The sequence below is a fragment of the Drosophila suzukii genome, chromosome Y, assembly GCF_043229965.1.
Source record: "Drosophila suzukii chromosome Y, CBGP_Dsuzu_IsoJpt1.0, whole genome shotgun sequence".
Taxonomy (NCBI): domain Eukaryota; kingdom Metazoa; phylum Arthropoda; class Insecta; order Diptera; family Drosophilidae; genus Drosophila; species Drosophila suzukii.
In genome coordinates, this window is record NC_092085.1 from 2,062,210 (window position 1) to 2,134,139 (window position 71,930).

Genomic DNA, 71,930 nt, shown 5'->3' on the forward strand with positions numbered 1-71,930 from the left:
TCCTTTCGTAGTATCCTTTGGGCATCCTTGTAGGTATCCTTGGGATCCTTTCGTAGTATCCTTTGGGCATCCTTGGGGGTATCCTTGGACTTTCAATGTTGTTTTGCGTCTGTTGTGGTTGCTTGCTGTGGCCGCTCTCTTGTGTTTTCCGTTTGTTGCTGTTTCAGCTCGCTTACGTGGATGGTCCGCTCTTTCTTTGTGTTTGTCGGGTCACGCAGCCGCAGCAGCCAACTAACTTCTTAATTCGATCTCTTATATTAATGGCATCGCGAAAGGTAGCTCTCTTTATCTAGCTCTCTCGTCTTTTGTGTACTTGCATTTTTTGGCCCAGCTTTCGGCTGGCTGTCCCTTTGTAAATCAGTACGAATTCTGATCTCGACATAAAACGCATTCTCGTCTCGCCTGCTGTACTCTCTCTCGCTAATAAATTGTTAACAAGCCTAAAGCAACCTGAAATTCGTATTTTAATTTAGCAACAACTAATAAAAAAGCTTATTAGTTCAACATTGGTGACCCCGACGTGATTTGTGCATAAATAATACTAAGTGCAAATCATATGTCTATTTATTGACTTTTTTCATTCTTGCTTCTGCGGTGCATTGGCGTAGCAACAATCATAAGGCCTTAAATGCAGTGAGCGCTATAAATAAATAGCAGTTGGTGATTGCGGAAATTTACATATAAGGCGCAAAATCAGCTATACATAGAAGCGTACATAGCCAAGTAACGGGCTGTTATTCCCTCGTTTGCTTTGCGCTCATCTTCCCGCTGGAGCCGAATTTCGGGCATTTCGTCTGCTGTTGTTGTTGTAGCCATGCCTACGGGAGCTTTTGGAGATGTTACCGCTGATGCAAACAGGGCAATATTTTTAAAGCGCAAGGCAACGGCTTTATTTAATAGAGTGGAGCGCTTAGTGGATTCCCTATCAAGTGCGGCGTTAACTTCATGCGACGAATCCGGTCTTCATGTGAGGTTAGAGTTGATTGATGAGCTTCAAGAGTCATTTAAAAAGGTGCTCGGTGAGCTCGAAGAATTGGATTTAGAGGAAATTGAAAGTGATTTAAGTGAGAAATTTGATGACATTCTCGTAACTCTGAAGTCATCGGTTCGATCCGAAATTTCAAAGCGCACCTCACAGCTTCTTTCGCATTCAACTTTTGCTGACGGCATCACTCCGGGAGTTTTCGGCCCCCAGCAGCGTCAGCCTCGACATAGGGCAGCATTGCTGCCCCCACTGGAGCTTCCAAAATTCGCTGGAGGTTATGCAAATTGGTCTGACTTTTATTCTATGTTTACCACGATCATAGATAGTCATCCGGACCTCACCAACGTAGAAAAGCTGCAGCATCTACGATCATGCCTGAGGGACGCAGCGTTGGAAACTATTCGCTCATTGGAAATTTCGGATGGCAACTACGCAATTGCTTTAGATTTGCTGAAAAATAGATTTGATAATCGACGTTTGGTTTTTCAGGCACACATTATTGAGATCCTGGGACTAAAGGCGGTGCAGAGTGGTTCCGTCTCGACACTTCGGGATCTGTCCGATAAATTCAATGCTCATATTCGTGCTCTCAAGGGACTGGGCACGACAGAACAAATCGCAGGATGCATCATCGTCCAAGTCCTGTTCCAAAGGTTGGATCCGGCAAGTCAGGCAAAGTGGGAAGAGCGTTTAGAGGACCCTGCCTTCGTCAATTTAATTCCTACGTGGGAGTCAATGGCATCATTTCTGGAGCAGCGATGCAGGACGTTGGAGACTATGGATTTCGCCATGGCAAACTATACGCCGGGCAATCAGGTGGGAAGTAACAGAATACCCAATGCGCGTAGATCAGCATTTGTTGCCTCGAACGCTAACCCCTGGATTTGTATATTCTGTAATGATACAGGGCATTCCATTTCTTATTGTCAGAATTTTAAAATCCTGTCTCCTGCGAATAGGTTTCAAGAAGCGAAGCGGCTCGGTCTTTGCATAAATTGTCTTAAGGTTGGTCATCAAGTTCGGCAATGCAACTCTAGTAGTTGTCGTTCATGCGGATCTAAGCACCACACCCTGCTTCACCTGGGAAACTCACCTTCTTTTCCTTCACAAGAAGGAGCACAGCTTCAAGAAGCACTTCCTCCTGCTTCACCCTCTGCACTGCCTTCCACTTCGACTGCTCTTATTGCACAGGAATTTAGTAATGATATTGTGCTCTTAGCAACGGCTAGCATTTTAGTAAAAAACCGTTCTGGGGTTTTCGTTCCCTGTCGAGCTCTACTCGATTCGGGCTCCCAACTGCATCTAATAACGTCCCGATTCGCAAATCAGCTTCAAGTAAAGAAAGTAAAATCCTCAGCATCTGTAGCTGGAGTTGGAGATTCCAGTTTTGTGACGGACGGTCACTCGGTCAATATTACGATTCAGTCCCGAACTTCCGAATACTCGGCCAACATTACCGCGGTGATTGCTCCGAACATAACAGAGCGACAGCCTAGCTTCAACGTCGACATTGGCAGCTGGAACATACCCAAAAATATACAGTTAGCTGACCCAAGGTTTTATGCTCCCCAGCGGGTGGATCTTTTAATCGGAGCCAGCCTCTTTTTCGAGATGTTGTGCGTTGGCCAAATCAAACTCCCACCTGGATTACCCCTAATTCAAAAGACGCGTCTGGGTTGGGTTGTTTCTGGAGGCTATGGCCTTTCCAATGGCTCGGCTTTAATGTCGTCTCAAGATGAACTTCTCGCTAGTAGAGAGAATAGTTTCGATCGGTTAGATAATCTTCTTCGACGATTTTGGGAAGTGGAAAGCTGCGCCGAGCCAATTATACGCGCTACTAAGGAAGAATTGGACTGTGAAGCACATTTCGTAAGACACGTCAATCGTTTGCCAGCTGGTGATTATTCTGTTCGGCTGCCTGCCAAGTTTAATCTAGATCTTTTGGGAGAGTCCTACCAGCAAGCTTATCGAAGATTTTTGTCCCTAGAGAGAAAGTTGAATCGTCAGCCATCTTTGAAGGCTCAATATGCAGCATTCATAAAAGAATATCTCGATCTAGGACATATGTCATCAGTTTCTGCCTCTGACATCGGGTTGTGCCGATATTTCTTGCCTCATCATTGCGTTATAAAGGAAGATAGCTCCACTACAAAGCTTCGCGTAGTTTTTGATGGATCGGCGGCCAGTTCCTCAGGCTATTCTCTCAACGATGTTCTTATGGCAGGCCCTGTTATTCAGCCTAAGCTGTTCCAGATTCTTCTACGGTTTCGTTCACACCCAGTAGCAATCACAGGAGACATTTGCAAAATGTACCGTTGTGTTAGGGTTCAGCCTGAGGACAGCCATTTGCAATGCATTTTGTGGAGGGACTCCCCCCAGGATCAATTGCGGGTGTTTAAGCTAGACACCGTTACTTATGGCACGAAGCCAGCATCATTTCTGGCTGTGCGAGCTATGCATCAGTTGGCAGCAGACGAGCATACAGCGTTTCCGCTTGGGGCTGAGGTCATTCGTCGCGATTTTTATGTGGATGATTTGATATCTGGAGCCAAGTCCAAGGAAGAGGCAGTCATCATTATGGATCAGGCATCAAAACTTCTAGCCAAGGGAAAATTTAAGCTTAGAAAGTGGTGCTCCAATGTGTCGGCTGTTTTGGATGGAGTTGTTGTTCTGTTGCTGTTGCTTCGTCTTGTCCAGCGCTCACATTTATGGGATGACATCAAATCATTGCAGTCAAAGGGAATGGTGCACTCCTCCAGCTCGCTCGCATCTCTTTCGCCATTCATTGACCAATTTGGGCTTCTTAGAGTGGATGGCCGGCTGAAGAATTCTTCTCTGGATTTTAATGGGCGTCATCCAATTATATTACCACGGAGTCATTCGGTCACTATTGCAATTATTACTCACTTTCATGAACGCAATCTGCACACTGGGCCACGGGCATTACTTGGCATAATTCGATCCCAACATTGGCCTATTGGGGGGAGAAAGACGGTAATGAAGGCGGTAAGCAAATGCATTAGATGCTTTCGAATGAAGCCTCGAGTAGTGGAGCATATAATGACGGATCTTCCAAAGGAACGACTTGATGGATCTCATGCATTCGAAGTCACTGGCATTGACTTTTGCGGGCCATTTCTCTACAAGTCAGAGGTGCGAAGCAAGCCTCCAGTAAAATGCTACGTTTGTGTCTTCATTTGCTTCGCCACGAAGGCTATTCATCTGGAGTTGGTCAAGGATCTCTCTACGGTATCGTTTCTACATGGCCTCAAACGATTTATATGCACTAGAAGAAGGCCGCGGCAGATTTGGTCTGATAATGCAACCAACTTTGTTGGAGCTCGCAATGAGCTGCTCGAACTAAGGCGTCTTTGCCTCAGCAGTGATCATCAGAGAGCTACATTGGACTTTTGCCTAGCTGAGGCTATTGATTGGTGTTTCATTCCTCCTAGGTCGCCTCACTTTGGCGGTCTTTGCGAAGCGGCTGTAAAGATCGCTAAGCATCATTTCTACCGCGCTGTTGGCACTGCTGTTTTAGCCTTTGAGGAGTTGCGGAACCTGGTGTGTCACATTTCGGCGGTTGTTAATTCTCGACCATTAGTCTCGATTTCAGAAAACCCAGCTGATCTGGATGTATTAACCCCAGCACATTTTTTGAATGGTGGTCCGCCTTCTTCTTTCGTCGAGCCGGATGTGACCAGTCTTAACTTCAATCGCTTGGATGGATGGCAACGCGTGGCTTACTTGCAGCAGATCTTTTGGTCCCGATGGAAGGAAGAATACCTAACATTGATACAACAGCGCTCCAAGTGGCGCACCCCAAAACCTGGCCTGGTTGTCGATGACCTAGTTCTGGTTAAGGACGAAAACTTGCCTCCCATGAAGTGGCCCCTCGCCAGAGTGATCGAGCTTCTCTTCGGTGGAGATGGGGTTGCCCGAGTTGCCGTTCTGAAGACAGCATCAGGAGTGACAAAGCGAGCAGTAAACAAGCTGTGTCTGCCACCCCTTAAGGATAATGTTGAAGCCCAGGCTTCCAACGGGGGGAGTATGTCGGGTCACGCAGCCGCAGCAGCCAACTAACTTCTTAATTCGATCTCTTATATTAATGGCATCGCGAAAGGTAGCTCTCTTTATCTAGCTCTCTCGTCTTTTGTGTACTTGCATTTTTTGGCCCAGCTTTCGGCTGGCTGTCCCTTTGTAAATCAGTACGAATTCTGATCTCGACATAAAACGCATTCTCGTCTCGCCTGCTGTACTCTCTCTCGCTAATAAATTGTTAACAAGCCTAAAGCAACCTGAAATTCGTATTTTAATTTAGCAACAACTAATAAAAAAGCTTATTAGTTCAACAGTGTTTATGTGTCGTATTTTGCAGATTACTGGTGACGCAAAACCTATGACTTGGTAAGGTCCCTCGTATCTAGAGGCCAATTTTGCTGCGAACCCCTCGGCCACTTTTGATAAGTGGTGTTCCTTGGCCCACACGACGTCACCCACCTCTGGCGTCCATTGCCTCCTCCTTAGGTTATAATGCCTAGCCTGGTCCTGGGATGCTTTCTCCAGGTTCCGCCTTACAATCTCGAAGATTTCCCTGAGTTTGTTTGCTTTCTCTTCCGGGGTCTCTGTCGGTCGTCCGTTCCCTACGGTTTCTCTGTCGTATAGGGCGCTCGGTAGTCTTGGTTCCCTGCCTTGGGTAATGAACGACGGTGTGTAACCTGTGGATTCTGAAACGCTCGTGTTTACTGCCAGCATGATTTCTGACCATTTTTCGTCCCAGTCTCTTTGGTTCTGTCCTGCGAACTGCGCTATCATTGTTTTCACCGTCCTATTGGCTGTCTCAGTCGGGTTCTCCTGTGGGGTGTATGGAGCTGTGAACTGTTGCTTGGCTCCCATTTCGGCCAGGAAACTCTTGAAAGTTTTGCTGGTAAACTGGACTCCGTTGTCCGTTATGACTATTTTGGGGACCCCATACCTCACGATTATACGTTCTTTAAAATCTTTTTTTAGGGACTCGGCCGTCGCGCTTCGCAGCGGCACCAACTCAGTCCACTTGGAGAACCGGTCTATCAATACCAGCAGCATTTGGTTACCGTGCTTCGAACGCGGCAGGGGTCCGCAAAGTCCGCACACACCGTAGCCCATGGTTCCTCTGGCACCTGCGTAAGCGTTTTCCCTGCCATTTGCATCTGATTCGGCTTGAATCTCATGCATGTCTCTCATCCTCGCACGTGGGCTCGGGCGTCCCTGTGCATTCCTGGCCAGTAGTACCGGGCTGCCAGACGTGCTATTGTCTTTCGGCTTCCTACATGGCCAGCCGCCGGTGAGTCGTGGTTCTCCTTCAGCACCGTTTCCCGTAGAGCTTTCGGGACGCACATCTTCCATGTTGCAACATCTTCGCTGCCCGCTCTATGAGGTATATTCCTGTACAGGGTGTTACCCTCCATCACGTAGTCCGGATACTTTTGCGGCTGTGTCCTTATCTTTTCGCGCATTTCCAGAATCCAGCTGCATGCTGCAGAAGCTTCCGCCGCCGACGTCTCCTTGATCCCTCGAAACGTTTCCGGCAGTGGCTGCCTTGACAAAGCGTCTGCCACCACGTTGAGTTGCCCTTTCCTGTACGCTATTTCGAAGTCGTACTGCTGCAACTCCAGGGCCCATCTGGCGATCCTCCCTGAAGGGCTCTCTATGCTGTTGAGCCACTTCAGCGCCATGTGGTCGGTTACTACTTTAAAGTGGTAACCTTCCAGATACGGTTTGAGCTTTCGGATTGCCCAGACGATTGCCAAGCCTTTGAGGAGCGAGATTGCTACGTCGAGACGTTCGGGATTGGGATACCAGGAATCTCCGAATTGAGACGCAGGTAGCTGAGATCCAGAGGGCTTCACGCGGCTAGGTCAAGGCGGTCGATTAACCCTGTCCACAAAGTCCTGGCGTTACGCCTGGAAAGAGTATACCAAGCCAGAAGGGAGAGCGGTCGATCGGTACGGTCTCGAGTGGAATTATCCAGGAGAGCCCTACGGATTCGACTTGCGAGGTCCCGGAGCGGCGTGCCCGAACCCCGAGTATAACAAGCCAGAAGGGAGAGCGGTCGATCGGTACGGTCTCGAGTGGAATTATCCAGGAGAGCCCTACGGATTCGACTTGCGAGGTCCCGGAGCGGCGTGCCCGAACCCCGAGTACCAAAAGCCACGCGGAAACGTCCCGAACAAAAAGCAAAAGGGTGAGGCTAGGGTGGAACGTTCGTTTACACTAGGCGTGGAAGCGAAGTAAGGCGCGAGGCAGCTTCCTGGCGTTCCGCCTTGACTGTCCGCGCGGGCTGAGCAGAAACCCCAGTGGGACCATCCGGGACAGAGCAAGGGTCAGGCGGCGGTGTGTCGAAAGGAGCGATCCTGGAGAGCGCAGCTTCTGTTCACCCTAGTCTGAGAATGGTGACGCTTCCCTAAGCCCGTACGGCCGATACCCCTCGCGAGTCCGAGTCGGTACCAGCAGTCACCAAGTCACGCGTGAGAAGCGATCAGCGAGCGAGCGTCTTCAGGGAGCTGCGAGGCTCTTCAGGGAGCGGCGAGGATCTTCAGGGAGCTGCGAGTATCTTCGGGGAGCTACAGGACAGGAGCACCGAGTCATCAAGGCGAGAGGTCGTCGAGTCAATCAGGACCGTCGGAAGCACCGAAGGTCACAAGTATCGAGTCCAGGCCAACCAAGCGACTAAGACACTTGTAATAATATACCCGCAATAAACCCAATACGAACCCGTGAATTCTGTGCTTCCTCAATGAGCTACTGGGCGGTCACGTTAATATAAATTTGGTGGGACCAACACACAATATACTGAGCTAGCCGCACGAATCTCGTAGCGAGCAGACCATAAAAATCAGTTCGTTACATCTGGCGCCCAACGTGATTGTCCCAACAGTGAGAACAGCACAATAAAAATGAGAAAGAAGGGGATTTACCGCCTCAAGAAGGAAGACTTCGCCCATGTCGCACAGAGGCTCAACGTCGCCCTGGAGGGCAGGCTAGACGACATGAGGAAGGCGCTATCGGAATGCTACTCCGAAACAGAGAACGATCCACAACTCGTCGACATCTGGGACGAGCTGGAGGCGACATACTACGACAGAGCCGGCCCAAGCATTACGTTAACAACCGCCGAAGGGGACAACCTGGTGGCAAGCCTGAGCATTGACAACATGCAAAAAGAGGCCCACAGGAGAGAATCAAGCCAAGAAAAGAAAGCAGCAGCGCTGACCCCGAGGCCAAGCCAGGCGGACTATGCAAAGGTCGCTAAGAAGGTCCGCGAATGGTCGTTCAGGTTCGACGGGGCGGAAAAACCATTCGAGTTCCTGGAGCAGGTAGAATGGTCCGCCAACACGTACGGTTTGGAGCTTGATATGATCCCTCGAGCGATGCCGGAGTTGCTAAAAGGAAGGGCTTTGAAATGGTTCATCGCCTACAATAAGCAGTGCAGAACTTGGGTAGAATTCATTGAAAGTTTCCACACATACTTCCTGCCAAGAGATTTCTTCACCAGGCTGGCGGTCCAGGTCCGGCAAAGGAAGCAAGGCTTGAGCGAGTCGTTCAAGGACTACATGATCGACATGCAGACGATGGTGAGGCCACTTAGCTATTCTACGAAAGAGACTTTAAGGGTCATTAAAGAGAACTGCACCCCAAGCCTACGGATGTTCTTAAGAGCATACAAAGTGTCGGACCTGGACACTCTAATGATCCTAGCCGATGAGTACGAAGAACTTGAAAAGGAACGGGAAGTCTTCGCACAGGAGAACAAGTTCTCAAAGACAAAGTCGGCGTCACCAACACAGGTGACATGCAGGAGATGCGAGGTGGTAGATAACCAGGACACACGAGGAAACGACCAATGGTCACCACCACACCAAGCCAGACGACAGCAGGCAACAGACGCACCACGCGGAGGCCATTGTGCACCACCCCCACAGCAACAGAGACAGCCAAACAATACCTTGTGCAGGCCGCCAAGCAACACACAGAGGCCACAAGATGCCACCCATATCACAGACCCGCAGGAGGCCTGTCGGAAATGCGGTGGGAACGGACACTGGGCTAGAAGATGTCGAAACCAGCGGCTGCTGTTTTGCTGGATAGGAGCGTCGATTGCTGCCAATGATCGGGAAATGGCCAGCGATCTCCGCCGCAGAGAGGCGAGCGGGGATCGCACAATGCCACTCCAAACTAACGGGCAAGCTAATCGAGGAGGAGCAGCAATTGTCCGCAGCTGTGGTGACTGGTGGGAACAGCTACAAAGCCACAATCGACACCGGAGCAACGGCAAGCTTTGTCAGCGAAGAATTGGCGGACAATATTGCTGCTCTAGGACGGATTACAAGGACGAGACGGCAAGTTAGGTTGGCAGATGGAAGGTGCGGCGGAATTGATGCGCAGCTCGAGGTGGAGGTCAAATTCGGAACCACAAACAAGTGACCATGAGCCTGTTGGTTTTACCCGGAGTAGTGGATCCATTAGTGCCCGAGGATCCAAGGATGTTGGGATGGAACTTCCTGAAACAAGTCGGAAGCGAGATAAGGTGTGCTGGACACGAGATATTAATACCAACCAGGAACCGACACAATGGATGGCTCGAGGAGAAGCTATCAGTAGCAGTCGTTCAACAAGTAGACGAGTTGGACGATACTACAGCATTCCTTGAAACAGAGCTGGCAGACTTCAGCACAATGTCGGGAACATCGAATCTGGCAGAACACCAGATAAAAATGAAGGACGACAAGCCAATCATGCAGAGATACTACCCAAAGAACCCAAAAACTCAAGGGGAAATCAACGCAAAGGTGGACGAGCTTCTCCAAATGGGGTTCATAGAGCATTCAAAAAGCCCTTACAGCTCCCCCATCGTGATGGTGAAAAAGAAGACAGGCAAGTGGAGACTGTGTGTCGACTTCAGGCAGATCAACGCGAAGTCAGTTAAGGATGCCTACCCAATGCCTCGCATAAACTACATCCTGGACCAACTAAGGGAAGCGCGGTACATCAGCAGTTTGGACCTGAAGGATGGATACTGGCAAATCCCACTGGAAGAGAGTAGCAGGCAGTATACGGCGTTCACGGTACCAGGCAAAGGTCTGTTTCAGTGGAGGGTAATGCCGTTCGGACTTCACTCGGCGTCGGCAACGTTTCAGCGAGTTTTGGACCAAGTAATTGGCCCCGAGATGTCACCTCACGCATTCGCTTACCAGGATGACATAATAGTGATCGGTCGCACGCTGGAAGAACACAAAAGAAACCTGAGAGAAGTGTTCCGGCGTCTAAAAGAGGCAAACCTGAGGCTGAATCCAGAAAAATGCCAATTCTTTAAAAAGGAACTACTGTACCTGGGACATCGAGTGACAAGCGAGGGAATAGGAACAGATCCAGAAAAAGTAGCCGCCATAGCCGAACTGGAACCGCCATCGACCGTCAAAGAACTTCGGCAATACCTAGGAGTAGCGTCGTGGTACCGCCGATTTGTACCAGATTTTTCCAGAATCGTCAAACCCCTGAACGACCTGCTGCGCAAAGGCAGTAAGTGGGAGTGGACACCAGAGCACCAGATGGCGTTTGAGGAGGTTAAGCCCGGAGCTTGCCAGGACTTCAGAACTTTCATCCTGCAAACAGACGCCAGCGACTACGGCATCGGAGCGATACTGACCCAGGACACCGAAAAGGGCGAAAGAGTAATCTCCTACTAAAGCCGAACACTCAAAGGCGCGGAAAAGAACTACTCGACAACGGAGAAGGAGTGTTTGGCGATCGTCTGGGCGATCCGGAAGCTCAGGCCATATCTGGAAGGTTACCACTTTAAGGTAGTAATCGACCACATGGCCCTGGTGGCTCAACAGCATAGAAAGCCCTTCAGAAAGGATCGCCAGATGGGCCCTGGAGCTACAACAGTACGACTTTGAGATAGCGTACAGAAAGGGTCAGCTAAACGTGGTGGCCGACGCATTATCAAGACAACCACTACCGGAAACACTATGAGTTTTAAAAGAGGCATCGGCAACTACAGCTTCAGGAGGATGCAGCTGGATCCAGGACATGGGCGAAAAGATAAAGACCCAGCCGCAGAAGTACCCGGACTATGTTATTGATGGTGAGACACTATACAGAAACATACCTCACCGAGCAGGCAGTGAAGACGTCGCGTCATGGAAGATGTGCGTCCCAAAGTCGCTACGAGAAGCAGTGTTGAGGGAGAACCACGACGCACCGTCTGCGGGACACGTAGGAAGCCGAAGGACAATTGCACGGTTGGCAGCCCGATACTACTGGCCAGGCATGCACGAAAATGCGAGATTTGCATGCGGTTTAAGCCCAATCAGATGCAGGCGGCCGGGAAGAAGTTGAGCCAAGTGCCGGAGGAACCATGGGAACGGTATGTGCAGACTTCGTTGGACCCCTACCAAGATCTAAGCACGGGAACCAAAATCCTGCTGGTCATGATAGACAGGTTTTCGAAATGGACGGAACTGGTGCCCCTACGCAGTGCGACAGCAGAGTCGCTCAAGAAAGCGTTTAGGGAGCGCATAGTCGCAAGGTACGGGGTCCCGAAGGTGGTCATAACGGACAACGGAGTGCAGTTTACAAGCCGTATCTTCAAGAGTTTTCTGGCTGAGATGGGTATCAGACAACAGTTCACCGCACCATACACACCACAAGAAAATCCGACCGAGCGAGCGAACAGAACGGTCAAGACCATGATTGCGCAGTTCGCAGGGCAGGACCAGAGAAACTGGGACGAGAAGTGGCCGGAGATTATGCTAGCTGTGAACACGAGCACATCGGAATCCACCGGCGTTTCTTACCCAGGGAAGGGTAGACGCAGCAGCCTATAGGATAAGGAAACCCTAGGCACTGGACGAGCTACGGAGACCCCTGAGGAAAATTCCAACAAACTAAGAGAGGTATTCGAGATCGTGCGGCGAAATATGGAAAAGGCGTCCCAGGACCAAGCCATACACTACAATCTGAGAAGGAGGTCACCAGCGGTGGGCGACATAGTGTGGGCCAAGGAACATCACCTGTCCAAAGCGGCCGAAGGATTCGCTGCAAAACTAGCCCCGAGGTACGATGGCCCTTACCAGGTCGTAGATTTCGTCTCTCCAGTGATCTGCAAAATTCGCCACACACAGTCGAAAAAAGAAAAGACAGTTCACGTTGGCGAGCTCAAGCAACAACTAAACGAGCAGACAGCAGAAACGTCAGATGTCTAACAACGGGTACGAGGCGACAGGATTAGGCGTCAGGCCGAAGCGAGAGTCATCCATACGCCACACGGAAAGGACAATCAGGATAGCACAAGGACATGGATAAGGGTTTCTCGTTAATCCAGACTGCGAGGCCAAAGGATTATGCGTCAGGCCGAAGCGAGAGTCATCCACACGCCACGCAGAAAGGTCAAGGACGTGGATAGGGATGGAAGGTGATCCCGACCGCAAGGCAACAGGATTCAGCGTCGGGCAGTTGCCAGAGTCATCCGCGATAACGCCAGGTGGAAGGGACACTTACAAAACGGCACAAGGATACGGGTAACGTAGAAGAGAGTATGCGCGGAAGGAGACAAGCAACACAAGACGCGCAGTCCAGACATACACCGCAGCATCCGGAGATTCTATACGGAATGCGCCGGACGAGCTCGTCTAGTTGTTACCCGAGGAAAAGGGGAGGACGGTGCAGAATCAGATCTACACCGTAGCCAGCTGGTCACAAAAAAAAAAAACAGAAACACGCACCACACCAACAGTTGACTAAAAACAAGAAAAAGAACGGGGCATGCATGGGCCGCACCAGCAACCTGAAATTTAAAGGGGGCTTAATGCAGGAAAGAGAAACGGACATCATAAATACTTACCTGCTGTGCTGGTTGCGAAGCGAATGCGAAGTCCTCTCCGCACCCGCTCTCAAAAGCTGCCAATGTGGAGTCAGATGCCTCCACATTGGCAGCTTTTGAGAGCGGGTGCGTCCAACAGAGGACGAGTGAAGGGCGAGAGAGGACGAAAGGATGAGATAAAAAGGAGTGAAGGAAATGCAAAAGAAACTTACATACCTATGAAAGTTGCAAAATCACCACGAGCCAGGGAAGGGGGCGCCTCGATAGGCGATCGATTGGCACTGGACGATAGTGCGATCGATGGGCACACGACAATGGAAATATCGGCCAAGGTGGAAATATCGCAAACGAGCAGGTGGCAACGCCGCACCGTCGGTATCGATATGCGAATAAATATCGATCACGCACGAATGGTGTGACCAGGCGGAGGAAACATGGAAAGGAGTGAGACGCAGCAACGAGCACCGAGCTGGGATCGATAGCCCATGAGTATCGATGTCCCAGTGGAGACACGGGAAACATCGGCGCGGGAGATTTAAAGTTGCTACGAGGAGGATGATCAGCGCTGTAGAAGCTCAAGGGAGTTAAGAGCGTCGAGGGAGCATCGAGGGAGCAACGAGGGAGCGCCGCGGGAATCACAATGACTCGAAGGCTAGAACATGCAAGGAAACGCCGGAGAGTAGAAACAAGTTCTAAATGTTTCCCGAAGTAAGGGGGGAATGTGAGGAGTTGAATAAATCCCCACAAATAGAAGCAGCAGCAGATGGCCGGCCGCTTACCAGTTACGCGGCGAATTCGCGTAGTAACGGCGCGGCGAGGAGAGTTTGGAGACTTGGATGGAGAGCGAGAGAGTTTGGAGACCAAGGATGGAGATCGAGAGAGTTTGGAGACCAAGGATGGAGATCGAGAGAGTTTGGAGACCAAGGACGGAGAGCGAGAGAGTTTGGAGACCAAGCATGTTGAACGAGAGAGAATGGAGACTTCGCGGGCAAGGCAAGAGTGCCGTGTGCAAAACAGGATAACGGAACTCCACCGGACTTTGGACTCTCCCGTGAACTTTGGACCGGGAGAGGAAGTGCCACATCTCGGCAGTGGAGCGGCACACAGGCGTGCCACAAGCAGAACGGCAATCAGCGGAGTGGCAGCAGTGGGCGGAGCATCTATTGGAAGCGGTACGTGAAGGACAAGTGGGTCAACCAGGAGGCACGGACTTTGGACCCAGAGTGGAGAGATCCTTTTTTTTTTTTTTCATTTTATTCAAATTTTATTTCGGCCGCTCCTCGAACACTCTCGTGCCCGCCAGCCCCAACCGGACGCGGAACGCGCGCCCCGGATGCGAGCCTCCTGTACCACCGGTGCCTCCGCGATCCCTTCGGACCACTCATGCTCCGCGATCTCTCGCCATCGCTGGCCCTCCGGCGCCGACACCGTCCGCGACAATTTCGGCCGTGTCACCACCTCGGACACTTCGGGCGCCCAGTGCTGCCGCTTGAGCGGAGGACGGCCGTTTTCCACGGGCTCAGGCCAGGGTCCTCGCTCCAGAGGCTCCGCGGTTACTGTCGCGCTCCCGGTAGGCATTGGCGTCGATGGCCCTGTCCTTGGCGTTGTTGGTCCGGTGCTCGGTGTCGGTGGTGCCCACTCCGGTCTGCCACGGGTCCTGGGATCCAGCGGGCTCACCCGGGGACCACTTTCTTCCCAGATTCGGGGCTCCTCCGTCGCTGCCGTCTCCTCTACGGGTCCCTCCGGCTAGGTCCAGACAACCGTCTGCTGTCGCCACCTAACTCATTCGGCCACGAACGTCCGGGTGCCGGTATGTCCGTCCGGATGTGTTGCTGCTGCGGTGGTGGCTGCTGCTGTAGTGGTGGCTGCTGCTGTGGTGGCTGCTGCTGCGGTGGTGGCTGCTGCTGTGGTGGCTGCTGCTGCGATGGTGGTTGCTCGCGTTCGAGCTGCTGCTGCTGCGGTGGCTGCTGCTGCGGTGGCTGCTGCTGCGGTGGCTGCTGCTGCGGTGGCTGCTGCTGCGGTGGTGGCTGCTCGCGTTCGAACTGCTGCCGCTGTGGTGGCTGCTGCTGCGGTGGTGGCTGCTCGCGCTCGAGCTGCTGCTGCTGTGGTGGCTGCTTCTGCGGTGGTGGCTGCTCGAACCTCGGCGTGGGCGGTCGTGCTGGCGTCCACTGTGGTGACCCCTCGTACCGCGGTGTGGGCGGTATTTAGGGCAGCCACCGCGGAGGTGAGGACGCCCAGTCGTCTGCCACTTCTTGCGGCGGGATGCAGGGCTCGGGCGCATACCTCGGCGTGGGTGGGTACCCCGGGTTTTCCCACAGCTGCTGCTCCTCCTCCTCGGCCATCCGCGACTCCTCCATCTCCTTTCACCGCCGCTCCTCACTCCGCCTTCGCGCCACGCACTTTCGTCGAAACTCCCACGTAGCCGCTACCACAGCCTCGGCATGGCTACTGGGAGCCAGCTGGTCCTGGGGCGGCTCTTCGCTAGCCCACTCCACCTCCGCCTCGCCAGTCGGGATGCGTCCGTCGGCCCGGTTGACCGCTTTGGGAAACCGCCATCGCCGTTGCTCCACCCGCGGGTCCTCCACCAACTCGACGTCGCTGTCGGAGCTGATGACCGGCTCGGGGACGCCCCGCCCGGAGATCCGCCGCGAGGTTCGGGTAGGCCGGGCTGTCGACCATCCTTGCCCCGGGCTAGATCCTCCGGACGGCTGGTGGGCAGCCATCATTTTGCGCGCTTCGCTCCTGGTTATGCGAGTGCTCATGATGCTCGTCGATTTTGATTGTTCAGCTGGAGCCTGGGCTCCCTTTAATGACACCTCGGTTCCGAGCCTTCCTCTTTGCTCAATCCCGCTATTTCCATCGGCCTCTCCTTCTTACTACCCAGATCTACGGTACAGCTCTCTGCTCTGTGCCGTAGTACCTTTTGGGAATCTTTGGACGTATCCTTGGACTCCTTTCGTAGTATCCTTTGGGAATCCTTGGGGGTATCCTTGGGATCCTTTCGTAGTATCCTTTGGTCATCCTTGGAGGTATCCTTGGACTCCTTCCGTAGTATCCTTGGGGCATCCTTGGGGGTATCCTTGGACTTTGTGAGGAGTCGTTTGACCCCTCACAAATAGCGCCACCAACATCGCCATCGCCAACAGCATCGGCCGCCAGCGCCAACAACATCGCCAGCTAGCAGCTACAACCTCGCCAGCGCCAACAGCATCGGCCGCCAGCGCCAACAACAACGCCAGCTAGCAGCTACAACATCGCCAGCGCCAACAGCAAACAAAACCCTCGCGAATAACTTTGTAAAAAAAAACATTGTACAGTGCATTTAATATATAAGCTTAGCCAATAATCATAAGATTTGTAGTTATATTGATACACAATAATTATTTTAGCTCAGCCTAAGCGATAGGTTCTGTTTACCTTTTCCCCCTCCGTTCTCACATCAGCAGTAGCCACACACACACACCAGGAGAGCAACGAAATATTCACCACGATAAGTGCAGCGCCGCACAGGAGCAAGCGAGAGAGGACATGCGATCGAGGAGGAAAACAACCCCCGAAAATTGGCACGCGCCAAGGGAAGAGCGAGAGAAAAGGAGTACCGAAACTTCGACAAGTGGAAAAAACCCAGAGCAGCCGAAAACTTGAACAAAACGCGGCGGCAAAGCTTAACTAGCTCTCTTTTGGAAAAGGCGGTGCACGGGATCAGAAGTGCGAGGAGTCATTTTTGCAAAGGCGGTGCACGTGATCAGAAACAGGAGCTCTCTTTTGGAAAAGGAGGTGCACGGGATCAGAAGTGCGAGGAGTCATTTTTGCAAAGTCGGTGCACGGGATCAGAAACAGGTCTCTCTTTTGGAAAACGCGGCGCACCGGACCAGAAGTGCGAGCAGTTCACTTTTGGAAAACGCAGCGCACCGGACCAGAAGTGCGAGCAGGTGACTTTTGGAAAACGCGGCGCACCGGACCAGAAGTGCGAGAAGCAGGGGACTCTTGCAAAGGCGGCGCACGGGATCAGAAGTGCGATCAGAGCAAATTTATGTGGACAACAGGAGTCTTTTGCCTTCGGGCTGATGCCAAGTGACCCAGGAAGGAGTTTACCTAGACGACCTCGAGGAGAGTGTGCCTGCCCAGGACCAGCGGCGGAGCACCCGGAGTCACGCGTGTGTGTGTGCGTGAGAGCGTGAGAGTCCCGTGCAATGAGAAATTTCTCGAAGGCCTCGATGCGGTTTCGCCCAGAGTAGGCTAGAATTTATAAACCATGACCTAACCTAACCCGTTAATTGCGAGCACTGAGAAAAAAAAAAACATGAACCAAGAATTTAAACAAAGAATATTTTCTTACATATCTGAACACATGTTGTTGCCATGTTGTTCTTTTTCCCTTTGACTACTTTGATTTCTGATTTGATTTCCGAGCTGACTACACCGAGAGAAAGGGGTGGACCCAACTTTAGGAAACCTGTTGCTCATTAATTAAATAAAAATATTTCTCAGATATTAAAAATACTACGCACTGCCACACCCTCTTTCTTTTTAAAAGGAAAATTTATTCTTCTTCTCCTATCACTGCCGGCTGTGTTGAGCCAACTCGCGCCCGACTACACTGGGAAAACAAAATAAAGTAGAAACTCGAGTTACAAATGAATCAATAAAAATACCCCAATAAATGTATTTCTCGCCTGATTTTAATGCAACTCGTAGGGAAAAAAATCCAATCAAGCTGGCCACGCATAAATATGAATATTTCCAGACAAATGCCTAGATTTTAGGCCATAAATTCTGCCCTAGGGAAAAGTTGTCCCCATAATCGATCCCCTCTATCTCGGCCTTCTCGTAGCGAATGCTATGAGCCAGGCCCAAATGCGTGTTACCGCTGACGCTTTTCACTCTGCTACAGACACCGAATAAACTGTTTCTCTCACTCCGTACCCCGGTGGCTGGCACTCTACATCTCACGCCAGCCAACCGATTTTCGTATTAGACCTTTTTGTCCCATATCTTTACAAATATTTTCGGTAAAGAGACCCTGACGGGACTGAGTATATCCCAGCCTACGAGACTTCTTTACAACTTTCAATGTTGTTTTGCGTCTGTTGTGTTTGCTTGCTGTGGCCGCTCGCTTGTGTTTTCCGTTTGTTGCTGTTTTTTGAATATAAAATAAACGACGCGCCGAAAGTAATTGTTATTTGTTCCCCGTGCCCCGTGTTTTTTTTCGCGTCTAGTAGTCCTTGTGCCCGTCGAACGGAAGTGTCAAACTCACCAGTGCTAGTCGCCCCAGTTGTGCAGTTAGTAGGACCACAAGTTTCCACACACGACAGGCCTGTTTGCTGCTCTCTCTGCCCGGCAAACAAACATTTAGTGAATATTTTCTACACTTTTTGTTCGGTCGTGTTTTTTTTATTTTGCTTAAGTCACGTTGTGCCATCGGTATTGTTTTCGTTTCGGTTTTCGGGGAACAGTGCTGTTGTTCGTCTTGGGGGTCTAGTGACCTTGCGCGACCCGCACCATGGACCTGCGCAGCTGGCGTAAGGTCCTTATCCAGTAGGTCATCGAGTGTCGCTTCACCGAACACAACTTCATCACACTGGAGCAGTCGGACATCGATGCCTTCTTCTCGATCTACGTGCAAAAGGCCCAGGTGGCGCCGGTAGAGGAGGAGAACGCGCTGCCGGCCCAGCCTGGGGAGCACCGCTCCCCCCTGCAGAACTTCCTCCGAGATCATTATCCAGAGTTCAGTGCCCACATAGATGGCCGTGGCCAACTTGTGACCGCGGACTACGTGTATGTCTACACACTGCTCCTGCATTACTCATGCGTGAAGCAGCCCAGCGTGTTTATCCACAGCATCTGCAAGAAGCTGCCGGAGCTAGTGCAGACCTGCATCGCAAACTTCTTCGGCCAGACGTTGGAGCAACAGCTGACGCGCCAATTTCTCCGCCAGTCTATGAACAATGTGGCTGTGATTTACCGCCAGGGCGTCCAGATCAGCCCCAGTCGTCCGAGCTGCAGCACCATGAGTCCCGAACTGACCATTCCTCGTCCACATCCGCATCGCCTCAGCCGCCGAGCAGCACGCCACAGATCCGTCATCCAGCGCCTCCAAATGTCCGCCAACGAAATGCTAGCAGCGCACCCGGGAGCTGCACGGTGTTCGCGCCCAGCTGGAGGTGGTGTCCTACGAGAAGACCATGCTCGAGGAGCAGCAAACGGAGAAGGAGGACCTGATCATAGAAATGCTGGACAACATTGATGGGGCCAGAGGGTCAGGCTCGATGCTGTGCTTCTCGACGAAGCAAGCCACACTCTCGCTTAGCTCCAGCAAGATAGCGTTCTGCTTCTGCAGCTCTTTCCTCAGCTCGGCGTTCTCGTGCTCCTTCTCGCGCAGCTGCTTCTCGACCACAGAGCTGTCCAGATTCTCGGGCGTGGTGTTCGGAGACAGGGAACAGTTGAGCAAATCCGAGGACGCATTTAGAACCTCACGTCGGTTGTGTAACTCCTCGCGCGCTTCCTGTAGACAACGATCCAGCTCCTGCTTGTCGCGCTTCAGGCTGGATTCCTCCAGGCGCTGTTCCAGCTATTCAAGAAGAAAAACAAAAAAAATATAAATATATATTTATGGAATTTTGGGTAGGTATTATGTAGGTACTTTGAATTTATATTTCCTAAACAGCGCCCTTTTTCGCCAATATTAATTTTAGAATTATGTACCTAGTAGCTTTAATTTAATTAAATAATTAACAACCATTAAATATGAATTCAAAAATATTAATTTATGATGCTGTGGATGAACACGCTGGGCTGCTTCACGCACGAGTAATGCAGGAGCAGTGTTTAGACGTACACGTAGTCCGCGGTCACAAGTTGTCCACGGCCATCTATGTGGGCACTGAACTCTGGATAATGATCTGCGTTGGAATAAAAATGGGTCTCATTATTTGGCTAGTTTTAAGCAACAAGTTAGGGGAGGAAAATCCTTGGAAAATCCCAAAACCTTTTCGAGGCGCCAAGGGAACTAGCTTAAAAGAGGACTTGAGAAGTGTACATACCCTTGCATGTCCTATAGTAATCTAAGGTTTCACTAAAATTGTATAAAATGGCCATTAATCCTTGAATAATCCTACTATTTCAACTAGTTTATTGACAATAAAGTGAAGTAAAATGGAAGAAAGAAAATCCTTTGAAAATCCCAAAATAAGAAAATAACTAAATTAAAAAGGGGAATTTGATATGTACATATCTAAAAAGAATTTATATTCCCTTGTATTTATAATCACAATTCAATATTTGACTAAATAGGAATAAAATAAACATTTGCCCTTGAACAATACTTATATTTCAACTAGTTTTATTGAAATTAAAAAAAATTGCTCATATAATCAGTTCTATAAGTTAAATATCAAGTCGGTTAGGGTCTATTCAAAGTCCTTCCTTTTCCCCATGAATGTTCCTATATCCAAAACATTTTTTTCTTATCTAGATATGAGGTAATACACCCTGACAGTACTGAAATAATATACAATGACCATTAGTCCTTGAATACCATTATTTCCACTTGTTCTGTTTACAACAAAGTGAAATTCTCATATAATCAGTTCTTTAACAATCGACTCTGGTAGGTGCCTATGTTTTTTCTTTATGAAAGTTCCTATATCAAAGGTGTCTTGGAATGTAGACTCATGACATTTGGGCAACCATGACTTTGAAAAAATAGTATCCCCTATAGTATAGTATAGTATTGAAAAAATAGTATAGTATAGTAGTAAAATAGATGAAGGATGACAACCCTGTTTTTCAGGAGACATGACATGCAAAATTATTTCGGGCTGGAAATGCAAAATACCCGAACTCACCTCGGAGGAAGTTCTGCAGAGGCGAGCGGTGCTCCCCGGGCTGGGTCGGCAGCGCGTTCTCCTCCTCCACCGGCGCCACCTGGGCCTTTTGCACGTAGATCGAGAAGAAGGCATCGATGTCTGACTGCTCCAGCGTGATGAAGTTGTGTTCGGTGAAGCGACACTCGATGACCTGTGTCGGGAAATCGCGTAAGTGGATGGCATCGGGAAGACCTGCGAAGATCCCAGGATCTCTACTACTTACCCACTGGATAAGGACCTTACGCCAGCTGCGCAGGTCCATGGTGCGGGTCGCGCAAGGTCACTAGACCCCCGACGAACAACGGCACTGTCCCCCAAAAACCGAACCGAAAACAATACCGATGGCACAACGTGACTTTAGCAAAATAAAAAAAACACGACCGAACAAAAAGTGTAGAAAATATTCAATAAATGTTTGTGTTTGCCGGGCAGCGAGAGCAGAAAACACGTCTGTCCTGTGTGGAAATGTGGAAGCCTGTGCTCCTACTGACTGCACAACTGGGGCGACTAGCACTGGTGAGTTTGACACTTCCGTTCGACGGGCACAAGGACTACTAGACGCGAAAAAAAAATACACGGGGCACGGGGTACAAATAACATTTACTTTCGGCGCGTCGTTTATATTATATTCAAAAGCCGACGCTAGGGATGGGAGAAATGTATCAAAATCGATACTTTTCGTATAAAAATAAATATTTATATCGTGATATTTTTCAACTGACTTATCGCTGTTATCGCTATCAGCAACGTAAGTGACTGAAACGTAAGTGCGTAAATACAAATAAATATTTATGTCGTTCAAATTAGCGTCGGCCTGTTAGCAATGTCCGTCAAATTAGCGTCGGCCTGTTAGCAACGAAAGTGGAACGGTGGAATTTGGAACATGGGGGCCCTTTTTATTTTTAAATTTTCTCGCTTTTTGGGGACCAAATCGAAAAATCTAAAATGCTAGATTGTTAAGAAAGAAAAGATCTATCGATCTAGGTAGGTTTGAGACACATCCGAGGTCTATTAATGTTTCAAAAATGCATTTGAAAAATCGTGTCCCCACAATTTTCTTAACTGCTCCCCTCACAGAGGTTGTGCCAATATGCACGATAAGCCAAGCTATAGGGAGTTAATTCAAGCTCCTTTTTTGAAAGTTTCATTAAAATCAAACCCACAGTTTTCGAGAAAACAGCCTAACAGTGACGCAACCTCGGATTTTCCCCATACAAAAAAGGGGGCAAAAATGAAATTACCACGGCTCCACTCCTAGAAGTTGTGCCAACATGCACGGTATATGGGTAGATAGGGGATAATCTAAGGAGTGTTCTGTGAAAATGTTATCAAAATCAAACCCACAGATTTTGAGAAAACTGCTTTACAGTTGGGGGTGCTAAAAAGATTAATAAAAGACCGTTTAATCCAGAAACTGAACCTTTAGATACTAAGACATGAACCACAATGTAAACAGCTTAGCCATGACAATCATTCGACGCTAACTTTCTATAACTTTATACAACTTTCACAGAGGTTGTGCCAACTTGCACGGTATCGCATTAGAAGGGGCATCATTTTAGCTAATTTCTGAATAAATTACAGGCAATTCAGATCCACAGTTTTCGAGAAATTCAAGTATTTTCAATTATGGCTTTTGCCACGCGGTCACACTGTCCAGGCCAGCGAGAAATCGTATGCACCCGTGACATCAACCATCAAAATATATATGCAAATTTTAATTAATTCATACAACTCTCACAGATGTTGTGCCAACTTGCACGGTATCGCATTCGAAGGGGCATCATTATAGCTAATTTCTGAGTTAATTACAGGCAAGTCAAACCCACAGTTTTCGAGAAATTCAAGTATTTCCAATTATGGCTTTTGCCACGCGGTCACACTGTCCAGACCAGCGAGAAAGCAAATTCAGCCAAGACATTTACCACGAAAAGGTATTTATCGATATATCGCCAAGTGCCAAGCTACGACCTACAACACTTAATTGAGCCAATCGAATACTTTTGGCCGCCAAGTATTGAAAAATATATATTTTATGTTTCAAATTTTCATTGTGATATGTATGCACCCCCTAATTGGTATTTATTTCCCTATTATTTTAATGTATAATTCATCGAAATCGAGCCAGTGGTTTGGTAGAATTTAACATTTTATTGATTTAAGAAAAATATAAAAATTACCTATTTGCTATTGTGGAGTTGTCATACTGCCGAACAGAATCCCCGTTACTTTGAATTAGAAGCTCGTGCAGATAAGTAAAGTGAAAAGAAAATAAAAGCTGAAATTTATAATAAAACTTAAAACATAGATACATTATGTGTAATTTATTCGTATTAAAACTATTTTGCTGCTCGCTAATGCGATTAGTGTGAGTGCTGGCAGCGCGGTTGCCAAACGATTTAAAAATCGCTTAACAGACAACACATCCGCGGCCCAGATTCATCGCGCCCAACATCCCAGCTTCCACAAAGTGCATATTGATTTCCTTCTGTGTCGACATGTTGATGTCCCAGTGCCACAGAGAGTCTGCTGCATCATTTCTAAGTCTCCTCCGGCTTTTGTTTGAGTTTCGATTCGTGACTTCTCCATCCTGGTTGAAAGTAAATCCGCTCGACACAAAAGGAGCGCGCAGAAGCACACGGAGCTTAGCTGGTACAGCGAGGAGCACTCTTCAATTTCCTCCCTCCCCGGCATCGCTATCTTCGTTATCCTTATCATTATCCGGCATACGCGCGGAAACATCCTCCATCCCGAGTAAACAATGTTGGCGCCTGGAAACACTCAAGTGCAATATTTGGCAACAATAATTTAATGTCTACATAATAATGTCTACATTATAACATTTGACTTTGTGTACCGACATGTGAGCTAATTAGTGGTCGCGACCCCCCGCATGGCGACCCCAATTAGTCGCCCCATTCGATTAAACCCGAGTGCGCTTTGGCTGCATTCCGGAATGGTGTCATACCTGCCATAAAGCATATCTGCCAGCCGTCAAAGGCGCCGTGTCAACACGACCATTGCACTTCTGCTCCGGCGGGACCAAGATGACATTGCATCACCACCATCGATTCCAGTGGGTCAACAGCCGTCCCGGTGACGGGGTTGCCATCCCCCCGACCCAGGGCTTAGTTCGGTGCGTGTGATTAAACAATTGCATGGCCGGGTGGGAAGCCCTATTTGCCTTTCGGAAAAGAAATTCCTGGAACGGCCCTTATTAAATTGCTCAACCTAAAAGTTTTGAATTTCTCACACGGACACCCTACAAAAATTTGGCTCTCAAGTGGCGGCAATGTGCCAAGTGGGGGTAGTATTTCAAGTGCAGTGGCGTTCATGACTGGGACCCCGGGTGGAGCGGACGCGTCCGCAAAACATTACTCAAATCGCCCCCAATGGTGGTGTATTTATATTTCGGGGCACGGAGGCCAGCTGAATTATAGCTTCGGGGTTTTATAACATATAACCTCCTAAGCTTGGAAATAATTTTTATTTATTTATTTATATTCTGGTTTTGGGACAATTGCAAATTGCCACCAACCACTTAATTTAGCTATAGCTACTGGGCCTTAAGCTATTTACATATTTTCTGCAAAAGTTTATTTATATATAGTTATTAACAAAATTTAGATATTGTTATATAAGCGTATGGCCTTGATGAAATCATTGGCGCTGACGATATTGGTGGATTTTGGGGATAGGGCATCAGGTGACTTTATGGAGAGGAAAAAGTGCCGCACGTTGTTTCGCGTACCGCAGTGCTCGCACTGGGGTGGGGGTTGTTTATTGAGAACATGCTCATGGGTGTATCTTGAGTGTCCAAAACGTAGTCTTAAGAATTTTGTGAGATCTCTGCGGTTGATGTTGTCTTCGGATGGGATGGTGTAATCTTTAATTGATCATTTCTTTTCGTTGACATATTTGTAGTGGTCAGATGCGTTTTATCAGATCGATTCCATTTGTTTTTTGAAAGTATTTTAAATGAATAACTGTGTGTCTGTGAAGTTTTAGTTGCATTCCATAACCTGTGGGCTTCTTTTGTTGTGAGCTTCTTTTGCTGCTAGGTCTGATGTGTCGTTACCTGGAATCCACAGTAATATAATCTTTGGTTGGTGGCGGTTGAGGATGTCTCGAGTGCGAACGGTATAGAAAGATTGGTTATTGGTGTTGGTAACTAAAGTTACAGCCCTTCAGTTCAAAAAAAAAGTTTCACTTCTGAATCACCTTGTGAATCCCGTGGGACATGTCCTCTTGCACAAGTGAAGAACAAGTGACGCTCCATATAGTAAATTGTATGGGATGTCCGCATTTTCACAAGTGAAAATTCAAATGAAAATTTTTCGAAGTCCCACGGGATTTTACTTGTTCCTTTTTTTTCGGCCAAAGAGCTAGTGGGATGGCTCTGAGGGCGCCGAGCTGAAGGCTACCGAACGGGTCGCAGGTTGCGGATAGCGAGCGCCCTGGTTCTCCAGGGTAGCTACGAATAAGCGTGGAAGTTGGACACGGCCCGGCTACCACCAAGCCCCCAACACGAAGCGCAAATAAGTAGCCCCGGACAGTCAGCGGGTATCTGCGCCGTAGCAGTACCGACGTCGCGCTTGTGCTGCCGCCTCCGACAAATAGCTCACACACACCCCTGCCCACACGCTCTGTACCTACCTCTTCCCTACCCACACAACTCATCTCACCCCGGGCTGGACTAAGGTGTCACTCGTACCGTGCCGAGAGTCAATCTGGCTGGGAGCCCGAGTCATCAAACAACTCAGTCTCAAACGGTGAGCTCAGGCAAGTGGCGACCGCCTGTTCTAATTCAGCCTTACCCGGGTACGGCGGATCTCTGCCCGGGTAGACCTGTCCTTTCTCCGCAGCTCGTGGGAATTAACATGAAGAATTTAACAAATATAAAACTAAAAGACTGCACAAGACAAGAGCCCGACACTCTTATAAAGTCGGAAGTCGTAACCAACGACGAAAGAAAGAGCAAGATCACGGCTCTGACTACCCCAGTCCACGTGACGTCCACCCCTGCCAAGGCCAGCGAACAACGCAGCCGGCTAAGCCCAACTCGCCATAGCGACAAGCCCAAGCCTCCCACCAGCGTATGTGTGGCTAACAAGCCACTCCAACCTGAGGGTAGCGCTAAGGCCGGTCTCGTGGTGAGTACCAGGGCAAAGGAGTTTAAAAGGGTACCACCTAACCATGCAGGACCTCTTGAAAGAAGGAAGGCTTCTAGGATCCTCAAACGGCTGGCCACCAATCCGATACGGGAGGATCAGACATCGAAATTGGATTACCTGAAAATCCAAGAGGACATAGCCTGGGCAAAGGCAATTATCCTTCGACTTCGACATCGCTATGACCACCACCCACAGCAACAAGCGAGAGAGGTTGATGCAGTCAGCTCAACCAGCGAGCAAGAAGGCTAAGGTAACCAACCGCGGCACATGGTCGAGATCCTTTGCGGAAGTGGTAAAGGATCGGAAGATCATTGGTGTCATCGACCAGAGCGTTGAAGGCGGAAGGATCCCAAGAAACCAATGGGGTCTGGTTAGACGGGCCCTTGCATCAGTGGCCTTGAAAGTGCTGGACGAAAACCCAGGCCCGCCACCCGATTGCACAGATGCAGGGTGGTACCAGGGCAATGTAATGCAGAACAGTCAAAACAAAGAACAAACCCCCATTGTGGAACCCAACCCTAGCGAAACTTAAAAGAGAGTGTAGAACTTACTTCAATAAAGCTAAATACAACAATAGCGAATCCACCTGGAATTTATATCATACAAAACTAAGCCTATACAAAAAGGAAATTAGAATATCAAAACGAAGAGCCTGGGCTAACTTCTGCAGTGGTATAGAATCTACTGCGGAGGCATCCAGACTCAGAAAAATTCTAGCTAAAGCTCCAGCGACCATTGGCTATCTTAAAACCAATGCTGACAGCTGGACGGAAAACATTCAGGAAACCCTTGAACTACTATTAGACACCCACTTCCCTAAGAACACCCATGTAGTGGAGGACCTCCACATAGAGGAGAATTTAGACGACCAGAGTATTGACAACATTTCAAACCCTGGCCGCATTCAGTGGGCTGTCAACTCTTTTAAGCCCTGCAAATCACCTGGCCCAGATGGGTTCTTCCCGGCTCAGTTACAACGGACACTAGATATGTCCCTTCCCTGGCTGACAGCCATCTTCAACGGCTGCCTTGCTCTAAACCATATTCCAACAAGGTGGCTGGACGTTAAGGTAATTTTTATACCGAAAGCCGGCAAGCCCTCCCACACCAACCCAAAGGACATCCGCCCGATCAGTCTCTCTTCCTTCTTGTTGAAGACCCTGGAAAGGCTAATCGACACCCATATCAGACTAACCATCGACCATAGCCTACTCTCTGACGCACAGCATGCGTACCGTAAGGGTAGGTCAACCGATACCGCCCTCCACTCTCTAGTGTACAGTACAGAACGAGGCTTCCGCAATAAGGAATACTCTCTTGTAGCGTTTCTAGACATAAAAGGCGCCTTTAACAACGTCACCCCAACGGCGATTACTTGTGCTCTGACTGAACTGGGCATTGAGTGGCCCATAGTGGGACTCATACACACCATGCTAACCAGCAGGGTAGTGCACTTCACTATGGGACCGGCCCACTCGACCAGGAACGTCAGTAGAGGAACCCCACAAGGGGGCGTACTCTCACCTCTTCTATGGGTTTTAGTGGTCAACAAACTGCTTTCACTCCTAGAAGAGGCGGGCACAAAAGTGGTAGCCTACGCGGATGACGTGGTTATCCTACTGCAGGGTAAATTCCCGCAAACCCTTTGCAATCTAATGGAGACAGCCCTATCCACCCTCTCCCGGTGGACAGCTGGCTGTGGACTGTGAGTTAACCCGGAAAAAACCGAACTAGTTCTCTTTACAAGGAAGTACAAGGTACCAATTCTAGTTCCCCCAAAACTACACCAAACGCGCCTAACCTTTAGCAACCAAGCAAAGTACCTAGGTGTCATTCTTGACAAAAAGCTCCTCTGGACTGATAACATCCTAGATCGCACACGCAAAGCGGCCATAGCCCTCTTCGCTTGTAAAAAAGCCATGGGGAGGAAGTGGGGTTTCTCCCCCATGATAGTTCACTGGCTATATACTGCAATAGTCAGGCCCATTCTACTCTACGGAAACATCGTTTGGTGGCCTTCTCTAGATAAAAACTGTAACCTCCGGATCCTTCACAAGATCCAAAGAGGCGCAGAGCTCTGCATCAGTGGGGCGCTGCGCACTACCGCCACTGAGGCACTAAATACAATTCTCGATCTCCAACCCCTGGACCTACTTGCCAAAAGCTGGGCATCAGCCACAGCGCTGAGGCTCCGTGAAGCAGCGGCATGGACAACAGGCTCCACGGGTCACTCCAATATCCTATCAAAGCATTCACCCCTACCACGTTATACAGACTACGCCCCACCCATAGTCGACTTCAAAAGAAGATACAAAATTTATATACCCACCCGTTCAGACTGGGACAACCTCCCACATAAATTCGTAAACGCCGTCAACATATACACTGACGGTTCCAAGCTTAACTCCCAAACAGGTGGGGGAGTCTTTTCCCCCGAACTAGACTTAAAAGTCTCATTCCGCCTACCAGACCACTGTAGTGTTTTCCAAGCGGAAGTGATTGCAATTCAGGAAGCCACTACCACTAACTTCAGGAAATTCATTTTCTGATTTCTCTGATTTATTTTCCAATAAAAAAGTCTTTCTTTTTAAATTCAACTTTTCTAAAACTCTTTTGTAATTTAGGAAAAATCGTTTCTGCCATTTTTTTGGAGCATTTTTTTGCTTAAAATATCCACTATTGGCAATACAAAAATTTTTACGTAAAGACGTAAGAATTATTTGGTACTCGTTTTCTGACAAACGGCCTGACGTCCCTATTAGTCATAGCTCTAAAGCGGCTTCTATAGCCTTGGTCACGTTTACATTTTTATTTCTGAAAATAACAAGAAAATATTCATGTAATTTTTTTAATTTTTAGGGGAGAGGTCGGAAAATTAGGAGGTCTGTAAGTTGGGACACTTTGAGCTTGTATGTTGAGTCGCCTTTGAAATTGGGGAAAATGTGATCGTTCAAGGATCGTGTTGTTTCTTATTATTATCTGGTCTAAGTACTTTAAAAATGGACTGGAAACAAGTTAAGTCGAACTAAACTTAATTTAACAAACATGAGTATATAGTTTATAAAAGTTTGGTGTACTTTTGGTATAAGTTTTAATTGCTTTTAAAATTCATTTCAACAAATGAGGTGTCATTCGACGCTTATTCACAGTAAGAATAAAACTAGCTAAATAGCCGGGGGTTTTTAGCCCCACCGTATCCAGCAGCTCCAATTTTCTAAAATTTTACTTTTACACTTTCACCGCCTTTTCTCCCAAACAAATCTATATTTCGAAAGTCTTGGTATGCAATCTTTTTGGTTTTTACGATACCTTTCGATTGGTGTATCACTCGTTACGATCGTTATCAGGAGCGTTGGCCAAGGATTCGGAGGACCCGGACAAAGGTTTAAGGAAGGCGATGACCAATGTAAAAAGCAAATTAACGTAACACAAAATTAGGCTTACTAAAAATAATTGTCCTTTAACAGAAAATATTTAAAAGTATATACAAATTTATGTATTTTAAATTCTATAAGTGAAAACTTATGGAAAAAATCTGATTTTCACAAGTGATTTCACTTGGGACGTATCACTTGCAAGTGATTTCATAAGTGAAAACGCATGGAAAAAATCTCATTTTCACAAGTGATTTGACTTGGGACGTGTCACTTGCAAGTGATTTAATAAGTGAAAACTCATTGAAAAATTCTGATTTTCACAAGTGATTTCACTTGGGACGTGTCACTTGCAAGTGATTTAATAAGTGAAAACGCATGGAAAAAATCTCATTTTCACAAGTGATTTGACTTGGGACGTGTCACTTGCAAGAGATTTCATAAGTGAAAACTCATGGGAAAAATGTTATTTTCACAAGTGATTTCACTTGAGACGTGTCACCGGCACGTGACAGGCCATACGAAAAATGGGTATAAGGAACAAGTGAAATCCCGTGGGACTTCGAAAAATTTTCATTTGAATTTTCACTTGTGAAAATGCGGACATCCCATACAATTTACTATATGGAGCGTCACTTGTTCTTCACTTGTGCAAGAGGACATGTCCCACGGGATTCACAAGGTGATTCAGAAGTGAAACTTTTTTTTTGAACTGAAGGGCTGTAACTTTAGTTACCAACACCAATAACCAATCTTTCTATACCGTTCGTACTCGAGACATCCTCAACCGCCACCAACCAAAGATTATATTACTGTGGATTCCAGGTAACGACACATCAGACCTAGCAGCAAAAGAAGCTCACAACAAAAGAAGCCCACAGGTTATGGAATGCAACTAAAACTTCACAGACACACAGTTATTCATTTAAAATACTTTCAAAAAACAAATGGAATCGATCTGATAAAACGCATCTGACCACTACAAATATGTCAACGAAAAGAAATGATCAATTAAAGATTACACCATCCCATCCGAAGACAACATCAACCGCAGAGATCTCACAAAATTCTTAAGACTACGTTTTGGACACTCAAGATACACCCATGAGCATGTTCTCAATAAACAACCCCCACCCCAGTGCGAGCACTGCGGTACGCGAAACAACGTGCGGCACTTTTTCCTCTCCATAAAGTCACCTGATGCCCTATCCCCAAAATCCACCAATATCGTCAGCGCCAATGATTTCATCAAGGCCATACGCTTATATAACAATATCTAAATTTTGTTAATAACTATATATAAATAAACTTTTGCAGAAAATATGTAAATAGCTTAAGGCCCAGTAGCTATAGCTAAATTAAGTGGTTGGTGGCAATTTGCAATTGTCCCAAAACCAGAATGTAAATAAATAAATAAAAATTATTTCCAAGCTTAGGAGGTTATATGTTATAAAACACCGAAGCTATAATTTGTAAATGGAATTGTTGCGCGTCCATGAGTCGGTCAGCTGGCCTCCGTGCCCCGAAATATAAATACACCACCATTAGGGGCGATTTGAGTAATGTTTTGCGGACGCGTCCGCTCCACCCGGGGTCCCAGTCATGAACGCCACTGCACTTGAAATAATACCCCCACTTGTCACATTGCCGCCACTTGAGAGCCAAATTGTTGTAGGGTGTCCGTGTGAGAAATTCAAAACTTTTAGGTTGAGCAATTTAATAAGGGCCGTTCCAGGAATTTCTTTTCCGAAAGGCAAATAGGGCTTCCCACCCGGCCATGCAATTGTTTAATCACACGCACCGAACTAAGCCCTGGGTCGGGGGGATGGCAACCCCGTCACCGGGACGGCTGTTGACCCACTGGAATCGATGGTGGTGATGCAATGTCATCTTGGTCCCGCCGGAGCAGAAGTGCAATGGTCGTGTTGACACGGCGCCTTTGACGGCTGGCAGACATGCTTTATGGCAGGTATGACACCATTCCGGAAAGCAGCCGAAGCGCACTCGGGTTTAATCGAATGGGGCGACTAATTGGGGTCGCCATGCGGGGGGTCGCGACCTCTAATTAGCTCACATGGCGGTACACAAAGTCAAATGTTAATTAATTAAGAGCGGATTTGTCGCCATATCCCCGGAATGTTAGTTGGGGGAGAATGGGATTTCAGCACCTGCCCGATGTCCTCGGCTATGCATACCACTTGGGGCTCGCCTCTTCCGTCCAATAAAAAAATGTTTTCTCAAAAATATCCAAGTCTTCTCAGCAGTATCTCCTCCGGGGCTTATTGCTGTAGCTCTGCGCCTGTTATGCAGCTCTGGTTAAACATTGATAAGCCGCCACTGGAGTTGCAGTCACGATCCGAAAAAACCTTATGTTGACATTAAGTTATTGTTGCCAAATATTGCACTTGAGTGTTTCCAGGCGCCAACATTGTTTACTCGGGGTGGACGATGTTTCCGCGCGTATGCCGGATAATGATAAGGATAACGAAGATAGCGATGCCGGGGAGGGAGGAAGTTGAAGAGTGCTCCTCGCTGTACCAGCTATGCTCCGTGTGCTTCTGCGCGCTCCTTTTGTGTCGAGCGGATTTACTTTCAACCAGGATGGAGAAGTCACGAATCGAAACTCAAACAAAAGCCGGAGGAGACTTAGAAATGATGCAGCAGACTCTCTGTGGCACTGGGACATCAACATGTCGACACAGAAGGAAATCGATATGCACTTTGTGGAAGCTGGGATGTTGGGCGCGATGAAGCTGGGCCGCGGATGTGTTGTCTGTTAAGCGATTTTTAAATCGTTTGGCAACCGCGCTGCCAGCACTCACACTAATCGCATTAGCGAGCAGCAAAATAGTTTTAATACGAATAAATTACACATGATGTATCTATGTTTTAAGTTTTATTATAAATTTCAGCTTTTATTTTCTTTTCACTTTACTTCTCTGCACGAGCTTCTAATTCAAAGTAACGGGGATTCTGTTCGGCAGTATGGCAACTCCACAATAGCAAATAGGTAATTTTTATATTTTTCTTAAATCAATAAAATGTTAAATTTTACCAAACCACTGGCTCGATTTCGATGAATTATACATTAAAATAATAGGGAAATAAATACCAATTAGGGGGTGCATACATATCACAATGAAAATTTGAAACATAAAATATATATTTTTCAATACTTGGCGGCCAAAAGTATTCGATTGGCTCAATTAAGTGTTGTAGGTCGTAGCTTGGCACTTGGCCATATACCGATAAATACCTTTTCGTGGTAAATGACTTGGCTGAATTTGCTTTCTCGCTGGTCTGGACAGTGTGACCGCGTGGCAAAAGCCATAATTGAAAATACTTGAATTTCTCGAAAACTGTGGGTTTGAATTGCCTGTAATTAACTCAGAAATTAGCTATAATGATGCCCCTTCGAATGCGATACCGTGCAAGTTGGCACAATCTCTGTGAGAGTTTTATGAATTAATTAAAATTTGCATATATATTTTGATGGTTGATGTCACGGGTGCATACGATTTCTCGCTGGCCTGGACAGTGTGACCGCGTGGCAAAAGCCATAATTGAAAATACTTGAATTTCTCGAAAACTGTGGATTTGAATTGCCTGTAATTTATTCAGAAATTAGCTAAAATGATGCCCCTTCTAATGCGATACCGTGCAAGTTGGCACAACCTCTGTGAAAGTTGTATAAAGTTATAGAAAGTTAGCGTCGAATGATTGTCATGGCTAAGCTGTTTACATTGAGGTTCATGTCTTAGTATCTAAAGGTTCAGTTTCTGGATTAAACGGTCTTTTATTAACCTTTTTAGCACCCCCAACTGTAAAGCAGTTTTCTCAAAATCTGTGTGTTTGATTTTGATAACATTTTCACAGAACACTTCTTAGATTATCCCCTATCTACCCATATACCGTGCATGTTGGCACAACTTCTAGGAGTGGAGCCGTAGGTAATTTCATTTTTGCCCCCTTTTTTGTATGGGGAAAATCCGAGGTTGCGTCACTGTTAGGCTGTTTTCTCGAAAACTGTGGGTTTGATTTTAATGAAACTTTCAGAAAAGGAGCTTGAATTAACCCCCAATAGCTTGGCTTATCGTGCATATTGGCACAACCTCTGTGAGGGGAGCAGTTAAGAAAATTGTGGGGACACGATTTTTCAAATGCATTTTTGAAACATTAATAGACCTCGGATGTGTCTCAAACCTACCTAGATCGATAGATCTTTTCTTTCTTAACAATCTAGCATTTTAGATTTTTCGATTTGGTCCCCAAAAAGCGAGAAAATTTAAAAATAAAAAGAGCCCCCATGTTCCAAATTCCACCGTTCCACTTTCGTTGCTAACAGGCCGACGCTAATTTGACGGACATTGCTAACAGGCCGACGCTAATTTGAAGGACATAAATATTTATTTGTATTTACGCACTTACGTTTCCGTCACTTACGTTGCTGATAGCGATAACAGCGATAAGTCAGTTGAAAAATATCACGATATAAATATTTATTTTTATACGAAAAGTATCGATTTTGATACATTTCTCCCATCCCTAGCGTCGGCTTTTGAATATAATATAAACGACGCGCCGAAAGTAAATGTTATTTGTACCCCGTGCCCCGTGTATTTTTTTTCGCGTCTAGTAGTCCTTGTGCCCGTCGAACGGAAGTGTCAAACTCACCAGTGCTAGTCGCCCCAGTTGTGCAGTCAGTAGGAGCACAGGCTTCCACATTTCCACACAGGACAGACGTGTTTTCTGCTCTCGCTGCCCGGCAAACACAAACATTTATTGAATATTTTCTACACTTTTTGTTCGGTCGTGTTTTTTTTATTTTGCTAAAGTCACGTTGTGCCATAGGTATTGTTTTCGGTTGGGTTTTCGGGGAACAGTGCCGTTGTTCGTCGGGGGTCTAGTGACCTTGCGCGACCCGCACCATGGACCTGCGCAGCTGGCGTAAGGTCCTTATCCAGTGGGTAAGTAGTAGAGATCCTGGGATCTTCGCAGGTCTTCCCGATGCCATCCACTTACGCGATTTCCCGACACAGGTCATCGAGTGTCGCTTCACCGAACACAACTTCATCACGCTGGAGCAGTCGGACATCGATGCCTTCTTCTCGATCTACGTGCAAAAGGCCCAGGTGGCGCCGGTGGAGGAGGAGAACGCGCTGCCGACCCAGCCCGGGGAGCACCGCTCGCCTTTGCAGAACTTCCTCCGAGGTGAGTTCGGGTATTTTGCATTTCCAGCCCGAAATAATTTTGCATGTCATGTCTCCTGAAAAACAGGGTTGTCATCCTTCATCTATTTTACTACTATACTATACTATTTTTTCAATACTATACTATACTATAGGGGATACTATTTTTTCAAAGTCATGGTTGCCCAAATGTCATGAGTCTACATTCCAAGACACCTTTGATATAGGAACTTTCATATAGAAAAAACATAGGCACCTACAAGAGTCGATTGTTAAAGAACTGATTATATGAGAATTTCACTTTGTTGTAAACAGAACAAGTGGAAATAATGGTATTCAAGGACTAATGGTCATTGTATATTATTTCAGTACTGTCAGGGTGTATTACCTCATATCTAGATAAGAAAAAAATGTTTTGGATATAGGAACATTCATGGGGAAAAGGAAGGACTTTGAATAGACCCTAACCGACTTGATATTTAACTTATAGAACTGATTATATGAGCAATTTTTTTTAATTTCAATAAAACTAGTTGAAATATAAGTATTGTTCAAGGGCAAATGTTTATTTTATTCCTATTTAGTCAAATATTGAATTGTGATTATAAATACAAGGGAATATAAATTCTTTTTAGATATGTACATATCAAATTCCCCTTTTTAATTTAGTTATTTTCTTATTTTGGGATTTTCAAAGGATTTTCTTTCTTCCATTTTACTTCACTTTATTGTCAATAAACTAGTTGAAATAGTAGGATTATTCAAGGATTAATGGCCATTTTATACAATTTTAGTGAAACCTTAGATTACTATAGGACATGCAAGGGTATGTACACTTCTCAAGTCCTCTTTTAAGCTAGTTCCCTTGGCGCCTCGAAAAGGTTTTGGGATTTTCCAAGGATTTTCCTCCCCTAACTTGTTGCTTAAAACTAGCCAAATAATGAGACCCATTTTTATTCCAACGCAGATCATTATCCAGAGTTCAGTGCCCACATAGATGGCCGTGGACAACTTGTGACCGCGGACTACGTGTACGTCTAAACACTGCTCCTGCATTACTCGTGCGTGAAGCAGCCCAGCGTGTTCATCCACAGCATCTGCAAGAAGCTGCCTGACCTAGTGCAGACTTGCATCGCAAACTTCTTCGGCCAGACATTGGAGCAACAGCTGACGCGCCAATTTCTCCGCCAGTCTATGAACAATGTGGCTGTGGTTTACCGCCAGGGCGTCCAGATCAGCCCCAGTCGTCCGAGCTGCAGCACCATGAGTCTCGAGCTAACCATTGACACCACACCGGGCACATCCTCGTCCACATCCGCATCGCCTCAGCCGCCGAGCTGATCATCGCGATCGCCAGCGCCTCCAAATGTCCGCCAACGAAATGCTAGCTGCGCACCCGGGAGCTGCACGGTGTTCGCGCCCAGCTGGAGGTGGTGTCCTACGAGAAGACCATGCTCGAGGAGCAGCAAACGAAGAAGGAGGACCTGATCATAGAAATGCTGGACAACACTGATGGGGCCAGAGGCTCGATGCTGTGCGAAGCAAGCCACACTTTTGCTTATCTCCAGCAAGATAGCGTTCTGCTTCTGCAGCTCTTCCCTCAGCTCGGCGTTCTCGTGCTCCTTCTCGCGCAGCTGCTTGTCGACCACAGAGCTGTCCAGATTCTCGGGCGTGGTGTTCGGGGACAGGGGACAGTTGAGCAAATCCGAGGACGCATTTAGAACCTCACGTCGGTTGTGTAACTCCTCGCGCGCTTCCTGTAGAAAACGATCCAGCTCCTGCTTGTCGCGCTTCAGGGAGCTGATTGTATCTTCTCTGGAAGATACAATCAGGCTGGATTCCTCCAGGCGCTGTTCCAGCTCCCGGATTCTGTCCACGCACGCGAGTAGTTTGTTCCCGGACGTTTTAAGCTATTCAAGAAGAAAAACAAAAAAAATATAAATATATATTTATGGAATTTTGGGTAGGTATTATGTAGGTACTTTGAATTTAGATTTCCTAAACGGCGCCCTTTTTCGCCAATATTAATTTTAGAATTATGTACCTAGTAGCTTAACATGATTAATAACCATTAAATATGAATTCAAAAATATTAATTTAACAAATAAAATTCCCTCTCAATACCCAAAGTGTGTACAGTTCCGACCCAAAGGTGACTAGTTTTTCGCTGATATTCACACAAAATTCAGCGCTTCTAAATGTCCGCTCCGCTCACACCCAGAACCGAGCTGCTGGAGCAGCGCACCCGGGAGCTGCGCGGTGTTCGCGCCCAGCTGGAGGTGGTGTCCTACGAGAAGACCATGCTCGAAGGGCAGCAAGCGGACGAGGATCTGATTAAAACGCTAAACAAAGGTAAGAATGCCTCATAGATCTTGTGGCTTACATCCCTCTGATAGTAGTTAAATATGATAGTAACATATTTTATCGTTTTTTCCCATTACAGAGAACATGATGGCCAAGAGTCAACTGGCCAAGCTCAAGAACGCCGTCCAGAATGGTGAGAATGCAGACAACGTGCTAAATGAGTTCGATCATGTAGGTAGTAGACCACCAGATGGTCACAGGTACTTGGTGCCATAAACCAATAATAAAACTTTCCTCATTTCAGTTGAAGCGAAGCCTGATGAAGGAAAGCAGCCAAAAGGAGGCCATTATAGCCGAGACTAACGATAAGTTACAGGATTTGCGCGCCGAAAAATCCGAGCTTGTCGAGCAGGTATGCTACCTCTCTGATTTTATGGGGGCATTACACAAAAGAACTAAATCCGGCGAATTTTGTGTGAATATCAGCGAAAAACTAGTCACCTTTGGGTCGGAACTGTACACACTTTTGGTATTGAGAGGGAATTTTATTTGTTAAATTAATATTTTTGAATTCATATTTAATGGTTGTTAATTATTTAATTAAATTAAAGCTACTAGGTACATAATTCTAAAATTAATATTGGCGAAAAAGGGCGCTGTTTAGGAAATATAAATTCAAAGTACCTACATAATACCTACCCAAAATTCCATAAATATATATTTATATTTTTTTGTTTTTCTTCTTGAATAGCTGGAACAGCGCCTGGAGGAATCCAGCCTGAAGCGCGACAAACAGGAGCTGGATCGTTGTCTACAGGAAGCGCGCGAGGAGTTACACAACCGACGTGAGGTTCTAAATGCGTCCTCGGATTTGCTCAACTGTTCCCTGTCCCCGAACACCACGCCCGAGAATCTGCACAGCTCTGTGGTCGACAAGCAGCTGCGCGAGAAGGAGCACGAGAACGCCGAGCTGAGGAAAGAGCTGCAGAAGCAGAACGCTATCTTGCTGGAGCTAAGCGAGAGTGTGGCTTGCTTCGTCGAGAAGCACAGCATCGAGCCTGACCCTCTGGCCCCATCAATGTTGTCCAGCATTTCTATGATCAGGTCCTCCTTCTCCGTTTGCTGCTCCTCGAGCATGGTCTTCTCGTAGGACACCACCTCCAGCTGGGCCCGAACACCGTGCAGCTCCCGGGTGCGCTGCTAGCATTTCGTTGGCGGACATTTGGAGGCGCTGGATGACGGATCTGTGGCGTGCTGCTCGGCGGCTGAGGCGATGCGGATGTGGACGAGGATGTGTCCGGTGTGGTGTCAATGGTCAGTTCGGGACTCATGGTGCTGCAGCTCGGACGACTGGGGCTGATCTGGACGCCCTGGCGGTAAATCACAGCCACATTGTTCATAGACTGGCGGAGAAATTGGCGCGTCAGCTGTTGCTCCAACGTCTGGCCGAAGAAGTTTGCGATGCAGGTCTGCACTAGCTCCGGCAGCTTCTTGCAGATGCTGTGGATAAACACGCTGGGCTGCTTCACGCATGAGTAATGCAGGAGCAGTGTGTAGACATACACGTAGTCCGCGGTCACAAGTTGGCCACGGCCATCTATGTGGGCACTGAACTCTGGATAATGATCTCGGAGGAAGTTCTGCAGGGGGGAGCGGTGCTCCCCAGGCTGGGCCGGCAGCGCGTTCTCCTCCTCTACCGGCGCCACCTGGGCCTTTTGCACGTAGATCGAGAAGAAGGCATCGATGTCTGACTGCTCCAGTGTGATGAAGTTGTGTTCGGTGAAGCGACACTCGATGACCTACTGGATAAGGACCTTACGCCAGCTGCGCAGGTCCATGGTGCGGGTCGCGCAAGGTCACTAGACCCCCAAGACGAACAACGGCACTGTTCCCCGAAAACCGAAACGAAAACAATACCGATGGCACAACGTGACTTTAGCAAAATAAAACAAGGAAGAACGCTATAGTCGAGTACCTCGACTATCAGATACCCGTTACTCAGCTATATGGAGATATGCAAGCAGCAAAGCGAGATTAAAATGCGCCACCTACCGGCGGTATACAGATTTAAGCGTTATGGGCGTTAGAGTGGGCGTGGCAAATTTTTTTTTGGATCAATCGATAGGTATCGACGAGACCAATACATTTCAGTTAAAATTTTTTATCTAGCATGAAAATTGTGGGCGTCACAGGTTTTCGCGGTTTGTGGGCGTTAAAGTGGGCGTGGCAAACTTTTTTTTGGGTCAATCGATAGGTATTGATGAGAACAATACATTTCAGTTAAAATTTTTATTCTAGCATCAAAACTGTAGGAGCCACAGTTTTGGGCGGTTTGTGGGCGTTAGAGTGGGCGTGGCACTGTGCCGAAACAAACTTGCGCTGCGTAAGAAGCTCAGGAATCTGCACGCCAAATCTCAATAGCCTAGCTCCCATAGTTTCCGAGATCTCAGCGTTCATCCGGACGGACAGACAGACGGACAGACGGACATGGCTAGATCGACTCGGCTAGTGATCCTGATCAAGAATATATATACTTTGTGGGGTCGGAAACGCTTCCTTCTGCCTGTTACATACTTTCCGACGAATCTAGTATACCCTTTTACTCTACGAGTAACGGGTATAAAAAACACGACCGAACAAAAAGTGTAGAAAATATTCACTAAATGTTTGTTTGCCGGGCAGAGAGAGCAGCAAACAGGCCTGTCGTGTGTGGAAACTTGTGGTCCTACTGACTGCACAACTGGGGCGACTAGCACTGGTGAGTTTGACACTTCCGTTCGACGGGCACAAGGACTACTAGACGCGAAAAAAAACACGGGGCACGGGGAACAAATAACAATTACTTTCGGCGCGTCGTTTATTTTATATTCAAAAAACAGCAACAAACGGAAAACACAAGCGAGCGGCCACAGCAAGCAAACACAACAGACGCAAAACAACATTGAAAGTTGTAAAGAAGTCTCGTAGGCTGGGATATACTCAGTCCCGTCAGGGTCTCTTTACCGAAAATATTTGTAAAGATATGGGACAAAAAGGTCTAATACGAAAATCGGTTGGCTGGCGTGAGATGTAGAGTGCCAGCCACCGGGGTACGGAGTGAGAGAAACAGTTTATTCGGTGTCTGTAGCAGAGTGAAAAGCGTCAGCGGTAACGCGCATTTGGGCCTGGCTCATAGCATTCGCTACGAGAAGGCCGAGATAGAGGGGATCGATTATGGGGACAACTTTTCCCTAGGGCAGAATTTATGGCCTAAAATCTAGGCATTTGTCTGGAAATATTCATATTTATGCGTGGCCAGCTTGATTGGATTTTTTTCCCTACGAGTTGCATTAAAATCAGGCGAGAAATACATTTATTGGGGTATTTTTATTGATTCATTTGTAACTCGAGTTTCTACTTTATTTTGTTTTCCCAGTGTAGTCGGGCGCGAGTTGGCTCAATACAGCCGGCAGTGATAGAAGAAGAAGAATAAATTTTCCTTTTAAAAAAATATTTCCCGAAGTTCCTTTGGAAAGAGGGTGTGGCAGTGCGTAGTATTTTTAACATCTGAGAAATATTTTTATTTAATTAATGAGCAACAGGTTTCCTAAAGTTGGGTCCACCCCTTTCTCTCGGTGTAGTCAGCTCGGAAATCAAATCAGAAATCAAAGTAGTCAAAGGGAAAAAGAACAACATGGCAACAACATGTGTTCAGATATGTAAGAAAATATTCTTTGTTTAAATTCTTGGTTCATGTTTTTTTTTTTCTCAGTGCTCGCAATTAACGGGTTAGGTTAGGTCATGCTTTATAAATTCTAGCCTACTCTGGGCGAAACCGCATCGAGGCCTTCGAGAAATTTCTCATTGCACGGGACTCTCACGCTCTCACGCACACACACACGCGTGACTCCGGGTGCTCCGCCGCTGGTCCTGGGCAGGCACACTCTCCTCGAGGTCGTCTAGGTAAACTCCTTCCTGGGTCACTTGGCATCAGCCCGAAGGCAAAAGACTCCCGTTGTCCACATAAATATGCTCTGCTCGCACTTCTGATCCCGTGCGCCGCCTTTGCAAGAGTCCCCTGCTTCTCGCACTTCTGGTCCGGTGCGCCGCGTTTTCCAAAAGTCCAAAAGTGAACTGCTCGCACTTCTGGTCCGGTGCGCCGCGTTTTCCAAAAGAGAGACCTGTTTCTGATCCCGTGCACCGCCTTTGCAAAAATGACTCCTCGCACTTCTGATCCCGTGCACCGCCTTTTCCAAAAGAGAGCTCCTGTTTCTGATCCCGTGCACCGCCTTTGCAAAAATGACTCCTAGCACTTCTGATCCCGTGCACCGCCTTTTCCAAAAGAGAGCTAGTCAAGCTTTGCCGCCGCGTTTTGTTCAAGTTTTCGGCTGCTCTGGGTTTTTTCCACTTGTCGAAGTTTCGGTACTCCTTTTCTCTCGCTCTTCCCTTGGCGCGTGCCAATTTTCGGGGGTTGTTTTCCTCCTCGATCGCATGTCCTCTCTCGCTTGCTCCTGTGCGGCGCTGCACTTATCGTGGTGAATATTTCGTTTCTCTCCTGGTGTGTGTGTGTGTGTGTGTGTGTGGCTACTGCTGATGTGAGAACGGAGGGGGAAAAGGTAAACAGAACCTATCGCTTAGGCTGAGCTAAAATAATTATTGTGTATCAATATAACTACAAATCTTATGATTATTGGCTAAGCTTATATATTAAATGCACTGTACAATGTTTTTTTTTACAAAGTTATTCGCGAGGGTTTTGTTTGCTGTTGGCGCTGGCGATGTTGTAGCTGCTAGCTGGCGTTGTTGTTGGCGCTGGCGGCCGATGCTGTTGGCGCTGGCGGCCGATGCTGTTGGCGCTGGCGATGTTGGTTGCGCTATTTGTGAGGGGTCAAACGACTCCTCACATTCCCCTCCTACTTCGGGGGGCGTTGAGAAATGTGGGTGGCCGTGGCTTGCGTGTTGTCATGCGCCACAGGTGTGACGGGTTGTCCGACGCCATGTCTGTAGGGGAGAACAAAAGGGTATTAGTGCTTTGTTTTAACGATTACTAACTGGGTTTTTACTTTACTTTGTACGGGCCCTCGTACTTGGGTGCTAGCTTAGCGGCAAAGTTATCCGCTGCCCTGGACAAATGATGCTGTTTTACGAAGACCAGCGATCCTATGGTCGGTCTCCACGCACGTCGCCTGAGATCGTAATGCTTCCGCTGCTCCAACGAAGCTCTCTGAGTGTTCTCCTGTACTACCTTGAAAATGTCCCGTAGGAATTCCGCTTTCGCTTCGGGTGAACGTGGCGCTTGGCTTGGTCCTGGAGTCACTTCATCATACAAGGCTCCTGGGAGTCGTGGCTCTCTGCCTTGGACGATGAACGCTGGACTGAATCCGGTTGATTCTGAGATGCTGCTATTAATTGCCAGATTCAGTTCGGGCAGAAGTTCGTCCCACGTCGTCTGCTTGTCCTCGATATACTGGGCGACCATCGTTTTAATGGTGCGATTGGCCCTATCTGTCGGGTTCTGCTGCGGAGTATAAGGTGCTGTATGTTGGATCTCCATTCCCGCCTGCTTGCAGAAGGCTTTGAATGAACGACTCGTAAACTGTGTCCCATTATCGCAGACAAATGTTCGGGGAATACCAAAGTGATTCAAAATCCTCTCCCGAAAGGATTTTTCGAGATGCGCCGAAGTAGCTTTTCTCAAGGGGACCAACTCAACCCATTTCGAAAAGGCGTCGAAGAATACGAGCAGCATCGTATTCCCACTCTTGGATCGCGGAAGGGGCCAATAAAATCGGCGCAGACAGTATCGAACGGCTCGTTAATCTGTCTGTTGAACATTTTTCCCGCCGGTTTGGTTTGGCTGACTTTGAACCGTTGGCAAGTGTCACACTTGCGGACATACCTGGCAATATCGCGGAAAAGACCTGGCCAGTAATATCTCTGGGCGATGCGGGTGGTTGTCTTCCTGATTCCGAGATGTCCTGCCGTCGGCTGGTCATGGCATTCCGACAGTACTCGCTGTCGGTGTTCCTTGGCTACGCACAGTTTCCAGGGCACGGAGTCTTCGTCGTCAGGTCGAGATCCGATATGCCGATAGAGCTGTTGGTTCTCGTACGCGTAGTCCGGGTAATCTTCAGGCCTGTCCTGAACAAGTTTCAGCATCCGCTGGTACCATGTGCATCCCGGCTTATCCTCCTGGATCATCTGAAGTACTTCCAAAGGCTGTCGAGAAAGTGCATCTGCAACAATGTTCTGGCTCCCGCGTCGATAGGTGACGTCAAACTGGTACTGCTGCAGTTCAAACGCCCAGCGCGCTATGCGGCCGGTGGGATTATCAATCGAGTTGAGCCACTTCAAGGCGAGGTGGTCCGTTATCACCTCAAATCGATAACCTTCCAAGTAGCATCTGAGTTTCCTGATGGCCCATATGATAGCCAGACACTCCTTTTCTGTGGCGGAGTAGTTCTCCTCGGCGGCGATGAGGCGTCTGCTGGCGAATGCGTTCTCGTTGACTCGTTCTTCTCCCTGGATTTTCTGCGTTAAAACTGCTCCTAGGCCGATGTCGCTGGCGTCTGTTTGCAACACGAACATCTCGTTGAAGTCGGAGCAGGCGAGAACCGGCGCCTCCGTGAGTTTTCTTTTGAGTTCCTCGAACGCATCTTGCTGCTCCTGCTCCCATTGCCATTTCTTTCCTTTCTTGAGTAGCAAAGACATGGGCTGCACTACGCTGGCAAAGTTGGGTACAAATCTCCTGTACCATGACGCAATCCCTAGACATCTCCTCAACTCCTTGCATGTGGTGGGCGGACTCAGTCGCCGTACTGCCGAAATCTTGTCGGGATCCGTGTGAATTCCCTCCTCACTGATGACGTGTCCCAAGTACACCAGGCTGCGCTTAAAGAAACTGCATTTCTTCGCGTTGAGACGAAGGTTCGCCTTTCGTAGCCGTCGAAATACTTCTTGTAGATGCTGCACATGCTCCTCCAGAGTGCGGCCGATGATGATGATGTCATCCAAATACGCAAACGCGTTGGGCTCCATGTCCGGTCCTATGACGCTGTCGAGCGCCCGCTGGAATGTGGCTGGTGCTGAGTGGAGGCCAAACGGCATCACTTTCCAGTGGTACAAGCCCCTCCCGGGGACTGTAAATGCTGTGCACTCGCGGCTGGACTCGGCTACAGGGATTTGCCAATATCCGCTCTTCAAATCGAGCGTCGATATGTACTTGGCATGGCGCAGACGGTCCCAGATGTGTGTTATCCTTGGCAGCGGGTATGCATCTGGAATAGAATGGGCATTTAGTTGTCGAAAATCTACACATAGTCGCATCTCTCCAGATTTCTTGCCCACGAGTACAATAGGGGCGCTGTGGGGGCTCCGAGAAGGCTCTATACAGTCGTTGCGTAGCAGTTCGTCGATCTGCTCATCGATAATCCTCTGCATCGCGGGATTCTTAGGAAAATACCTATCATGGGCTTATCATCTCGCATCGTGATCGTATGCTCAGCGATATTTGACACTCCCGTCATTCCTTCGAATTTGGCCAATTCCTACTGTAGGAATTTGTTTACCCAGGGTTCTAATTCTTGCTCGGCGTTTGCGGTGATTGCGGCTAGTGCTCCTCCAGTGTCAGGCGTGTATCCTGGTCTGACTGGGGAAGGCGCTCGCCCTTCCTCTACTGGTTCCGCTGAAACAGTAGCATGATTCCGTCGAAATGGATTATTTCGCACGGCGTTGTCGTCTCGAGACCCTAAAATACTGCTGGTCGGGGTGGTTTGCACCTCGTTATCTGGATCGTTGTTTGCTGGAGTGAACGCATTTGTCAAGAGAGGAGGCATAGCTAAGTCGTTAGTGGGGCTGCTTATTAGGAGAGGGTACAGCTGCAGCGAAGCGCGGTCGCATTGGAGAGTGGCAGACATGCCCATGCCCAATAGTACGTCTTCCATGAACGAAGGGAAAACTACCAGAGACTTGGTTATCTCCTTGCGTGAGCCTTCCGCCAGGCTGACATGAGTGTGTACCGACCGTACGTTATGTGGCGTCCCTACACGTTGAACAACTCGTTCGCTCACGAAGCTTCTGCTAGCTCCGGTGTCTATGGTAGCGTTAAACTCCTGACCCTCGATTTGCACCTGCGCGATAATTCTGCTCGACTGAACCTGTAAGATTTCTCCTAATTCCGGGGAAGACTCCTCTCGTTTCCCGGCTGGGTACGACGGCAACACTCGAGAGTGCGTACTCCTCTGCGACCACAATCCCAACAAAAGAGGACTATGGGATTGCGACATGTAGCTAAACGGTAACCCTCCTGGGCACAATTCCTGCAAGCAAGACTGAAGTTCGGCACCATTGACCTGTTCCCCACTCGAGGAACTGATTGTAAAACTGTGGCTGGGGTGGGTGGTCGTCTGGCCGGTCGTGTGAAATTCTGTTGACCTATTGGTGATGCTCCTGCATACGCTGGAATCTCGTACTCGTTCCTTCTAGGCGCTGGTTGTGGTTCGGCCAACATTCTGGCATGGCTTCCTGTGCTCCGATCGCGGGTGACCTCGTAGTTTACCGCTAAAGTGGTAAGTTGCTCCAAAGTGGTGAAGTCGTGCCTCCTTGCGTACATCTGGTACTCCGGTTGGAGATTTTCATAGATCCGGTCCAACTCCTGCTCCGCATTATACCCCGCTCTGTGCATCATGAGTCTGATGTTGACTAGGTATTGTTTGAAAGCCTCTCCCCGTCGCTGATCTCTGGTGCGGATCTCATCCTCGAGTCGCTGAAAGTACCTGGGTGGCAGAAAGAAGTCAAGAAACGCCTTCTTGAAGTTCGTCCAAGATTTTCCTAGCAGCTGGCTTGTCCGAAACCAGTGCTCAGCTGTATCCGTCAAAAGACCAGGGATGGCCTGCGGCATCTTCTCCACGTCAACTTCGTGTGCGGTGGCTCGTTCCTCGAGGTGTTGGATGAAGGTTATGGGGTCCGTGGTCCCGTCAAAAGTGATTCCCCAATTCTTCAGCTTTTCCGCTAGCGTGGCGCGGACATCTCTGATTTCCTGGGAAAAATATCCCGCTTGACCGGATGGATCTCCGTGTCTCCGACTACATCGGCGGCACCTCGGCCTTCCAGTGCTGGCACCTGAAGCTGTGTTGGACCCGGTGGGTGTGGGTTCGGAGTCGGTGAACGCTGCTTCCTATCCGTTAGGGCGGCTGTAATTTCCGCTTCGCAATCCTGTAGCCGCTCGGCTATCTCCAGCACGTGGTCGTCCCGATTATTAAAAGCAGACAGCCGGCTCCTCATTTCCTCAACTGTTCCGGTTGCTTCCAAGAAAAACTCCTTCAGAATCGCCTCCAATTCCCGCTTCCGGAGATACGAAATCCAACGCGCCCCCATATTGCTGTGAAATAATAGTTAACTGGCAAACGACAGGAAAAGTTTCGATAGGACGAGAGAAATTCTTGGACGAGGGTCAAACGATGTTCGAACTGGTTAAAATCTTCATTGAAAATTTTATTTTATTTGTCACCAAGAATTCACTGAATTCCCACGTGCAACGATGGTGACCACAATCCGATGTCAAACGACGATTTAATTCCTAAATTTTCTCGACGGTGATTAAATTTTGTTCGACGACGATGTAGTTTTAAATTTTTCCACGACGATGTTTTTGAGAGCTGCCGATGCACTTGTTGACTCGGCGATGGTTATATGAGAAGCCCCCAACGATGTGATCCCGTTGCCTGTACTTGATCGACTCCTGCTCGTGTGAGAGGGACGACGATGAGAGTGAAAACGAAAAAAACAAAATGGCTGCGCTGTAGGGAGTATACGTTAGCTTTTCCCTACCTCGTTCTTTCGAAACTCTCGTGACCTGAGTTGGCTAGCCTAGAGGGCTCTCGCTCTCTTTCTCTTTCCGATTATCTGCCTGTATGTGTTTCGTCCTCACTTGATTTGCTGGCCACGTGAGCTTGGAACAAAGAATCTCTGATTTTAGGTTATGTACTTTGCTCTGCTTAGAAATACATGTATGTGTGTCTGCGTGCGTTAGAAATTTCTCGCTGTGTGTGGGTATACTTTTGTATAAGTTCTCCCGAATGCCATGTGCTCTGCTTAAATTCTAAGTTTTTTTTTCTGAGGTTATGTTCGATGCGTTGGTATATTTTTGAATATATATATATTTTCCTGTTTCCTGCCCTAGAAATTTTTGTGACCCTCGATATATGACCTCCTTACGTTCCGACTTAAAAATTTCGCTTCTAAGTGACTGAACCGAAAATTTTCAAACTTTGTACACAGATGGGTATTTAGGCCATATTTAGGTCGTCTAAAATTTTCGTAAACCCCATGTCCCTGTTCGGGCTCCATTCTGTAAAGAAGTCTCGTAGGCTGGTATATACTCAGTCCCGCCAGGGTCTCTTTTTCGAAAATATTTGTAAAGATATGGGACAAAAAGGTCTAAGACGAAAATCGGTTGGCTGGCGTGAGATGTAGAGTGCCAGCCACCGGGGTACGGAGTGAGAGAAACAGTTTATTCGGTGTCTGTAGCAGAGTGAAAAGCGTCAGCGGTAACGCGCATTTGGGCCTGGCTCATAGCATTCGCTACGAGAAGGCCGAGATAGAGGGGATCGATTATGGGGACAACTTTTCCCTAGGGCAGAATTTATGGCCTAAAATCTAGGCATTTGTCTGGAAATATTCATATTTATGCGTGGCCAGCTTGATTGGATTTTTTTCCCTACGTGTTGCATTAAAATCAGGCGAGAAATACATTTATTGGGGTATTTTTATTGATTCATTTGTAACTCGAGTTTCTACTTTATTTTGTTTTCCCAGTGTAGTCGGGCGCGAGTTGGCTCAATACAGCCGGCAGTGATAAAAGAAGAAGAATAAATTTTCCTTTTAAAAAAATATTTCCCGAAGTTCCTTTGGAAAGAGGGTGTGGCAGTGCGTAGTATTTTTAATATCTGAGAAATATTTTTATTTAATTAATGAGCAACGGGTTTCCTAAAGTTGGGTCCACCCCTTTCTCTCGGTGTAGTCAGCTCGGAAATCAAATCAGAAATCAAAGTAGTCAAAGGGAAAAAGAACAACATGGCAACAACATGTGTTCAGATATGTAAGAAAATATTCTTTATTTAAATTCTTGGTTCATGTTTTTTTTTCTCAGTGCTCGCAATTAACGGGTTAGGTTAGGTCATGGTTTATAAATTCTAGCCTACTCTGGGCGAAACCGCATCGAGGCCTTCGAGAAATTTCTCATTGCACGGGACTCTCGCTGGCCAAAACGCGGTTCACTCCACTCACTCACCCGTCTCGCTCTCACGCACACACACACGCGTGACTCCGGGTGCTCCGCCGCTGGTCCTGGGCCGGCACACTCTCCTCGAAGTCGTCTAGGTAAACGCCTTCCTGGGTCACTTGGCATCAGCCCGAAGGCAAAAGACTCCTGTTGTCCACATAAATTTGCTCTGATCGCACTTCTGATCCCGTGCGCCGCCTTTGCAAGAGTCCCCTGCTTCTCGCACTTCTGGTCCGGTGCGCCGCGTTTTCCAAAAGTCACCTGCTCGCACTTCTGGTCCGGAGCGCTGCGTTTTCCAAAAGTGAACTGCTCGCACTTCTGGTCCGGTGCGCCGCGTTTTCCAAAAGAGAGACCTGTTTCTGATCCCGTGCACCAACTTTGCAAAAATGACTCCTCGCACTTCTGATCCCGTGCACCTCCTTTTCCAAAAGAGAGCTCCTGTTTCTGATCACGTGCACCGCCTTTGCAAAAATGACTCCTCGCACTTCTGATCCCGTGCACCGCCTTTTCCAAAAGAGAGCTAGTTAAGCTTTGCCGCCGCGTTTTGTTCAAGTTTTCGGCTGCTCTGGGTTTTTTCCACTTGTCAAAGTTTCGGTACTCCTTTTCTCGCTCTTCCCTTGGCGCGTGCCAATTTTCGGGGGTTGTTTTCCTCCTCGATCGCATGTCCTCTCTCGCTTGCTCCTGTGCGGCGCTGCACTTATCGTGGTGAATATTTCGTTGCTCTCCTGGTGTGTGTGTGTGTGTGTGGCTACTGCTGATGTGAGAACGGAGGGGGAAAAGGTAAACAGAACCTATCGCTTAGGCTGAGCTAAAATAATTATTGTGTATCAATATAACTACAAATCTTATGATTATTGGCTAAGCTTATATATTAAATGCACTGTACAATGTTTTTTTTTACAAAGTTATTCGCGAGGGTTTTGTTTGCTGTTGGCGCTGGCGATGTTGTAGCTGCTAGCTGGCGTTGTTGTTGGCGCTGGCGGCCGATGCTGTTGGCGCTGGCGATGTTGTAGCTGCTAGCTGGCGATGTTGTTGGCGCTGGCGGCCGATGCTGTTGGCGCTGGCGATGTTGGTGGCGCTATTTGTGAGGGGTCAAACGACTCCTCACATTCCCCTCCTACTTCGGGGGGCGTTGAGAAATGTGGGTGGCCGTGGCTTGCGTGTTGTCATGCGCCACAGGTGTGACGGGTTGTCCGACGCCATGTCTGTAGGGGAGAACAAAAGGGTATTAGTGCTTTGTTTTAACGATTACTAACTGGGTTTTTACTTTACTTTGTACGGGCCCTCGTACTTGGGTGCTAGCTTAGCGGCAAAGTTATCCGCTGCCCTGGACAAATGATGCTGTTTTACGTAGACCAGCGATCCTATGGTCGGTCTCCACGCACGTCGCCTGAGATCGTAATGCTTCCGCTGCTCCAACGAAGCTCTCTGAGTGTTCTCCTGTACTACCTTGAAAATGTCCCGTAGCAATTCCGCTTTCGCTTCGGGTGAACGTGGCGCTTGGCTTGGTCCTGGAGTCACTTCATCATACAAGGCTCCTGGGAGTCGTGGCTCTCTGCCTTGGACTGAATCCGGTTGATTCTGAGATGCTTCTATTAATTGCCAGATTCAGTTCGGGCAGAAGTTCGTCCCACGTCGTCTGCTTGTCCTCGATATACTGGGCGACCATCGTTTTAATGGTGCGATTGGCCCTATCTGTCGGGTTCTGCTGCGGAGTATAAGGTGCTGTATGTTGGATCTCCATTCCCGCCTGCTTGCAGAAGGCTTTGAATGAACGACTCGTAAACTGTGTCCCATTATCGCAGACAAATGTTCGGGAAATACCAAAGTGATTCAAAATCCTCTCCCAAAAGGATTTTTCGAGATGCGCCGAAGTAGCTTTTCTCAAGGGGACCAACTCAACCCATTTCGCAAAGGCGTCGAAGAATACGAGCAGCATCGTATTCCCACTCTTGGATCGCGGAAGGGGCCAATAAAATCGGCGCAGACAGTATCGAACGGCTCGTTAATCTGTCTGGTGAACATTTTACCCGCCGGTTTGGTTTGGCTGACTTTGAACCGTTGGCAAGTGTCACACTTGCGGACATACCTGGCAATATCGCGGAAAAGACCTGGCCAGTAATATCTCTGGGCGATGCGGGTGGTTGTCTTCCTGGTTCCGAGATGTCCTGCCGTCGGCTGGTCATGGCATTCCGACAGTACTCGCTGTCGGTGTTCCTTGGCTACGCACAGTTTCCAGGGCACGGAGTCTTCGTCGTCAGGTCGGGATCCGATATGCCGATAGAGCTGTTGGTTCTCGTACGCGTAGTCCGGGTAATCTTCAGGCCTGTCCTGAACAAGTTTCAGCATCCGCTGGTACCATGTGCATCCCGGCTTATCCTCCTGGATCATCTGAAGTACTTCCAAAGGCTGTCGAGAAAGTGCATCTGCAACAATGTTCTGGCTCCCGCGTCGATAGGTGACGTCAAACTGGTACTGCTGCAGTTCAAACGCCCAGCGCGCTATGCGGCGCTATGCGGCGAGGTGGTCCGTTATCACCTCAAATCGATAACCTTCCAAGTAGCATCTGAGTTTCCTGATGGCCCATATGATAGCCAGACACTCCTTTTCTGTGGCGGAGTAGTTCTCCTCGGCGGCGATGAGGCGTCTGCTGGCGAATGCGTTCTCGTTGACTCGTTCTTCTCCCTGGATTTTCTGCGTTAAAACTGCTCCTAGGCCGATGTCGCTGGCGTCTGTTTGCAACACGAACTTCTCGTTGAAGTCGGAGCAGGCGAGAACCGGCGCCTCCGTGAGTTTTCTTTTGAGTTCCTCGAACGCATCTTGCTGCTCCTGCTACCATTGCCATTTCTTTCCTTTCTTGAGTAGCAAAGACATGGGCTGCACTACGCTGGCAAAGTTGGGTACAAATCTCCTCAACTCCTTGCATGTGGTGGGCGGACTCAGTCGCCGTACTGCCGAAATCTTGTCGGGATCCGTGTGAATTCCCTCCTCACTGATGACGTGTCCCAAGTACACCAGGCTGCGCTTAAAGAAACTGCATTTCTTCGCGTTGAGACGAAGGTTCGCCTTTCGTAGCCGTCGAAATACTTCTTGTAGATGCTGCACATGCTCCTCCAGAGTGCGGCCGATGATGATGATGTCATCCAAATACGCGAACGCGTTGGGCTCCATGTCCGGTCCTATGACGCTGTCGAGCGCCCGCTGGAATGTGGCTGGTGCTGAGTGGAGGCCAAACGGCATCATTTTCCAGTGGTACAAGCCCCTCCCGGGGACTGTAAATGCTGTGCACTCGCGGCTGGACTCGGCTACAGGGATTTGCCAATATCCGCTCTTCAAATCGAGCGTCGATATGTACTTGGCATGGCGCAGACGCTCCCAGATGTGTGTTATCCTTGGCAGCGGGTATGCATCTGGAATAGAATGGGCATTTAGTTGTCGAAAATCTACACATAGTCGCATCTCTCCAGATTTCTTGCCCACGAGTACAATAGGGGCGCTGTGGGGGCTCCGAGAAGGCTCTATACAGTCGTTGCGTAGCAGTTCGTCGATCTGCTCATCGATAATCCTCTGCATCGCGGGATTCTTAGGAAAATACCTCTGTTTGATGGGCTTATCATCTCGCATCGTGATCGTATGCTCAGCGATATTTGACACTCCCGTCAATCCTTCGAATTTGGCCAATTCCTCCTGTAGGAATTTGTTTACCCAGGGTTCTAATTCTTCTTGCTCGGCGTTTGCGGTGATTGCGGCTAGTGCTCCTCCAGTGTCAGGCGTGTATCCTGGTCTGACTGGGGAAGGCGCTCGCCCTTCCTCTACTGGTTCCGCTGAAACAGTAGCATGATTCCGTCGAAATAAATTATTTCGCACGTGTGTGTGTACCGACCGTACGTTATGTGGCGTCCCTACACGTTGAACAACTCGTTCGCTCACGAAGCTTCTGCTAGCTCCGGTGTCTATGGTAGCGTTAAACTCCTGACCCTCGATTTGCACCTGCGCGATATTTCTGCTCGACTGAACCTGTAAGATTTCTCCTAATTCCGGGGAAGACTCCTCTCGTTTCCCGGCTGGGTACGACGGCAACACTCGAGAGTGCGTACTCCTCTGCGACCACAATCCGAACAAAACAGGACTATGGGATTGCGACATGTAGCTAAACGGTGACCCTCCTGGGCACAATTCCTGCAAGCAAGACTGAAGTTCGGCACCATTGACCTGTTCCCCACTCGAGGAACTGATTGTAAAACTGTGGCTGGGGTGGGTGGTCGTCTGGCCGGTCGTGTGAAATTCTGTTGACCTATTGGTGATGCTCCTGCATACGCTGGGATCTCGTACTCGTTCATCCTCGAGTCGCTGAAAGTACCTGGGTGGCAGAAAGAAGTCAAGAAACGCCTTCTTAAAGTTCGTCCAAGATTTTCCTAGCAGCTGGCTTGTCCGAAACCAGTGCTCAGCTGTATCCGTCAAAAGACCAGGGATGGCCTGCGGCATCTTCTCCACGTCAACTTCGTGTGCGGTGGCTCGTTCCTCGAGGTGTTGGATGAAGGTTATGGGGTCCGTGGTCCCGTCAAAAGTGATTCCCCAATTCTTCAGCTTTTCCGCTAGCGTGGCTGCGGACATCTCTGATTTCCTGGGAAAAATTTCCCGCATGACCGGATGGATCTCCGTGTCTCCGACTACATCGGCGGCACCTCGGCCTTCCAGTGCTGGCACCTGAAGCTGTGTTGGACCCGGTGGGTGTGGGTTCGGAGTCGGTGAACGCTGCTTCCTATCCGTTAGGGCGGCTGTAATTTCCGCTTCGCAATCCTGTAGCCGCTCGGCTATCTCCAGCACGTGGTCGTCCCGATTATTAAAAGCAGACAGCCGGCTCCTCATTTCCTCAACTGTTCCGGTTGCTTCCAAGGAAAACTCCTTCAGAATCGCCTCCAATTCCCGCTTCCGGAGATACGAAATCCAACGCGCCCCCATATTGCTGTGAAATAATAGTTAACTGGCAAACGACAGGAAAAGTTTCGATAGGACGAGAGAAATTCTTGGACGAGGGTCAAACGATGTTCGAACTGGTTAAAATCTTCATTGAAAATTTTATTTTATTTGTCATCAAGAATTCACTAAATTCCCACGTGCAACGATGGTGACCACAATCCGATGTCAAACGACGATTTAATTCCTAAATTTTCTCGACGGTGATTAAATTTTGTTCGACGACGATGTAGTTTTAAATTTTTCCACGACGATGTTTTTGAGAGCTGCCGATGCACGTGTTGACTCGGCGATGGTTATATGAGAAGCCCCCAACGATGTGATCCCGTTGCCTGTACTTGATCGACTCCTGCTCGTGTGAGAGGGACGACGATGAGAGTGAAAACGAAAAAAACAAAATGGCTGCGCTGAGTTGGCTAGCCTAGAGGGCTCTCGCTCTCTCTCTCTTTCCGATTATCTGCCTGTATGTGTTTCGTCCTCACTTGATTTGCTGGCCACGTGAGCTTGGAACAAAGAATATCTGATTTTAGGTTATGTACTTTGCTCTGCTTAGAAATACATGTATGTGTGTCTGCGTGCGTTATAAATTTCTCGCTGTGTGTGGGTATACTTTTGTATAAGTTCTCCCGAATGCCATGTGCTCTGCTTAAATTCTAAGTTTTTTTTTCTGAGGTTATGTTCGATGCGTTGGTATATTTTTGAATATATATATATTTTCCTGTTTCCTGCCCTAGAAATTTTTGTGTCCCTCGATATATGACTCTCCTTACGTTCCGACTTAAAAATTTCGCTTCTAAGTGACTGAACCGAAAATTTTCAAACTCTGTACACAGATGGGTATTTAGGCCATATTTAGGTCGTCTAAAATTTTCGTAAACCCCATGTCCCTGTTCGGGCTCCATTCTGTAAAGAAGTCTCGTAGGCTGGGATATACTCAGTCCCGCCAGGGTCTCTTTTCCGAAAATATTTGTAAAGATATGGGACAAAAAGGTCTAAGACGAAAATCGGTTGGCTGGCGTGAGATGTAGAGTGCCAGCCACCGGGGTACGGAGTGAGAGAAACAGTTTATTCGGTGTCTGTAGCAGAGTGAAAAGCGTCAGCGGTAACGCGCATTTGGGCCTGGCTCATAGCATTCGCTACGAGAAGGACGAGAGAGAGGGGATCGATTATGGGGACAACTTTTCCCTAGGGCAGAATTTATGGCCTAAAATCTAGGCATTTGTCTGGAAATATTCATATTTATGCGTGGCCAGCTTGATTGTATTTTTTTTCCCTACGAGTTGCATTAAAATCAGGCGAGAAACACTTTTATTGGGGTATTTTTATTGATTCATTTGTAACTCGAGTTTCTACTTTATTTTGTTTTCCCAGTGTAGTCGGGCGCGAGTTGGCTCAATACAGCCGGCAGTGATAAAAGAAGAAGAATAAATTTTCCTTTTAAAAAAATATTTCCCGAAGTTCCTTTGGAAAGAGGGTGTGGCAGTGCGTAGTATTTTTAATATCTGAGAAATATTTTTATTTAATTAATGAGCAACGGGTTTCCTAAAGTTGGGTCCACCCCTTTCTCTCGGTGTAGTCAGCTCGGAAATCAAATCAGAAATCAAAGTAGTCAAAGGGAAAAAGAACAACATGGCAACAACATGTGTTCAGATATGTAAGAAAATATTCTTTATTTAAATTCTTGGTTCATGTTTTTTTTTCTCAGTGCTCGCAACTAACGGGTTAGGTTAGGTCATGGTTTATAAATTCTAGCCTACTCTGGGCGAAACCGCATCGAGGCCTTCGAGAAATTTCTCATTGCACGGGACTCTCGCTGGCCAAAACGCGGTTCACTCCACTCACTCACCCGTCTCGCTCTCACGCACACACACACGCGTGACTCCGGGTGCTCCGCCGCTGGTCCTGGGCCGGCACACTCTCCTCGAGGTCGTCTAGGTAAACGCCTTCCTGGGTCACTTGGCATCAGCCCGAAGGCAAAAGACTCCTGTTGTCCACATAAATTTGCTCTGATCGCACTTCTGATCCCGTGCGCCGCCTTTGCAAGAGTCCCCTGCTTCTCGCACTTCTGGTCCGGTGCGCCGCGTTTTCCAAAAGTCACCTGCTCGCACTTCTGGTCCGGTGCGCTGCGTTTTCCAAAAGTGAACTGCTCGCACTTCTGGTCCGGTGCGCCGCGTTTTCCAAAAGAGAGACCTGTTTCTGATCCCGTGCACCGACTTTGCAAAAATGACTCCTCGCACTTCTGATCCTGTGCACCTCCTTTTCCAAAAGAGAGCTCCTGTTTCTGATCACGTGCACCGCCTTTGCAAAAATTACTCCTCGCACTTCTGATCCCGTGCACCGCCTTTTCCAAAAGAGAGCTAGTTAAGCTTTGCCGCCGCGTTTTGTTCAAGTTTTCGGCTGCTCTGGGTTTTTTCCACTTGTCGAAGTTTCGGTACTCCTTTTATCTCGCTCTTCGCTTGGCGCGTGCCAATTTTCGGGGGTTGTTTTCCTCCTCGATCGCATGTCCTCTCTCGCTTGCTCCTGTGCGGCGCTGCACTTATCGTGGTGAATATTTCGTTGCTCTCCTGGTGTGTGTGTGTGGCTACTGCCGATGTGAGAACGGAGGGGGAAAAGGTAAACAGAACCTATCGCTTAGGCTGAGCTAAAATAATTATTGTGTATCAATATAACTACAAATCTTATGATTATTGGCTAAGCTTATATATTAAATGCACTGTACAATGTTTTTTTTTACAAAGTTATTCGCGAGGGTTTTGTTTGCTGTTGGCGCTGGCGATGTTGTAGCTGCTAGCTGGCGTTGTTGTTGGCGCTGGCGGCCGATGCTGTTGGCGCTGGCGATGTTGTAGCTGCTAGCTGGCGATGTTGTTGGCGCTGGCGGCCGATGCTGTTGGCGCTGGCGATGTTGGTGGCGCTATTTGTGAGGGGTCAAACGACTCCTCACAAAGTCCAAGGATACCCCCAAGGATGCCCCAAGGATACTACGGAAGGAGTCCAAGGATACCTCCAAGGATGACCAAAGGATACTACGAAAGGATCCCAAGGATACCCCCAAGGATTCCCAAAGGATACTACGAAAGGAGTCCAAGGATACGTCCAAAGATTCCCAAAAGGTACTACGAAAGGAGTCCAAGGATACCTCCAAGGATGACCAAAGGATACTACGAAAGGATCCCAAGGATACCTCAAAGGATGCCCAAAGGATACTACGAAAGGAGTCCAAGGATACGTCCAAGGATGCCCAAAGGATACTACGAAAGGAGTCCAAGGATACCTCCAAGGATGCCCAAAGGGTACTACGAAAGGATTCCGAGGATACCTCCAAGGATGCCCAAAGGATACTACGAAAAGAGTCCACGGATACCTGCAAGGATTCCCAAAGGATACTACGAACAAATTCCAAGGATACCTCCAAGGATTCGAAAGGGATACTACAAATCGACTCCAAGGATACTACAGGGCATCTACAAAGGCGCAATGAAACACATAAAGGACATCAGGAGAACGTTAAGAACACAAAGGGAGCGAACCAGAGCGTCTAAGGTCTCGATTGGGACTGATCGGAGGAAGGAAAAACACGCATCAAAAGTCTGCCGAAGGAAGGGGGAAGACGGCACAGAGCAGAGAGCTGTACCGTAGATCTGGGTAGTAAGAAGGAGAGGCCGATGGAAATAGCGGAATTGAGCAAAGAGGAAGGCTCGGAACCGAGGTGTCATTAAAGGGAGCCCAGGCTCCAGCTGAACAATCAAAATCGACGAGCATCATGAGCACTCGCATAGCCAGGAGCGAAGCGCGCAAAATGATGGCTGCCCACCAGCCGTCCGGAGGATCTAGCCCGGGGCAAGGATGGTCGACAGCCCGGCCTACCCGAACCTCGCGGCGGATCTCCGGGCGGGGCGTCCCCGAGCCGGTCATCAGCTCCGATAGCGACGTCGAGTTGGTGGAGGACCCGCGGGTGGAGCAACGGCGATGGCGGTTCCCCAAAGCGGTCAACCGGGCAGACGGACGCATCCCGACTGGCGAGGCGGAGGTGGAGTGGGCTAGCGAAGAGCCGCCCCAGGACCAGCTGGCTCCCAGTAGCCATGCCGAGGCTGTGGTAGCGGCAACGTGGGAGTTTCGACGAAAGTGCCTGGCGCGAAGGCGGAGTGAGGAGCGGCGGTGAAAGGAGATGGAGGAGTCGCCGGAGTGGCAGGCCCAACTGCGGATGGCCGAGGAGGAGGAGCAGCAGCTGTGGGAAAACCCGGGGTACCCACCCACGCCGAGGTATGCGCCCGAGCCCTGCATCCCGCCGCAAGAAGTGGCAGACGACTGGGCGTCCTCACCTCCGCGGTGGCTGCCCTAAATACCGCCCACACCGCGGTACGAGGGGTCACCACAGTGGACGCCAGCACGACCGCCCACGCCGAGGTTCGAGCAGCCACCACCGCAGAAGCAGCAACCACAGCAGCAGCAGCTCGAGCGCGAGCAAGCACCATCGCAGCAGCAGCCACCACAGCAGCAGCCACCACCGCAGCAGCAGCCACCACAGCAGCAGCCACCACCACAGCAGCAGCCACCACCGCAGCAGCAACACATCCGGACGGACATACCGGCACCCGGACGTTCGTGGCCGAATGAGTTAGGTGGCGACAGCAGACGGTTGTCTGGACCTAGCCGGCGGGACCCGTAGAGGAGACGGCAGCGACGGAGGAGCCCCGAATCTGGGAAGAAAGTGGTCCCCGGGTGAGCCCGCTGGATCCCAGGACCCGTGGCAGACCGGAGTGGGCACCACCGACACCGAGCACCGGACCAACAACGCCAAGGACAGGGCCATCGACGCCAATGCCTACCGGGAGCGCGACAGTAACCGCGGAGCCTCTGGAGCGAAGACCCTGGCCTGAGCCCGTGGAAAACGGCCGTCCTCCGCTCAAGCGGCAGCACTGGGCGCCCGAAGTGTCCGAGGTGGTGACACGGCCGAAATTGTCGCGGACGGTGTCGGCGCCGGAGGGCCAGCGATGGCGAGAGATCGCGGAGCATGAGTGGTCCGAAGGGATCGCGGAGGCACCGGTGGTACAGGAGGCTCGCATCCTGGGCGGCAGGCGCAGCGTGCGCGTATGGAGAGAGGGGCGCGCGTTCCGCGTCCGGTTGGGGCTGGCGGGCACGAGAGTGTTCGAGGAGCGGCCGAAATAAAATTTGAATAAAATGAAAAAAAAAAAAAAAGGATCTCTCCACTCTGGGTCCAAAGTCCGTGCCTCCTGGTTGACCCACTTGTCCTTCACGTACCGCTTCCAATAGATGCTCCGCCCACTGGTGCCACTCCGCTGATTGCCGTGCTGCTTGTGGCACGCCTGTGTGCCGCTCCACTGCCGAGATGTGGCACTTCCTCTCCCGGTCCAAAGTTCACGGGAAAGTCCAAAGTCCGGTTGAGTTCCGTTATCCTGTTTTGCACACGGCACTCTTGCCTTGCCCGCGAAGTCTCCATTCTCTCTCGTTCAACATGCTTGGTCTCCAAACTCTCTCGCTCTCCGTCCTTGGTCTCCAATCTCTCTCGCTCTCCTTCATTGGTCTCCAAACTCTCTCGCTCTCCTTCATTGGTCTCCAAACTCTCTCGCTCTCCGTCCTTGGTCTCCAAACTCTCTCGATCTCCATCCTTGGTCTCCAAACTCTCTCGATCTCCATCCTTGGTCTCCAAACTCTCTCGCTCTCCATCCAAGTCTTCAAACTCTCCTCGCCGCGCCGTTACTCCGCGAATTCGCCGCGTAACTGGTAAGCGGCTGGCCATCTGCTGCTGCTTCTATTTGTGGGGAGTTATTCAACTCCTCACATTCCCCCCTTACTTCGGGAAACATTTAGAACTTGTTTCTACCCTCCGGCGTTTCCTTGCATGTCCTAGCCTTCGAGTCATTGTGATTCCCGCGGCGCTCCCTCGTTGCTCCCTCGATGCTCCCTCGACGCTCTTAACTCCCTTGAGCTTCTACAGCGCTGATCATCCTCCTCGTAGCAACTTTAAATCTCCCGCGCCGATGTTTCCCGTGTCTCCACTGGGACATCGATACTCATGGGCTATCGATCCCAGCTCGGTGCTCGTTGCTGCGTCTCACTCCTTTCCATGTTTCCTCCGCCTGGTCACACCATTCGTGCGTGATCGATATTTATTCGCATATCGATACCGACGGTGCGGCGTTGCCACCTGCTCGTTTGCGATATTTCCACCTTGGCCGATATTTCCATTGTCGTGTGCCCATCGATCGCACTATCGTCCAGTGCCAATCGATCGCCTATCGAGGCGCCCCCTTCCCTGGCTCGTGGTGATTTTGCAACTTTCATAGGTATGTAAGTTTCTTTTGCATTTCCTTCACTCCTTTTTATCTCATCCTTTCGTCCTCTCTCGCCCTTCACTCGTCCTCTGTTGGCAGCATCTGACTCCACATTGGCAGCTTTTGAGAGCGGGTGCGGAGAGGACTTCGCATTCGCTTCGCAACCAGGACAGCAGGTAAGTATTTATGATGTCCGTTTCTCTTTCCTGCATTAAGCCCCCTTAAAATTTCAGGTTGCTGGTGCGGCCCATGCATGCCCCGTTCTTTTTCTTGTTTTTAGTCAACTGTTGGTGTGGTGCGTGTTTCTGTTTTTTTTTTTTTTTGTGACCAGCTGGCTACGGTGTAGATCTGATTCTGCACCGTCCTCCCCTTTTCCTCGGGTAACAACTAGACGAGCTCGTCCGGCGCATTCCGTATAGAATCTCCGGATGCTGCGGTGTATGTCTGGACTGCGCGTCTTGTGTTGCTTGTCTCCTTCCGCGCATACTCTCTTCTACGTTACCCGTATCCTTGTGCCGTTTTGTAAGTGTCCCTTCCACCTGGCGTTATCGCGGATGACTCTGGCAACTGCCCGACGCTGAATCCTGTTGCCTTGCGGTCGGGATCACCTTCCATCCCTATCCACGTCCTTGACCTTTCGGCTTCGGCCTGACGCATAATCCTTTGGCCTCGCCGTCTGGATTAACGAGAAACCCTTATCCATCGCCTCGTACCCGTTGTTAGACATCTGACGTTTCTGCTGTCTGCTCGTTTAGTTGTTGCTTGAGCTCGCCAACGTGAACTGTCTTTTCTTTTTTCGACTGTGTGTGGCGAATTTTGCAGATCACTGGAGAGACGAAATCTACGACCTGGTAAGGGCCATCGTACCTCGGGGCTAGTTTTGCAGCGAATCCTTCGGCCGCTTTGGACAGGTGATGTTCCTTGGCCCACACTATGTCGCCCACCGCTGGTGACCATTGCCTCCTTCTCAGATTGTAGTGTATGGCTTGGTCCTGGGACGCCTTTTCCATATTTCGCCGCACGATCTCGAATACCTCTCTTAGTTTGTTGGAATTTTCCTCAGGGGTCTCCGTAGCTCGACCAGTGCCTAGGGTTTCCTTATCCTATAGGCTGCTGCGTCTACCCTTCCCTGGGTAAGAAACGCCGGTGGATTCCGATGTGCTCGTGTTCACAGCTAGCATAATCTCCGGCCACTTCTCGTCCCAGTTTCTCTGGTCCTGCCCTGCGAACTGCGCAATCATGGTCTTGACCGTTCTGTTCGCTCGCTCGGTCGGATTTTCTTGTGGTGTGTATGGTGCGGTGAACTGTTGTCTGATACCCATCTCAGCCAGAAAACTCTTGAAGATACGGCTTGTAAACTGCACTCCGTTGTCCGTTATGACCACCTTCGGGACCCCGTACCTTGCGACTATGCGCTCCCTAAACGCCTTCTTGAGCGACTCTGCTGTCGCACTGCGTAGGGACACCAGTTCCTTCCATTTCGAAAACCTGTCTATCATGACCAGCAGGATTTTGGTTCCCGTGCTTAGATCTTGGTAGGGGTCCAACGAAGTCTGCACATACCGTTCCCATGGTTCCTCCGGCACTTGGCTCAACTTCTTCCCGGCCGCCTGCATCTGATTGGGCTTAAACCGCATGCCAATCTCGCATTTTCGTGCATGCCTGGCCAGTAGTATCGGGCTGCCAACCGTGCAATTGTCCTTCGGCTTCCTACGTGTCCCGCAGACGGTGCGTCGTGGTTCTCGTAGCGACTTTGGGACGCACATCTTCCATGACGCGACGTCTTCACTGCCTGCTCGGTGAGGTATGTTTCTGTATAGTGTCTCACCATCAATAACATAGTCCGGGTACTTCTGCGGCTGGGTCTTTATCTTTTCGCCCATGTCCTGGATCCAGCTGCATCCTCCTGAAGCTGTAGTTGCCGATGCCTCTTTTAAAACTCACGTTTAGCTGACCCTTTCTGTACGCTATCTCAAAGTCGTACTGTTGTAGCTCCAGGGCCCATCTGGCGATCCTTCCTGAAGGGCTTTCTATGCTGTTGAGCCACCAGGGCCATGTGGTCGATTACTACCTTAAAGTGGTAACCTTCCAGATATGGCCTGAGCTTCCGGATCGCCCAGACGATCGCCAAACACTCCTTCTCCGTTCTCGAGTAGTTCTTTTCCGCGCCGTTCAGTGTTCGGCTTGAGTAGGAGATTACTCTTTCGCCCTTTTCGGTGTCCTGGGTCAGTATCGCTCCGATGCCGTAGTCGCTGGCGTCTGTTTGCAGGATGAAAGTTCTGAAGTCCGGGCAAGCTCCGGGCTTAACCTCCTCAAACGCCATCTGGTGCTCTGGTGTCCACTCCCACTTACTGCCTTTGCGCAGCAGGTCGTTCAGGGGTTTGACGATTCTGGAAAAATCTGGTACACATCGGCGGTACCACGACGCTACTCCTAGGTATTGCCGAAGTTCTTTGACGGTCTTCTCTCAGGTTTCTTTTGTGTTCTTCCAGCGTGCGACCGATCACTATTATGTCATCCTGGTAAGCGAATGCGTGAGGTGACATCTCGGGGCCAATTACTTGGTCCAAAACTCGCTGAAACGTTGCCGACGCCGAGTGAAGTCCGAACCTCGTAGTGTTTCCGGTAGTGGTTGTCTTGATAATGCGTCGGCCACCACGTTTAGCTGACCCTTTCTGTACGGTATAGAAGGTTTGCTTAATCTCGAGCCCAGGCGGCAGGTTGAACACTAGATTTTCGCCACCACCGCTGACATCTACTGTCGATGCCTCGTTGGCAAAGTCCAGCTGGCGCTGCTCCTGCTTCACCTGCAGCTGCAGCACGTTCTTTATATCCTCCTGCCCCGCTCCATCGTCCTCCAGCTTTGTCCAACAAAGGTTCTGATGGTGCTGTTGTTGCTGCTGTAGGGTGCTTTGTATCACAGATGAATAGGCCACAGTAAGGGGCGCCTGCCTCCGACCGCCTTTGTACCGGGGACGCCGTCTTGTGGACGATCACCTGGGCCTGCGGTGTGCTGACCACGTCCACGGCATGTAAATTCGTGATGGGCGATCCATCTGCGGAGCTCAACGCCGGGCTCGCATATTGCGCCGGATAGGATCCCGCCGGAACTGGCACTGCCAGCGGCACCGGACTGCCATCCTGCTGCTCAACTATTGTCGCTCGGAACGGCTGGCCATCCTTGCGCGTCACCTTGACCTTCCGGCCATCGATCATGTAAACGGTGTCCGGCTCTGTTTCCGCCTCGGCGATCTCCTGTTGCAGTTGCTGCTGGAGCTGCTGCTGTTGTTGCTGCGCTGCCTGCTGTTGTTGTTGCAGTTGGATCAGTTCAATCGAGTCGTTGTAGGCTTTTAATTGCTTTTCCTGCTTAATCAGCACTTTGTCGGCCACCAGGTTGAGCTGTTGCTGCTGCGCCTGCTGCTGTTGCTGTTGGGCCTGTTGTTCCTCCAGAGCTGCCGGCGCTGGCGGGCACGATGCGGTTGTAGGCGTAGGACCAGGGACTGGAGTTGGGATCCATGGTTGGCTTGGACTCTTCTACTGCTGTTGGCTGGTAATTTTTAGACGTTATAGAATCGGAACTGTCGGTCTGCTCGGGCCCAGCATTATCTTCACATCGGACTGCACAACGCTCCAAATAGCACGAGCGGTTTTTATGTTGTTCTCATTTGCTTCGCTGCAGGTGAGTATTTTGGTGTCGTTTGGCTGCTTCCTGTATTAACCCAGTATGAATTTCAGGATGCTGGAGCTGCCATGTATGCCCCTTACTTCTGGCCCCTGTTTCAGCCGCGTTTCCCGTTTATGCCGGTTTTCAAACTCCGTTTTGTTCATTTTATTCAAATTTTATTTCGGCCGCTCCTCGAACACTCTCGTGCCCGCCAGCCCCAACCTCTCTCCAGACGCGCACGCTGCTCCTGCCGCCCATGATGCGAGCCTCCTGTACCACCGGTGCCTCCGCGATCCCTTCGGGCCACTCCGGCTCCGCGATCTCTCGCCATCGCTGGCCCTCCGGCGCCGACACCGTCCGCGACAACTTCGGCCGGGCCACCACCTCGGGGACGCCCCGCCCGGAGATCCGCCGCGAGGTTCGGGTAGGCCGGGCTGCCGACCATCCTTGCCCCGGGCTAGATCCTCCGGACGGCTGGTGGGCAGCCATCATCCTGCGCGCTTCGCTCCTCGTCACACGTGTGTTCATTATGCTCGTTGATTTTGATTGTGCAGCTGGAGCCTGGGCTCCCTTTAACGACACCTCGGTTCCGAGCCTTCCTCTTTGCTCAATCCCGCTATTTCCATAGGCCTCTCCTTCTTACTACCCAGATCTACGGTACAGCTCTCTGCTCTGTGCCGTCTTCCCCCTTCCTTCGGCAGACTTTTGATGCGTGTTTTTTCTTTTCCTCCGATCAGTCCCAATCGAGACCTTAGACGCTCTGGTTCGCTCCCTTTGTGTTCTTCCTTGGAATTTGTTCGTAGTATCCTTTGGGAATCCTTGCAGGTATCCTTGGACTCCTTCCGTAGTACCCTTTGGGAATCCTTGGACGTATCCTTTGACTCCTTTTGTAGTATCCTTTGGGCATCCTTGGGGGTATCCTTGGACTCCTTTCGTAGTACCCTTGGGCATCCTTGGAGGTATCCTTGGGATCCTTTCGTAGTGTCCTTTGGTCATCCTTGGAGGTATCCTTGGACTCCCTTCGTAGTATCCTTTGGCCATCCTTGGAGGTATCCTTGGGATCCTTTTGTAGTATCCTTTGGTCATCCTTGGAGGTATCCTTGGACTCCTTTCGTAGTATCCTTCGGGCATCCTTGGAGGTATCCTTGGACTCCTTTCGTAGTATCCTTTGGGCATCCTTGTAGGTATCCTTGGGATCCTTTCGTAGTATCCTTTGGGCATCCTTGGGGGTATCCTTGGACTTTCAATATTGTTTTGCGTCTGTTGTGGTTGCTTGCTGTGGCCGCTCTCTTGTGTTTTCCGTTTGTTGCTGTTTCACCTCGCTTACGTGGATGGTCCGCTCTTTCTTTGTGTTTATGTGTCGCATTTTGCAGATTACTGGTGACGCAAAACCTATGACTTGGTAAGGTCCCTCGTATCTAGAGTCCAATTTTGCTGCGAACCCCTCGGCCACTTTTGATAAGTGGTGTTCCTTGGCCCACACGACGTCACCCACCTCTGGCGTCCATTGCCTCCTCCTTAGGTTATAATTCCTAGCCTGGTCCTGGGATGCTTTCTCCAGGCTCCGCCTTACAATCTCGAAGATTTCCCTGAGATTGTTTGCTTTCTCTTCCGGGGTCTCTGTCGGTCGTCCGTTCCCTACGGTTTCTCTGTCGTATAGGGCGCTCGGTAGTCTTGGTTCCCTGCCTTGGGTAATGAACGACGGTGTGTAACCTGTGGATTCTGAAACGCTCGTGTTTACTGCCAGCATGATTTCTGGCCATTTTTCGTCCCAGTCTCTTTGGTTCTGTCCTGCGAACTGCGCTATCATTGTTTTCACCGTCCTATTGGCTGTCTCAGTCGGGTTCTCCTGTGGGGTGTATGGAGCTGTGAACTGTTGCTTGGCTTCCATTTCGACCAGGAAACTCTTGAAAGTTTTGCTGGTAAACTGGACTCCGTTGTCCGTTATGACTATTTTGGGGACCCCATACCTCGCGATTATACGTTCTTTAAAAGCTTTCTTTAGGGACTCGGCCGTCGCGCTTCGCAGCGTCACCAACTCAGTCCACTTGGAGAACCGGTCTATCAATACCAGCAGCATTTGGTTACCGTGCTTCGAACGCGGCAGGGGTCCGCAAAGTCCGCACATACCGTAGCCCATGGTTCCTCTGGCACCTGCGTAAGCGTTTTCCCTGCCATTTGCATCTGATTCGGCTTGAATCTCATGCATGTCTCTCATCCTCGCACGTGGGCTCGGGCGTCCCTGTGCATTCCTGGCCAGTAGTACCGGGCTGCCAGACGTGCTATTGTCTTTCGGCTTCCTACATGGCCAGCCATCGGTGAGTCGTGGTTCTCCTTCAGCACCGTTTCCCGTAGAGCTTTCGGGACGCACATCTTCCATGTTGCAACATCTTCGCTGCCCGCTCTATGAGGTATATTCCTGTACAGGGTGTTACCCTCCATCACGTAGTCCGGATACTTTTGCGGCTGTGTCCTTTTCTTTTCGCGCATTTCCAGAATCCAGCTGCATGCTGCAGAAGCTTCCGCCGCCGACGTCTCCTTGATCCCTCGAAACGTTTCCCGCAGTGGCTGCCTTGACAAAGCGTCTGCCACCACGTTGAGTTGCCCTTTCCTGTACGCTATTTCGAAGTCGTACTGCTGCAACTCCAGGGCCCATCTGGCGATCCTCCCTGAAGGGCTCTCTATGCTGTTGAGCCACTTCAGCGCCATGTGGTCGGTTACTACTTTAAAGTGGTAACCTTCCAGATACGGTTTGAGCTTTCGGATTGCCCAGACGATTGCCAAGCCTTCGAGGAGCGAGATTGCTACGTCGAGACGTTCGGGATTGGGATACCAGGAATCTCCGAATTGAGACGCAGGTAGCTGAGATCCAGAGGGCTTCACGCGGCTAGGTCAAGGCGGTCGATTAACCCTGTCCACAAAGTCCTGGCGTTACGCCTGGAAAGAGTATACCAAGCCAGAAGGGAGAGCGGTCGATCGGTACGGTCTCGAGTGGAATTATCCAGGAGAGCCCTACGGATTCGACTTTCGAGGTCCCGGAGCGGCGTGCCTGAACCCCGAGTATAACAAGCCAGAAGGGAGAGCGGTCGATCGGTACGGTCTCGAGTGGAATTATCCAGGAGAGCCCTACGGATTCGACTTTCGAGGTCCCGGAGCGGCGTGCCCGAATCCCGAGTACCAAAAGCCACGCGGAAACGTCCCGGACAAAAGGCAAAAGGGTGAGGCTAGGGTGGAACGTTCGTTTACACTAGGCGTGGAAGCGAAGTAAGGCGCGAGGCAGCTTCCTGGCGTTCCGCCTTGACTGTCCGCGCGGGCTGAGCAGAAACCCCAGTGGGACCATCCGGGACAGAGCAAGGGTCAGGCGGCGGTGTGTCGAAAGGAGCGATCCTGGAGAGCGCAGCTTCTGTTCACCCTAGTCTGAGAATGGTGACGCTTCCCTAAGCCCGTACGGCCGATACCCCTCGCGAGTCCGAGTCGGTACCAGCAGTCACCAAGTCACGCGTGAGAAGCGATCAGCGAGCGAGCGTCTTCAGGGAGCTGCGAGGCTCTTCAGGGAGCGGCGAGGATCTTCAGGGAGCTGCGAGTATCTTCGGGGAGCTACAGGACAGGAGCACCGAGTCATCAAGGCGAGAGGTCGTCGAGTCAATCAGGACCGTCGGAAGCACCGAAGGTCACAAGCAACGAGTCCAGGCCAACCAAGCGACTAAGACACTTGTAATAATATACCCGCAATAAACCCAATACGAACCCGTGAATTCTGTGCTTCCTCAATGAGCTACTGGGCGGTCACGTTAATATAAATTTGGTGGGACCAACACACAATATACTGAGCTAGCCGCACGAATCTCGTAGCGAGCAGACCATAAAAATCAGTTCGTTACATCTGGCGCCCAACGTGATTGTCCCAACAGTGAGAACAGCACAATAAAAATGAGAAAGAAGTGGATTTACCGCCTCAAGAAGGAAGACTTCGCCCATGTCGCACAGAGGCTCAACGTCGCCCTGGAGGGCAGGCTAGACGACATGAGGAATGCGCTATCGGAATGCTACTCCGAAACAGAGAACGATCCACAACTCGTCGACATCTGGGACGAGCTGGAGGCGACATACTACGACAGAGCCGGCCCAAGCATTACGTTAACAGCCGCCGAAGGGGACAACCTGGTGGCAAGCCTGAGCATTGACAACATGCAAAAAGAGGCCCACAGGAGAGAATCAAGCCAAGAAAAGAAAGCAGCAGCGCTGACCCCGAGGCCAAGCCAGGCGGACTATGCAAAGGTCGCTAAGAAGGTCCGCGAATGGTCGTTCAGGTTCGACGGGGCGGAAAAACCATTCGAGTTCCTGGAGCAGGTAGAATGGTCCGCCAACACGTACGGTTTGGAGCTTGATATGATCCCTCGAGCGATGCCGGAGTTGCTAAAAATAAGGGCTTTGAAATGGTTCATCGCCTACAATAAGCAGTGGAGAACTTGGGTAGAATTCATTGAAAGTTTCCACACATACTTCCTGCCAAGAGATTTCTTCACCAGGCTGGCGGTCCAGGTCCGGCAAAGGAAGCAAGGCTTGAGCGAGTCGTTCAAGGACTACATGATCGACATGCAGACGATGGTGAGGCCACTTAGCTATTCTACGAAAGAGACGTTAAGGGTCATTAAAGAGAACTGCACCCCAAGCCTACGGATGTTCTTAAGAGCATACAAAGTGTCGGACCTGGACACTCGAATGATCCTAGCCGACGAGTACGAAGAACTTGAAAAGGAACGGGAAGTCTTCGCACAGGAGAACAAGTTCTCAAAGACAAAGTCGGCGTTACCAACACAGGTGACATGCAGGAGATGCGAGGTGGTAGATAACCAGGACACACGAGGAAACGACCAATGGTCACCACCACACCAAGCCAGACGACAGCAGGCAACAGACGCACCACGCGGAGGCCATTGTGCACCACCCCCACAGCAACAGAGGCAGCCAAACAATACCTTGTGCAGGCCGCCAAGCAACACACAGACGCCACAAGATGCCACCCATATCACAGACCCGCAGGAGGCCTGTCGGAAATGCGGTGGGAACGGACACTGGGCTAGAGGATGTCGAAACCAGCGGCTGCTGTTTTGCTGGATAGGAGCGTCGATTGCTGCCAACGATCGGGAAATGGCCAGCGATCTCCGCCGCAGAGAGGCGAGCGGGGATCGCACAATGCCACTCCAAACTAACGGGCAAGCTAATCGAGGAGGAGCAGCAGTTGTCCGCAGCTGTGATGACTGGTGGGAACAGCTACAAAGCCACAATCGACACCGGAGCAACGGCAAGCTTCGTCAGCGAAGAATTGGCGGACAATATTGCTGCTCTAGGAAGGATTACAAGGACGAGACGGCAAGTTAGGTTGGCAGATGGAAGGTGCGGCGGAATTGATGCGCAGCTCGAGGTGGAGGTCAAATTCGGGACCACAAACAAGTGACCATGAGCCTGTTGGTTTTACCCGGAGTAGTGGATCCATTAGTGCCCGAGGATCCAAGGATGTTGGGATGGAACTTCCTGGAACAAGTCGGAAGCGAGATAAGGTGTGCTGGACACGAGATTATAATACCAACCAGGAACCGACACAATGGATGGCTCGAGGAGAAGCTATCAGTACCAGTCGTTCAACAAGTAGACGAGTTGGACGATACTACAGCATTCCTTGAAACAGAGCTGGCAGACTTCAGCACAATGTCGGGAACATCGAATCTGGCAGAACACCAGATCAAAATGAACGACGACAAGCCAATCATGCAGAGATACTACCCAAAGAACCCAAAAACTCAAGGGGAAATCAACGCAAAGGTGGACGAGCTTCTCCAAATGGGGTTCATAGAGCATTCAAAAAGCCCTTACAGCTCCCCCATCGTGATGGTGAAAAAGAAGACAGGCAAGTGGAGACTGTGTGTCGACTTCAGGCAGATCAACGCGAAGTCAGTTAAGGATGCCTACCCAATGCCTCGCATAAACTACATCCTGGACCAACTAAGGGAAGCGCGGTACATCAGCAGTTTGGACCTGAAGGATGGATACTGGCAAATCCCACTGGAAGAGAGTAGCAGGCAGTATACGGCGTTCACGGTACCAGGCAAAGGTCTGTCTCAGTGGAGGGTAATGCCGTTCGGACTTCACTCGGCGTCGGCAACGTTTCAGCGAGTTTTGGACCAAGTAATTGGCCCCGAGATGTCACCTCACGCATTCGCTTACCAGGATGACATAATAGAGATCGGTCGCACTCTGGAAGAACACAAAAGAAACCTGAGAGAAGTGTTCCGGCGTCTAAAAGAGGCAAACCTGAGGCTGAATCCAAAAAAATGCCAATTCTTTAAAAAGGAACTACTGTACCTGGGACATCGAGTGACAAGCGAGGGAATAGGATCAGATCCAGAAAAAGTAGCCGCCATAGCCGAACTGGAACCGCCATCGACCGTCAAAGAACTTCGGCAATACCTAGGAGTAGCGTCGTGGTACCGCCGATTTGTACCAGATTTTTCCAGAATCGTCAAACCCCTGAACGACCTGCTGCGCAAAGGCAGTAAGTGGGAGTGGACACCAGAGCACCAGATGGCGTTTGAGGAGGTTAAGCCCGGAGCTTGCCCGGACTTCAGAACTTTCATCCTGCAAACAGACGCCAGCGACTACGGCATCGGAGCGATACTGACCCAGGACACCGAAAAGGGCGAAAGAGTAATCTCCTACTCAAGCCGAACACTGAACGGCGCGGAAAAGAACTACTCGACAACGGAGAAGGAGTGTTTGGCGATCGTCTGGGCGATCCGGAAGCTCAGGCCATATCTGGAAGGTTACCACTTTAAGGTAGTAATCGACCAAATGGCCCTGGTGGCTCAACAGCATAGAAAGCCCTTCAGGAAGGATCGCCAGATGGGCCCTGGAGCTACAACAGTACGACTTTGAGATAGCGTACAGAAAGGGTCAGCTAAACGTGGTGGCCGACCCATTATCAAGACAACCACTACCGGAAACACTATGAGTTTTAAAAGAGGCATCGGCAACTACAGCTTTAGGAGGATGCAGCTGGATCCAGGACATGGGCGAAAAGATAAAGACCCAGCCGCAGAAGTACCCGGACTATGTTATTGATGGTGAGACACTATACAGAAACATACCCCACCGAGCAGGCAGTGAAGACGTCGCGTCATGGAAGATGTGCGTCCCAAATTCGCTACGAGAAGCAGTGTTGAGGGAGAACCACGACGCACCGTCTGCGGGACACGTAGGAAGCCGAAGGACAATTGCACGGCTGGCAGCCCGATACTACTGGCCAGGCATGCACGAAAATGCGAGATTTGCTTGCGGTTTAAGCCCAATCAGATGCAGGCGGCCGGGAAGAAATTGAGCCAAGTGCCGGAGGAACCATGGGAACGGTATGTGCAGACTTCGTTGGACCCCTACCAAGATCTAAGCACGGGAACCAAAATCCTGCTGGTCATGATAGACAGGTTTTCGAAATATACGGAACTGGTGCCCCTACGCAGTGCGACAGCAGAGTCGCTCAAGAAGGCGTTTAGGGAGCGCATAGTCGCAAGGTACGGGGTCCCGAAGGTGGTCATAACGGACAACGGAGTGCAGCTTACAAGCCGTATCTTCAAGAGTTTTCTGGCTGAGATGGGTATCAGACAACAGTTCACCGCACCATACACACCACAAGAAAATCCGACCGAGCGAGCGAACAGAAAGGTCAAGACCATGATTGCGCAGTTCGCAGGGCAGGACCAGAGAAACTGGGACGAGAAGTGGCCGGAGATTATGCTAGCTGTGAACACGAGCACATCGGAATCCACCGGCGTTTCTTACCCAGGGAAGGGTAGACGCAGCAGCCTATAGGATAAGGAAACCCTAGGCACTGGACGAGCTACGGAGACCCCTGAGGAAAATTCCAACAAACTAAGAGAGGTATTCGAGATCGTGCGGCGAAATATGGAAAAGGCGTCCCAGGACCAAGCCATACACTACAATCTGAGAAGGAGGCAATGGTCACCAGCGGTGGGCGACATAGTGTGGGCCAAGGAACATCACCTGTCCAAAGCGGCCGAAGGATTCGCTGCAAAACTAGCCCCGAGGTACGATGGCCCTTACCAGGTCGTAGATTTCGTCTCTCCAGTGATCTGCAAAATTCGCCACACACAGTCGAAAAAAGAAAAGTCAGTTCACGTTGGCGAGCTCAAGCAACAACCAAACGAGCAGACAGCAGAAACGTCAGATGTCTAACAACGGGTACGAGGCGACAGGATTAGGCGTCAGGCCGAAGCGAGAGTCATCCATACGCCACACGGAAAGGACAATCAGGATAGCACAAGGACATGGATAAGGGTTTCTCGTTAATCCAGACTGCGAGGCCAAAGGATTATGCGTCAGGCCGAAGCGAGAGTCATCCACACGCCACGCAGAAAGGTCAAGGACGTGGATAGGGATGGAAGGTGATCCCGACCGCAAGGCAACAGGATTCAGCGTCGGGCAGTTGCCAGAGTCATCCGCGATAACGCCAGGTGGAAGGGACACTTACAAAACGGCACAAGGATACGGGTAACGTAGAAGAGAGTATGCGCGGAAGGAGACAAGCAACACAAGACGCGCAGTCCAGACATACACCGCAGCATCCGGAGATTCTATACGGAATGCGCCGGACGAGCTCGTCTAGTTGTTACCCGAGGAAAAGGGGAGGACGGTGCAGAATCAGATCTACACCGTAGCCAGCTGGTCACAAAAAAAAAAAAAAACAGAAACACGCACCACACCAACAGTTGACTAAAAACAAGAAAAAGAACGGGGCATGCATGGGCCGCACCAGCAACCTGAAATTTAAAGGGGGCTTAATGCAGGAAAGAGAAACGGACATCATAAATACTTACCTGCTGTCCTGGTTGCGAAGCGAATGCGAAGTCCTCTCCGCACCCGCTCTCAAAAGCTGCCAACAGAAGACGAGTGAAGGGCGAGAGAGGACGA

The 71,930-nt window shown here is 49.5% G+C and overlaps 1 protein-coding gene and 1 pseudogene across 1 annotated transcript; one reads left to right on the forward strand and one right to left on the reverse strand.

The window, feature by feature from the left end:
• Nucleotides 1–18,278: 18,278 nt before the first annotated feature.
• Nucleotides 18,279–21,389, reverse strand: LOC139353547 (uncharacterized). The gene is made up of 2 exons (XM_070997905.1): nt 20,693–21,389; nt 18,279–19,747 (listed from the first exon to the last, which is right to left on the reverse strand). Exons 1-2 carry the CDS (start codon nt 20,973–20,975, stop codon nt 19,674–19,676), a joined length of 357 nt encoding a protein of 118 aa, XP_070854006.1. The 5' UTR covers nt 20,976–21,389; the 3' UTR covers nt 18,279–19,673.
• A 12,361-nt stretch (nt 21,390–33,750) lies between these two features.
• LOC139353618 (uncharacterized) lies at nt 33,751–38,789 on the forward strand (annotated as a pseudogene).
• Nucleotides 38,790–71,930: the final 33,141 nt, after the last annotated feature.

Coding starts and splice junctions, on each gene's coding strand:
- LOC139353547 (XM_070997905.1), bottom strand. CDS start 20,975: ATGGACCTGCGCAGCTGGCGTAAGGTCCTTATCCAGTGGGTAAGTAGT. Junction 19,748..20,692: donor TCTGCAGAACTTCCTCCGAG/GTGAGTTCGGGT, acceptor ATTCCAACGCAG/ATCATTATCCAGAGTTCAGT.